This window comes from Helianthus annuus, chromosome 1, assembly GCF_002127325.2.
Source record: "Helianthus annuus cultivar XRQ/B chromosome 1, HanXRQr2.0-SUNRISE, whole genome shotgun sequence".
Classification (NCBI taxonomy): Eukaryota; Viridiplantae; Streptophyta; class Magnoliopsida; order Asterales; family Asteraceae; genus Helianthus; species Helianthus annuus.
This window is the reverse complement of record NC_035433.2, coordinates 133,081,947-133,154,035: the sequence shown is the minus strand read 5'-3', so window position 1 is coordinate 133,154,035 and position 72,089 is coordinate 133,081,947. Positions and strand designations below refer to the sequence as shown.

The following is a 72,089-nucleotide window of genomic DNA, read 5'->3' as shown; positions in this document are numbered from 1 at the left end:
AAGCCCAACAACCCCAGCAACAACAACAACAGCCTCAACAACAAGCCGCTCACGCCAGAACTTTCAACATCAATGCACGCCAGGCTCAAGCTGATAACAACGTGGTCAATGGTACGTTCCTTGTGAATGGTATATATGCATCATGTTTGTTTGATACTGGAGCCGATAACTGCTTTGTGTCATTTGAATTTGAGAAGCTTCTTAGACGTAAGCGCTCTTATCTTTCGTCACCCTTCGAAGTAGAAGTCGCTACCGGAAGAACCATTGCTGTCAATTCTGTGCTCCGTGATTGTACTCTCGAGCTCAACAATCATATATTCCCGATTAATCTCATTCCGATGCAGCTCGGAAGTTTCGATGTCATAGTAGGCATGGACTTTCTTCGTGAAAACCATGCTGAATTTGTGTGTTCCGATAAGATGATTCGTTTTGTGCTAGCTAGTGGTGATATTCTATGTGTTTATGGTGAAACTACTGCAAAAGATCTCAAGCTCATGTCATGTCTTCAAGCTCGCAAATATCTCCGCAAGGAATATCGAGCCTTCTTGGCCAACATTGTTGTAGCAGAGACGGACAAGAAAAGGAAAGTTGAAGTCAAGGATGTTCCTGTTGTCCGAGAATTTCCTCAGGTGTTCCCTGATGATCTTCCTGGATTACCTCCAAGTCGTGATATCGACTTTCGAATCGACCTTATTCCAGGAGCCAACCCAGTGGCCAAAGCTCCGTATCGACTCGCTCCATCTGAGATGCGAGAACTCTCAAACCAACTCCAAGAGTTACTTGAAAAAGGCTTCATTCGCCCGAGCACTTCTCCATGGGGCGCACCAGTCCTTTTCGTCAAAAAGAAGGACGGGTCGTTCCGAATGTGCATCGATTACCGGGAATTGAACAAGCTGACCATCAAGAACCGATACCCCTTACCAAGAATCGATGATCTGTTTGACCAATTACAAGGTGCTCAGTGTTTCTCCAAGATTGATCTACGTTCAGGCTACCATCAGTTGCGGATTCAAGAGGAAGACATACCCAAAACCGCTTTTCGAACCCGGTACGGCCACTACGAATTTGTTGTCATGCCTTTTGGTTTGACCAACGCACCCGCGGTCTTTATGGATCTGATGAATCGCGTGTGTAAACCGTTCTTAGATCGCTTCGTCATTGTATTTATCGACGATGTCCTGATTTATTCCAGATCGAGGGCCGAACATGCGCAGCATTTGCGATTGGTTCTCGAGTTGCTTCAGGGAAACCAACTCTACGCCAAGTTCTCCAAGTGTGAGTTCTGGTTGGAGGAGGTTCAATTTCTGGGTCACATTGTGAATAGTCGGGGTATACACGTTGATCCTGCAAAGATTGAGGCAGTCAAGGGATGGGTTACGCCAAAGAATCCGTCAGAAGTTCGCTCTTTTCTCGGATTAGCTGGTTACTACCGGCGATTCATCGAAGGGTTCTCAAAGATTGTTGTACCGCTTACCTCCCTTACTCATAAAGACAAGCCTTTTGTGTGGGGAACCGCGCAGGAGACTGCTTTCCAAACCCTCAAACACATGCTGTGCCATGCACCAGTTCTTACACTGCCGGACGGAAGCGATGACTTCGTTGTCTATTGTGATGCTTCAAACCTTGGACTTGGCTGTGTTCTCATGCAACGAGACAAGGTTATAGCTTACGCATCTCGACAGCTCAAAATCCACGAGAAGAACTATACAACCCATGACCTTGAGCTAGGCGCAGTTGTCTTTGCCTTAAAGATTTGGCGACACTACCTGTATGGTACAAGGTGTACGATCTTCACCGATCACAAGAGCCTACAACATATCTTTAACCAGAGAGAACTCAATATGCGTCAACGCCGATGGGTAGAACTTCTCAACGATTACGACTGTGAGATCCGTTATCACCCAGGCAAGGCGAATGTAGTTGCAGACGCCCTCAGCAGAAAGAATTACGTGATAGGTGTTCGAAACATCCAGGCTCAGTATAACCTCGAAGCTCTCATCTGCGAAGCACAACACGCTTGCTTTAACGAGCGTACGTTGAAGAAAGAACGAATCTATCACGATGGAACTCAGCTCGTGAGCAAAGCCAACGGGATATTCTATTATCTGGACCGAATCTGGGTTCCGAGGAGGACAGATTTGCGAAAGATTATCATGAACGAAGCCCACAAATCCCGATATTCCATTCATCCCGGTGCGGACAAAATGTACCAGGACCTTCGCTACAAGTACTGGTGGCCTGGGATGAAAAGGGATATTGCTCTATATGTTGGTAGCTGTTTAACTTGTGCAAGAGTCAAGGCTGAACACCAAAGACCTTCAGGCTTACTCGAACAACCGCCGATACCCGTATGGAAGTGGGAAAGCATAGCTATGGATTTCATAACTAAGCTTCCGACCACGCCATCAGGTCACGACAGTATTTGGGTTATAGTCGACCGTCTAACCAAATCAGCCCACTTTCTGCCAATACGAGAAGACTATAAGGTGGCCAAGCTAGCCCAAATCTACACCGACGAGATCATTAAGAATCATGGTACGCCTCGAGACATCATTTCTGATCGCGATGCTCGGTTTACATCGAGATTGTGGGAAACTTTTCAAGCAGCTCTTGGTACGACGCTGAATTTGAGTACCGCATTCCACCCGCAAACCGACGGGCAGACTGAAAGAACGATTCGTACTATTGAAGACATGCTCCGTGCGTGTGTTATCGATTTTGGTGGTAGTTGGAGCAAACACCTACCGTTGGTCGAATTTTCGTACAATAATAGCTATCACTCCAGCATCGAAATGGCACCTTTCGAAGCCTTGTATGGTAGGAGATGTCGCTCGCCTATTGTATGGCACGAGGTCGGTCATTCACAATTGACTGGGCCTGAGATTCTGCAAGAAATGACTGACAAGATCCACCAGATAAGGGAAAACTTGGTGAAGGCCCGGGACAGACAAAAGATGTACGCCGATAAACGACGCAAGCCCCGCGAATTTGCAGTTGGCGACTACGTACTCCTAAAGGTATCACCTTGGAAGGGAGTAGTCCGATTCGGCAAAAGAGGGAAACTTGCGCCTCGATTTGTTGGACCTTTTAAGATTCTGGAAAGGATCGGTAAAGTTGCCTACAAACTTGAATTACCGGAGGAACTCAGCAATGTCCACCCGACTTTCCATATTTCAAACCTTCGAAAATGCGTAGCCGACCACGACGCAATAATACCACTCGACGATCTTCAGGTCAATGAGACGCTACACTTCGTGGAAAAGCCTGTCGAAATCATGGACCGACAGACCAAGCAACTCAGACGCTCTCGCATTCCTATTGTAAAAGTACGATGGGAAGGCAAACGAGGCGCGGAGTTCACTTGGGAACTCGAAAGTGACATGAAGGCCAAGTACCCGCAGTTGTTCAGATAGATCTGAAGCATCAAATTGGTAAAATTACACGGCGATGTACGGTTCTCGGCCTAATTTCGGGACGAAATTCCCTAAAGGAGGGGAGACTGTAACACCCCGTGTTTTCCCAAAAGTCAAAGTCAAAGTCAAGAGTTGACTGTTATTGGAATTAAAGATCAATAAAGATTAATTTCATTTTAGTTTCATTTTGATTTTCATATTATTTGGAGTAAGTGTTGTATAATCAAACTAATCGGCCGATAATCGAACTGTGAATCAACGACCGACTGTGAATGATAGGAAGTAACAATGCAATAAAGCTAGTCAATCAATAATCAAGCTAATCAAATCAATCATCGAACTCAAGTGTGGATAATTTTTAATGCTTTTATACGTGTGTGTGTGCCTTACGTGTTACTTGTGCATGCTTACTTTATGTTAAAGTGTGTGGTGAATCAATCAAAATCAATCAAGAATCGAAGGATAATCAAACTCAATCGAAACCGACTTTGAAAATAGGTTGTAAGGATGCTTGTATGTTAGATATAGTAGTTGGGACTGAAAGTAATTTGAATAGAAACTCTATCCTACTCTACTCCTCAACTATCGAACTCGAAATATCAAAAATCGTCGCGAAACATTCAAAAACCAGGCAAGCCGATCGAACAGGGCAACCTGATCGAACAGGCTAGCCGATCGAACAGGCTGTTCGATCGGGCAGCCGCTCGATCAGGGATGCTGTTCGATCAGCCAACCCTTTCCACTTTTGGAAGCCTATAAATAGGGCTGTCCTTGTCAAGCTTTCCACTTTTGGAAAAGCTCTGACCGACCAGCCTTCTATTCTCGCCATTTCTCAGATTTCTCTCAAACCGGTAAGTATTTCGCTCTAACCCTTGTACGTTTTTGTTCATTAATCGATTCTCCATCTTTCTATCTTTCAAAACTTGGATTTCAACCGCGAAATCACCAAGATCTAGGTGTTCTTGGGTGATGTCATCATGGTGTTCTTCAAGAACACTAAGTTTGGCATCATTCCACCATGAATAACTTGAATCTAACCGATTTCCACATAAACAACTTAAAATCTTCAAAAGATCTTAACATTTCACGGTGGAAAAAGATTGAAAGACGGGTTTTCATCTATCTTTCAACTCTTTTACACTCAAAACGGTGAAAACGAGACTTGAACCGATTTATAAATCAATCTAAACAAACACATGGTTCAAGATTCGGGCTCTACCGAGAGATATACCGATTTCGGGTTAAACGTTAAGCTTAGGTTCCAAACCGTCTCTGACCGGGTTTGGGTGATTCCTGCTCGAGTCAGTGGGCTAAGTGGGGACTTCAGTTTTGTGGTTCAACTCGTAGTCAAACTATCTCCAAATCACACCAAGTAACGGGAATAACCAAGTGTTAAGAGATAGGCTAACCAGGTCAGAATGCTGGCCGAACGGTTAGGCTGTCCGATCGGACAGCCCAACCGATCGAGCAACACCAGCCGATCGACCGGGCTAACCGATCGACTAGCACTTAGAACCACCAACTCACAAAAGTGTAGTATTGACGAGGTGCTGTTCGATCGACTACGCCACTCGATTGAACATTACTGCTCGAATCATGAGATACTATACTTCAACACTTAACCTTTTCAAAACATTGGAATGTCACCCGATCGAGCATGCCACCCGATCGAGTGACACTTTGCCAAACCTCAGCTGCTAACCGATCGGTTGGACCAACCGATCGAACAGACCGTTCGATCGGCCAACTTGAAAGGTAATGCTGCAAAAACCTCAAAAGTTCAAACCATCATACACAAACACATCCTTCACATCAAAGGAAGAAACAATCCACTTGAAAGAACCAGCCGATCGAGCCAGCCGGCCGATCGAACGGAACGTTCGAACGGACTTTAACCCAATCGAACAGCTCACTCGATCGAACAGCCGTCCGATCGAATGGTCTATCCGATCCAGTTTCCACTGTTCACTTTTTCCGCATTACTCATTGTATTGTTATCGAACTATTCAGGCTAACCTATTCTCAGTGCTCCTTTCAATCCACAACCAACCACTGTGAGTATACTCGATCCCTTTTTGCTTTCAGCACTTTTGGGTGTTACATACGTAATCTATCAAATTCACAAACAACACAAACTATTTGAACGCTAACCTACTTGCATGTATTACTTGTCTAAATGATTGCTGTTTATTATGTTTACACGTGGAGTGCTATCTGCCTGCTTTAGCAACGTAGTACTATAGTTTGGACTCAGCACCCGTTCACACGGGGGTTGCTAAGGACAATTACTTGCATGGATTACGGTGGTAATCATGTATTGCGAACTGTCTCGGACAGTCAACTCGAAGTCGTTGGTATCGATGGTCCCATGTTGATAATTTACATGCATCGTTTGCCCTTGTGTACGTGCTTGGTTATGCGTAAACTTTTCGAACTTTATATGCTATATCAAACTTGTGTACTCACCTTTACATTATATGTATTGACTTTTATTTTAACGTATGTGACAGGTGTTTAAGCTACTAGCGTGCTAGGGAAGCGAGGCAATAATAAGCTTCTAGGAGCCTGTGACCTTAGGACAGTGTCCACATACCTGCTCCAGGGCCATAATTATCTGTAGATCTTGTACTGGCACCTGTAGTCAGTAAGATCCACAGTTAGCCGTCTAGAAGTCTTAAAACAATATTTAAATTCGGTCTGTAATAATTAAAAATCTGAGTTGTCGGAACAGTTCCCATATTGTTTAGTTGATTTCTATGATAACTTGTTATTATTTGGGACACGGTATGGGACGTGTTATATAACTGAATTGTATGATAGTTGTTGTGGAAACTTCTGAACAATCTGTTTCGCTCAGTGCCGCGCCCCGATGATTCCGCCATCGGTTGGGGTGTGACAATCAGCCCATAGCACATAAGGTAACTCCTCTGCCCATTTCCCCTTCTTGGATCCTAGCTTCTTCTTCAGATTGTTGATGATGATCTTGTTGGATGATTCTGCTTGACCATTGGCTTGTGGATGAACTGGTGTTGATGTTATCATCTTGATTCCCCAACTGTCACAAAAGTTAGTGGTTCTGCTTCCAATGAATTGGGAGCCATTATCACATACAATTTCAGAGGGAATGCCAAATCTAGTTATAATGTTTCTTTTAATGAAGGATATGACTTCCTTTTCTCTAACTTGGGCGAAGGCTTCAGCTTCTATCCACTTAGAAAAATAGTCAGTCATGGCAAGCATAAATACTTTTCCACCAGGTGCTTTAGGAAGCTTGCCAACTATATCCATTCCCCATCTCATGAATGGCCAAGAGGATGGTATTGGGTGTAAAAATTCAGCTGGCTGATGGAGGATATTGCTATGTCTTTGGCAAGGATCACACTTCTTAGCATACTCTACAGCATCCCTTTTCATGGTTGGCCAGTAGTATCCTGTTCTAAGGATCCTCGAGAACAATGCTCTGCCCCCAGTGTGGTTTCCACAATCTCCTTCGTGGAAATCTTTCAATACTTCTTCAATTTCAGGATCTTCAATACATCTCAAATATGGTCCTGCAAGAGATCGCTTATATAATACATCATTCAAAATTGTGAACTGAGATACCTTAATCCTGAAAGCTCTAGGATTTTCTTCCATCGGAATCTCCCCGTGTTGCAAGTATCTCATGATTGGTGAGATCCATGATCCTGAATAAGGTTGAGCTTCTTCACTAGGGATCATCGCAGTATCCTCTTCTATTTCCATGGCCACCTGATTTTTGATAGCAGGAGCCAGGATATGGATGATAGGGATACTTATGTCTTCTGGAATTTTTAAGGATGATCCTAAGTTGGCCAATGCATCAGCTTCCGTGTTATCCTCCCTTGGTACCTGTGTCAAGCTGAAAGAAACAAAGGAGAGTGCCAATTCTTTGACTATCTCTAAATACTTGGTTAGTTTTTCACCTTTAACAGCATAGGATCCATTAAAGTGATTAGTGATCAATAATGAGTCTACATATACTTCGAGATATTTTACCCCCATATCCTTAGCGATTTGCAAGCCAGCGATTAAGGCTTCATATTCAGCCTCATTGTTAGTTGCTTGGAATTCACAGGCTATGGAGTGGGGTATTATGTCCCCCTGTGGCGATTTTAGTAGGATCCCGAGCCCTGTGCCCTTGACATTTGAGGATCCGTCAGTGTGTAATATCCAAGGATCCTTGGTTTCATCCAGCTGCTGGACCTCCAATTCTGCTTCTTTTTGTAGATCACTACTGAAATCAGCCACAAAGTCAGCTAAGGCTTGTGATTTAATGGCTGTTCTTGGTTCATATCTTATATCATGGGCACTAAGCTTCACTGCCCACTTAGCCATTCTCCCTGACATCTCCGGTTTCCTGAGGACATTCTTAATTGGAAAATTAGTTTTAACAACAATAGTATGGGTTTCAAAATAATGCCTTAACTTAGTGGATGCCATGATTAATGCAAGAATAAGTTTTTCGAGGTGTGAGTACCTGGATTCGGCATCAAGTAAACTTTTACTTACATAGTAGATAGGATATTGTGTACCTTCGTGATCCTTGACAAGGACAGCACTTACAGCGGTTGAGGATACCGCCAGGTATAAGGATAACACATCTCCTTTTTCCGGTTTTGCTAATGCTGGTGCTGAGGACATATATTCTTTAAGGGCTTGTAAAGCGTTCTCATGCTTCTCAGTCCATTCAAACTTCTTATTCTTCCTTAGGATATCGTAAAATTCTTTGCATTTTTCTGAGGATTTCGATATGAACCTGTTCAGAGCTGCTATCCTACCTGTCAGTCTTTGAACATCCTTGGCATTGGCAGGAGATTTGATATTTACTAATGCTTTGATTTGTTCCGGGCTTGCTTCAATGCCCCTCTGAGTTACCATGTATCCTAGGAACTTTCCTGCCTTAACACCAAAATGGCATTTTGAAGGATTAAGTTTCATGTTGTAACTATCAAGGATATCGAATGCTTCTTCCAAATCCCTTAGGTGATCCTCAGCTTTCTTTGACTTGACCACCATATCATCTATGTACACCTCCATAGTTTTTCCAATTTGATCTTTGAACATCATATTCACCAGCCTTTGATATGTTGCACCTGCATTTCTTAGTCCAAAAGGCATGGCAATATAACAATATAAACCGGTTGGGGTCATAAAGGCTGTATCCTCTTGGTCAGATGGTTCCATCTGAATTTGTTGGAATCCAGAGGATGCATCCATAAAGGTCAACAGTTCATGCCCCGCCGTTGCATCCACCATGGAGTCAATGTGGGGTAATGGGAAAGGATCCTTGGGACATGCCTTATTCAAATAAGTGAAATCGACACATACCCTCCACTTTCCATTTTTCTTTTGGACAACAACCACATTGGCTAACCATTTTGGATATTTTACCTCTCTGATCATACCTGCTCGAAGTAGTCTCTCTACTTCTTCTTGGATAATGGCATTCCTTTCTGGTGCAAACTTCCTCCTTTTTTGATGGATTGGTTTGATAGACCTGTCAATGCCAAGTTTGTGAGTAATAATATCCTTAGATATACCTGTCGGTCTTCATGTTTCCAAGCAAAGGTGGATTTTCGTCTTTTGAGGAAGGATAGTAAATCTTCTTTCATCTTGCCAAGGATCCCTGACCCGATATAGATTTTTGACTCAGGATCACTAGGATCCAAAAGGATTTCGTCCACATTCTGTTCCCTCGCCTCCAAGACGTTCCTCGGAGGATACTGTAATTGCTATTGCTCCCTTGGCTTCGAGGTTGGCTTCATAGATGAGGTATAACAATCCTTAGCCTCCTGCTGATCACTGTCGATCTTGATTATCCCCCATGGGCTAGGGAGCTTCACACATTGATGGTAGGTGGATGGGACTGCTTTCATATCGTGTATCCAAGGCCTGCCAAGGATAACGTTGCAACAAGATAAACAGTCAATAACACAAAATTTCTGATAATTATGTAATCCTTCCACGTAGATTGGGAGTTTGATGTCCCCCAGAGTTTTCATCGTTTCTCCACTGAATCCTACAAGCACGGAGGATCTTGGTGTGATGTCTGATTCTGGGATACCCATTTTCTTCAGAACATCAAGCTGGATAATGTTCACTGAGCTTCCTCCATCGATAAGGATCCTGCGGACAAAATGGTTAGAGATAAAGAGAGTAATGACTAAACTATCATGATGAGGATCCTGAATGTTAATGCGATCATCCTCATCAAACGTTATCGTCTTCCCTTCTGAGACACTTGATGTTCTAATAGGCCTTTCTCCATTATCCATTTTTGATTCTTTTGCATGTCTTTTGGCTGCCGAGAAGGATGTACCACAGATGTCTGATCCTCCGGATATAAAGTTGATCATTTGTGAATTTGCCGGAGGTGCTGGAGCTTTTTCGGGGATCCTTTCAGGATCCTGGGTCCTTTGCTTTTTTCTCCCCAGCAATTCTTTTAGGTGCCCCTTGCTTAGCAGGTATCCAATTTCTTTTCTTAAGGCTATGCAATCTTCAGTTAGATGCCCGAAATCCTCGTGGTATGCACACTATTTTGACTTGTCTTTAGTCCCGGATGGTTTATCATTCTTCCTGGGCCACCTAGCTTTTTCACCTAGGTTCTGCATTGCAAGGATCAGTTCATGATTATCAACAGAAAAACAATATTCTGAGATTGGAGGATATTCTTCATCATCCTCTTCCTGGTCAACAGCATGCACATTCTGATTTTCATTTCTATGGTAGGATTTGAATTTGTTGCTCTTGAAGGAGGATCCTTGCTTCTCCTGTTTTGAGGATCCTACTTGTTTCTCCTGGATCCTCTTGTCATCCTCTAGCCGGATGAATCTGAGTGCTCGAGTTCTTACTTCATCTAGATTCCTGCATGGTGTCATAACAAGATCATCATAGAATAATGAATCCTTAAGCAGTCCCATTTTGAAGGCTTCAACAGCCGTAGCCGTATCCAAGTTGGGAATGTCCAAGGATTCTTTACTAAATTTAGTTATATAATCTCTTAATGATTCATTATGACTTTGGGTTACCCTATATAAATCACTGGTTAATCTTTCAAATTTTCTACTACAAGAGAATTGGTTGTTGAATAAATTAACTAAATTAGCAAATGAAGTAATAGAGTAAGGGGGAAGACTTAGTAGCCATTTAAGAGCTGATCCAGTAAGAGTGGATCCAAATCCTTTACATAAGCATGCTTCCTTCAATTTTTCTGGGATAGGATTGATCTCCATCCTTTCCCTGTATTGTGCTACGTGTTCCTCTGGATCCGTTGTACCGTCATACAGCTTCATAGTAGGGATATGGAACCTTTTGGGTACCTCTGCATCACAGATTGGTGGTGCAAAACGAGATACCTTATGGCTCCCATCTGCAATTTCAGGTATAGGTCTAACTACTCCCGGAACACTCGAGATCATGTCCTTTAGTTTCTGTAATTCCCTGGCCATAGCATGATTGACACCTGTATCCTGCATGAATCCATGGTTAGTGGCAAGATAATTATTTAAAGTGTTACCTCCCATTGGGTTCAAATTAGGAACAGTGGTTGTGAATCCAAGTTGCTGGGATTCAGGGACAATGGAGGGACCAGTGGAGGCTATGGTCTGCATCGGAATGAAGTCCCCTTGATGGACATCCGGATTTCCTGTTTGCAAACTTCTTAGGGATCCTGGCATTGGGAAGGATCCTGGTATCTGAGACGATCCTGGAACAAAGGAGGATCCTTGAACCTGGAGTGATCCTGGAACAAAGGAGGATCCTTGAACCTGGGATGATCCTGGGACAAAATAGGATCCTTGAAGTTGCTGTGTTCCAGGCTAGACTCCTGAATTCATGAAGGATCCCATATACTGAGGATAGGATCCTGCTGGCTGAAAATGTGAGCCTGATGTCTGAGTCATTGCTGCCGACTTGAGATGTAATCCTCTTGACTCCCCTATGATTTGTACGTCCGGGGTCCCCGATGGCTGGGAAGTGATCATTGGGGTCTCGAAGCTCAAGGATTTGGGCATCAGTGGGGAATGATCCTCTGCCGCTTTCTTTTGTCTTTTGAGGTCTCCAATTTCCCTGAGGATCCTGTCATTAGTCTCATCCTGCCACTGCATACGATCCTTCATCTGCAAAATTAAAGCAAACACATCACTAGTACTGGGAATAGAAGAATTCATAGCAGAAGAAGATGGAGGTTTAGAGGAAGTAGGAGTTGGTCTCTTCTCAGTATTTTTCTGAGATCCTGCCGGTGGAGGAGGCAGAGTGGTCTGTGATGAGGTGACTGCAGACATCGCCGTGGACGTGTTCTTCAATGATGAAGCCATGTAACTCTTTGAAATGATTTCGAACAAAAGATTTTCTTATGAATGAAGCACCAATTGCCCCACGGTGGGCGCCAAACTGTTTTGGTCAAAAATCACACAAGGATAATGTAACCAAACTTTATGTAAACGGGGTATGATGCTTGGTTAATTATGAAAGTAAAGGATCACTTTCGTGATAGAGATGCAAAGACACAATGATTTATACGAGGAAAAATCCCTTGATCAATATATGATCTCCGGCATAAAAAACCTCGGGTGATGGCAACTACCGATCACCAAACTTCAATATAAGAACAAAATGGTTACAACTTCGGATGATAATGAGCTGAGTACAAGGATCACTATTGTTTCGAGTGTCTAAGTGTGTGAGAGTTGTGTTGTATGTCGTGTGTCCTCTTCCAAATGAGGAAGAGTGGTATTTATACAAGTGTAGGTGACCTATTTTAGGTAAAAGGACTAATTATCAGCTCATTTCCCCTTTAGAAATAATAGACAATCTAGCCTAAATTGCCGCCCATAAATCAAGCCAAGTTTCCATATCCTGTGCAACGTCTATCTCCGATTAAGCTCTTGCCATAATTGTGAAGACGCGTCCCTTGATCATGATGCTAAGAGCGTATCCTGCTAGATGTTCCTGCAAAATAACATTGCATTAAGCGGAGGTGACCGTTAGTATGAGGATCCTATAATGGTCCATGATCCTGATCCTGAAGTCCTGCTGAGGATCACTATCTGCCAAAGAAACAAGGATCATTGGTTAGGATCACGTGTCAGGATCATGTATAATAAAATTCCAGCCCTAACAGTATGCACACCATTTTGACTTGTCTTTAGTCCCGGATGGTTTATCATTCTTCCTAGGCCACCTAGCTTTTTCACCTAGATTCTGCATTGCAAGGATTAGTTCCTGATTATCAACGGAAAAACAATATTCTGAGATTGGAGGATAATCTTCATCATCCTCTTCTTGGTCAACAGCATGCACATTCTGGTTCTCATTTCTATGGTAGGATTTGAATTTGTTGTTCTTGAAGGAGGATCCTTGCTTCTCCTGTTTTGAGGATCCTACTTGTCTTTCCTGGATCCTCTTGTCATCCTCTAGTCGGATGAACCTGAGTGCCCGAGTTCTTACTTCATCTAGGTTCCTGCATGGTGTCATAACAAGATCATCATAGAATAATGAATCCTTAAGCAGTCCCATTTTGAAGGCTTCAACAGCCGTAGCCATATCCAAGTTGGGAATGTCCAAGGATTCTTTACTAAATTTAGTTATATAATCCCTTAATGATTCATTATGACCTTGAGTTACCCTATATAAATCACTGGTTAATCTTTCAAATTTTCTACTACAAGAGAATTGGTTATTGAATAAATTAACTAAATTAGCAAATGAAGTAATAGAGTAAGGGGGAAGACTTAGCAGCCACTTAAGAGCTGATCCAGTAAGAGTGGATCCAAATCCTTTACATAGGCATGCTTCCTTCAACTTTTCTGGGATAGGATTGATCTCCATCCTCTCCCTGTATTGTACTATGTGCTCCTCTGGATCCGTTGTACCATCATACAGCTTCATAGTAGGGATATGGAACCTTTTGGGTACCTCTGCATCACAAATTGGTGGTGCAAAGCGAGATACCTTGTGGCTTCCATCTGCAATCTCTGGGATAGGCTTGACTACCCCTGGAACACTTGAGATCATATCTTTTAGCTTCTGCAATTCCCTGGCCATAGCATGATTGACACCTGTATCCTGCATGAATCCATGGTTAGTGGTAAGATAATTATTTAAAGTGTTACCTCCCATTGAGTTCAAGTTAGTGAATCCATATTGCTGGGATTCGGGGATAACGGAGGGACCAGTGGAAGCAATGGTCTGCATTGGAATGAAGTCCCCTTGATGGACATCTAGACTTCCTGTTTGCAAACTTTTTAGGGATCCTGGCATCTGGAAGGATCCTGGTATTTGGAAGGATCCTGGTATCTGGGATGATCCTGGAACGAAGGAGGATCCTTGAACCTGGGATGATCCTGGAACGAAGGAGGATCCTTGAACCTGGGATGATCCTGGAATAAAGTAGGATCCTTGAAACTGCTGTGCTCCCGAATAGGCTCCCGAATTCATGAAGGATCCCATATGCTGGGGATAGGATCCTGCCGGCTGAAAGTGTGAGCCTGATGCCTGAGTCATTGCTGTCGATCCGAGGTGCAATCCTCTTGATTCTCCCATAATTTGCACGTCTGGAATTCCTGATGGCTGAGAAGTAATCATTGGAGTATCAAAGCTCAAGGATTTGGGCATCAGTGGGGAATGATCCTCTGCCGTTTTCTTTTGTCTTTTGAGATCTCCAATTTCCCTGAGGATCCTTTCATTAGTTTCATCCTGCCGCTGCATACAATCCTTCATCTGCAAAATCAAAGTAAATACATCACTAGTACTGGGAATATAAGAATTCATAGCAGAAGGAGATGGAGTTTTAGAATTAGTAGGAGTTTGTCTCTTCTCAGCATTCTTCTGGGATCCTGCCGGTGGTGGAGGCAGAATGTTCTGGGACGAGGTGACTGCAGACATTGCCGTGGACATGTTTTTCAATGATGAAGCCATGTAATTCTTTGAAATGATTTCGAACAAAAGGTTTTCTTATGAATGAAGCACCAATTGCCCCACGGTGGGCGCCAAACTGTTTTGGTCAAAAATCACACAAGGATAATGTAACCAAACTTTATGTAAACGGGGTATGATGCTTGGTTTATAGAAAAAGTAAAGGATCACTTTAGTAAGAAATTCGCAAAGACACAATGATTTATACGAGGAAAAAGCCCTTGATCAATGTATGATCTCCGGCATAAAAAACCTCGGGTGATGGCAACTACCGATCACCAACTTCAATATATCAAAATATGGTTACAACTTTGGATGATAATGAGCTGAGTACAAGGATCACTATCGTAATGTGTGTCTAAGCGTGTGAGAATTGTGTTGTGTGTCGTCGCATGTTCTTCCAAATGAGGAAGAGTGGTATTTATACAAGTGTAGGTGACCTATTTTAGGTAAAAAGACTAATAATCAGCTCATTACCCCTTTAGAAATAAAAGTAAATCTAGCCTAAATTATCGCCCTTAAATCATGCCAAGTTTCCATATCCTTCACAACGTCCATCTCCGATTAAGCACATGCCATAGTTGTGAAGACGTGTCCTTTAATTGTGATGCTAAGAGCGGATCCTGCTAGTCATTCCCGCAAAACAACATTAAATTCAACGAAAGCAACTGTTAGCATGAGGATCCTATGATGGCCCGTGATCCTGATCCTGGGAGTCTGCTGAGGATCACTATCTGCCAAAGAAACAAGGATCACTGGTTAGGATCACATGTGAGGATCATGTATTGTAAAAATCCAGCCCTAACAACACCCATATCCTAATTTTGAAGCATCACAGTATACTTCAAAATCCTCAGTTCCTTCAGGTAAGGCGAAAATTGGAGCATTTGTCAATTTGTGCTTTAGAATTCTAAAAGCTTCCTCTTGTCTAGATCCCCTTTCAAACTTAACGGCTTTACAGGTTAGCTTAGTTAAAGGTACAACTATCCTAGAGAAATCTTTAATAAATCGTCTATAATATCCAGCTAATCCTAGAAAACTTCTAACTTCCATAACCGTTCGTGGAGCTTTCCAATTTGTGATTGCTTCTATTTTAGCAGGATCTACGTGAATTCCTTCGTGATTCACCATATGACCTAAAAATTGCACTTCTTGTAGCTAGAATTCGCACTTCGAGAATTTGGCATAAAGCTTTTCCTTTTTAACAAAGTTAAGAGTGCATGCAAGTGCTTACAATGTTCCTCCTGACTTTTGGAATAAATGAGTATATCGTCAATGAACACGATTACAAATTTATCCACGTATGGTTTACAGATCCTATTCATCATGTCCATAAATGCAGCTGGAGCATTTGTTAATCCAAAGGGCATGACTGTAAACTCATAATGACCATACCTAGTTCTGAAAGCAGTTTTAGGTATGTCCTCCTCTTGCACCTTCAGCTGGTGATATCCAGATCTTAAGTCTATCTTAGAGAAATACCTAGCTCCTTGCAATTGATCAAAAAGATCATCAATCCTAGGTAATGGGTATCGGTTCTTAATTGTAACTTTATTCAATTCCCTATAATCGATACACATTCTCATTGATCCATCTTTCTTTTTTCACAAACAACACTGGTGCACCCCAAGGGGATGAACTAGGTTGTATGAATCCTTTGCTTAGTAATTCATCTAATTGCTTTTTCAATTCTAGCATCTCAGTAGGTGCTAATCGATAAGGTGTCTTAGCTATTGGTGCAGTACCTGGAATTAAATGAATTCTAAACTCTACTTCCCTATCAGGTGGTAAACCAGGTAATTCTTCTGGAAAAACATCTGGGTATTCTGAAACTATAGGGATGTCCTGGAGTTCCTTACTTTTAGTGTTAATGATTACAGAAATCATATACACCATTTCTTGTTTCCTTGAATAACTAGCCAATTTCATTATTGAAATGAATTTTAGTGGCTTCCGAGGTCTATCTCCTGAAATTAGAATTACTTTTCCTGTGGGAGTACGGATTTCTACGGAATTTTTATCACACAAGATTCGAGCATGGTTGGCTATTAACCAATCCATTCCTAACACTACATCGAATCCGGCTAAATTCATAGGTAACAGGTTTGCAGAAAACTTATGACCTAACAATTCTATCTTTACTTCTTGCAAAACCTTGTCTATGTTGACAGAATTTCCATCTGCCGTTTCAACAGTAAAGATCTGCCTAAGGGTATTTAGAGGTAAGTTAAGAGCTTGGCAGAATGCAGTATTAATGAAACTTTGGTTTGCACCGGAATCAAATAATACTTTTGCATAGACGTTATGCACTAAGAACGTACCCGCTATCTCGTCTGGAATGAGTTCGGCTTCTTGAGTGGTCAGCTGGAATGCTCGTGCATTTTTCTTAGTAGTTCCTTCAGTCGTTTTAGCTCTACTGTCTGCTGGTTTAGTTAACTTAGGGCATTCAGACTGGAAATGTCCTGTTTCTCTGCAGTTATAACAAACTCTTGTTTTCCTTCTGCAGTCTTCTTCCCGATGTCCTTTCGCCTTGCAGAAGTTGCAAAATATATTGCACTGTCCATAGTGTTTCTTTTTGCAATTTCTACAGAAAGGAGGTGATGAGGATTGCCCTGTTCCTCTCTTTTTGAATTTATTGCTATTATTACCCATGCGAAATCCTTGGGTAATCTTCTGAGCCAATTCCTTCTTGCGATCTTCTTCTCTGGTGCGGACTAGTTCATCGGTTAAGGTATTAGCTAATTCCACAGCATCGTCAATCGTGCGTGGTCTCGTAGCTTTAACGATGTTACGGATTTCTCCAATTAATCCCCAAATATAACGGGAAATAAGTACCGGTTCTGGCGAAGCCAGGGAAGGTACCACTCTCGCATATTCGAAGAATGTCGAAGTATATCCTTGACAGTCTACACCAAGCATACGATGACTCAAGAACTTGTTTGCCATTTGTTCCTTCTCGTATTCGGGACAGAATTTTCTTTCGACAAGACTCTTAAATTCTTCCCAATTCATCGCATAGGCCACCCTTCTTCCTTTTGCTTGTAGCACTGTATTCCACCATTCTAACGCCCCTTCTTTGAACAAGTTTGATGCATACATCACTTGATCTTCTTCAGCACATTTACTTATTGCAATTACTGCCTCGGTTTTCTCTAACCAACGAAGTGTTGCAGTTGCCCCTTCATTACCTGCAAATTCTGTGGGTTTACAGGCAAGAAATTCTTTGTAAGTGCAACCAGGCGTTGCAGCTTTCATTCTCTTAGGGAGTGGGGCCTGTTGCGGATCATGATCGTTATGATTGCCGCCTCCGTTTATGCTGTTACTACCGTTATCTTCCGGAATACGTTTACTAGGAATTAATTGTGGTTCAGCAGGTTTCTGAACAGCAGCCACAATTTCTGGAATAGCATTGGCTATCCCTTGAGCAATAAAGTGTTCAATATCTTGTCTAGTTATATATTGATCTTCCTGATTTTGCTCAGACTGATTTACTTCATTAATTGGTTCACTATTAGCATTTTCCATCTGCTAATTAGTATTAATAGAAATTATTAGTGTCTAATTATTAATACCAAAATCACAGATAAATACACAGATAAACACATAGATCAGTATAACATGCAAGCATAGCCAAAATTGTCGATGCCTCGACTTCTGTTTTGTTTCATATATTATACCTGCTTCAATACACACTTTTTATCTTACACTGTTTTATTACCCATTTTACAGAATCAGTTTTACTATATTAGTTATAATACAAACAAACTTCTGTAGGATCGTTTGGAGACCCGAATGAGTCGAACAGAGGCGTTTTCGTCAATTACAGGTGCGGAATAACAAGTAATCTACGTAGGAATAGCTTGCAATACACTTTAAACACTTTCTGTATTGATTTGACGGTAAATACAACGAGTTCTCGATCCGGCAGCACTTCGGTACGAGATTCAATCAACCGTTACAAATGAGATCGCTCATCAGGTATATATAGGGCTTTGGGACCGCTTATTGGACAGGCCCAATAAGCGGTCCAGAAAGATGTCACTCGAGCGACCCACATTTGTCCATTCGAGCGGCCCTAAATCCTAATGGACCAAATGAGCGATCCAACTATCTAAATCTATACAATCACAATATTTCTCGTATTACGTGCCCAGATCTAACATCTAAAATCTATGACTCGATACAAGACGTAATCAGCAGATGTAGTGCACCAACAGACTCCCCCTCAGATGTTGATGGAGTCGACTATCGAGTCACACCAATGCTGTGTCTTCACATCTTCAGTCTTGATCAGTCTTTGGGCTTCTCTCTTTCTAGCTTCAGACTCCCCCTCTCGATTTGCTGGCATTCCTTTGATCTTCAGCAACATCTTCAGGATCGACGCCTGGCTATCCTGCATAAACTCTACCTCAAAGTAAATTTCTTTCACATATATATATATCAAACACATATAACCCTGCACCAATTCAGATTCTCATTTAAAACAAACACAGATTGTGATGAACCATTTGAAAGGTTAGATTATGAAAACAATTAATTTCACACAAACACTCCCCCTCAAGTATTGCTCATCATGTTTAGCACTCGGAATTTTGAAAATCAGCAATTCAACATCAGTTGTCGAAAATCTTTTTGAATTTTCAAAATTTATGCTAAAACACACCAAAAATCTTTTGGATTTTTCTGAAAGCAAGTAAATGCAGAAATAAACTATTTACAGACAATATTTTTGTGAGCTCGTGCAAGAGGATCATATCAGTTTTGAGACATATCATCAACACCGTTAAGCTTTAATCATTCTCAGTTCTAAACAATTTACCTAGATTGTAAGTATGTTTGTCCACTTAAATTTTCAACACAAATTTTAATCGATTCGAGATACGATATTAATTTTTAGAAACTTAAACTTAATTGTGTATCACTCCACTTGAATATACTCCCGTATCCAGATCCCAAATATTCAGTCTTACAGGTGAGTATACCACAGATGATATCTGTAAAGGGGTAATGTGCGAGGGCCGTGAGAGCTCAGGTCGATACTTCCGTATACGCAGAGAGATGACGGCTTCGACTTTTGGTGGGTCCCCTTTAGAGGATCTTTTTTACAACAGCAATGACTATCAATTTTATTGTTTAATCAGATTGCTGAGGGCGGCGCTTTTTCAAGCATTTGCAGAAAGTATTATCCGGGGACTAGGTCAGTACTTCCGTACAGCAGAAGTCCCGGGATAATACCCCAGATATCACTGAGTATAAAGACCTAGTATCTCAGAATACGGGACCTTTCAAACAAGATTTCGGGGGTTACCCATATATCCAAGAATAGTTACCCACGAATCAAGCAAGTTTGATTTAGGTTTATATCTCGTTTCAATTTACTAAATGTGCGAAAATCTACTGACACATCCGCAGTAAGATCGTTTATCACATTTAAACTTTCCAATTCTTTAGCGTGTTGTGATAGTCCACTGATGTACTATCATTTCCTCTATTATGCAACAAGAACTCATTTTTGATTTTATCATGTTTTTGGGTTTTTCAAATTTTCTGATGTTTTTGGATTTTCTAAAAATTCTTACTCCCCCTAAAATTCAAATACATCTAATGAAAATTGAAAACAAACTATACAGAAAATGACAACTGATATCGAATCTCCTCAATTCGCCATTCACTAGGCATAAACAATCAGAACTCCCCCTATCAACAAACTATTTTCCCATTTAGATTTCAAAACACTTAAGTTTGTTTTAATCAAAATGGTTTTTCCGGAAAATAAGTTTGATTGATTTTACCAATTGTAGATTACCATTTGTAGGAATATCCAACAAATGTTCGGGGTTGTGGTTCATCATCTTGTCTATCGACCAATTTAGGAAAATACAAGTACAACTTAATGTCCTTAATTTACCATTTTCAGTTCAGAAACCTCTGTACCAATTGTAAAACATCAACAAACATAAACAAACCTCTTTACCGTTTGCATGATTGACGTTACCGAATAATATTCAAGAAAGATGCCGATTCATGCTCCACGCTTACCAACCTGGGAGCTCCGGCAAGTCCTGAGACTAACTGTTCATAATATGTACCATCCCAGTCACAAACCAGGGATGGTTCAACCTTTTCTTTCTTTGTTTTCTTCTCGTAAAATTCCTTAACCCCTTTGACTTTTCGATCAATCATTTTGCCAAAGATGTGTTTTACCTTGGGGTTAAAGACCTTCTCAGCATCAAATTCCTGTTCATCATGAAAAAATTGGTTAGAAATTTCAACTTTACCAATTTTCTTTTTATAATTTTCAGCCCGAAGCGATGGAAACTCAGCATCATTAGCACTCGGAACTGAGTTCTCAACTTTTTCATCAGCTTCACATTTGATACAACTTGTGGCTCCACTGACTTTGTGGAATCAGTTTCATCGCCTGAAGATAGCTCCTCTGATTTCGACCTATCAGAATCATCGCTAGAGTTTTCACCATCCTTCTTTACAACCCATTTTTGTTTATCAGATTTGGCTCTCTTCTTGTAAAACTTGTTCGAACTCTCACCAATTTCAAAAATAGAATCCTTGAACAATTTTGTTCTATCAAGTGGTGATTCGAAAGCAAACACTTCTTCTGAGATTTTGCGAAAAACTCCCTGTTTTGATTGTATCGCCTGAGAACAATCTTTGGTGATATGTCCAACATTGTTGCATCGGTAACAGGTTCTCGAGTCTTTCTTTAGTTCAGCTTGTTTCTTTTTCAAAAATTCACTGTTCTTTTCCCTCCAGAAACATGTCTTTTCTTCTTCATCAGTTGATGTACCTGAAACAAAGGACATTTTGGATTTAAAATCACGAACATATTTTTCATTTTTCTGTTTTTCTGTAGGAATAAAACCTAATCCTTTCTTTTTGAAATTACCGCTATGGTTTGATCTCTTTTGGAAATCTGAACCAGAACTGTAATTCTTTTTCTTGTTTAATCTCTGTTGAACTCTTGAGGTGTATTTTTTAGGTTTTTCATTAAAACATAAGTCTTTAATTTCAGAAATATTAATTTCTGTGATTTTAAAAACCTTGTTTATCAATTCAGTTTTGACCCCTCTTAATGGAAATTCCTCATCAGAATATAATTTGTCCGAATTATTCAAAGTGTAAGCAACTTTAAACAACCCATCATCCAAATTAGATTTTGATAAAAGAAATTTTCTATCATAAACTAATTTTCCCTGTTTTTCTGTTTGCACCAGAGTTTTTGACTCAGACGTGGACTCCGACTTTGACTCGTCACTGTCATCACTATCTAACACATGATCCACAACTTTCTTCATCAATTGAGACTGTTGATCAGTGTCAGATGATGTAAACACAACATCAATACTTTCTGGAAGATTGACTGACGACTCTGACTCCCACTGTAAATTTGTCGCCTTTTTGACTCTTTCATCGTTAGGATGTCTAGGAAAATATCCGTTTTCCAGTGGAGGTGGACATCTGTTATAACTGACACCTTTCTTCTTACCAGATGAAGTCTTTTCTGTATCCTTTTTCTTTTCACTCTTCTTTTTGCCAGCAATCTTTTCTTTAGCATCAACTTCAGCTGCAATCTCCTCAGTTACATCATCCTCTTCCCATACTTTCATGCTCTCAACAGTCGGATAGATCCTGTCAATCACATAGGAAGTACATGAGTAACTTTTTAATAAACGATTAACTCTCTCCGTTTCAATTCTCTGTAGCTCAAGCTTTTGTTCTAAAGCAGCACACTTTTCAATGTAGTTGTTTACAACTTTTTGTTTAGTCATAAACGCTCCCTGAAGAGTCTTCATAGCAACAGCTTGTTCTTCACTTGTTTGATTGTACTGATTCATCGTCTTGTTCAGCACATCATATGACTCCTTCAGTCTGTTTAAGTTGTAAATCAACGTGCTGTTCTGCTTTTTCACAATCTCACAGTTTTCACACTTTACCGGAACCTCTTTCGCATCAACACCTTCAACAACCTTGAACTTAGGCACTTCTTTCACATTTTGCCTTCTCACCACCGACACTTCCTCATCATCACTACTTACCGGTGTTTTAATCTTCTTCTTTTTCTTCTCTTTCTTGACTTTTTCATCTTCACTATCACTCTCAGCAAGCAACTTCATATCTTCTCTGTATTTTCTCGCCCAATACTCTGTATCATCATCACTATCATCTACAATCTTTGCTGTAAATGCAGTGTAAGCTGTGATTTGATCAGGAACATAATCATCCCAAGTAAAATTTGCCCAGCTAAAACCTTCAGCTAACTTTTCATCTTCTTGATCAATCAAACAAGCTTTTCCATTTTCTGGAATGTAATTATCCCAGTTAAACGACTGTTTTTGATTTGGATTAACCACACAAGCTCTCTTTCCGGTATCTTCAATCACATCTCTTCCGTGTGCAGTCTGAGCTTGATGTTTCTGTTGTTGAGATGATTGACCAACTTGGTGATAGATGGCTTTGCGATAGTAATCGTTGTTGTTGTTGAACGGATTTTGAGCTCCACTTGCTTCTCGATTTGTGCACTCCCTCTTGAAGTGTCCTTTTTCCTTGCACCGAAAACAAGTAACTTTAGATTTGTCAAAACCTAAAGTAGAAACATTCGCATCACGAAGATCATCTCTCCCCGTGATTTGTTTGAACTTCTCAGCTCTCCGTAAAACACTAGCCAGACACCACTTAATATCCATCAGCTCCATCTCTTCAGCATCTATCTGGTCGTAGTCTTCTTTGGTTAGCATTGGATTGCCGATACGACCTGCAACAAAACATGTATAAGATTCCAAAACCATTCCTAATAAAGACATTTGGTTTTTGGCAATTTCTTCCGAATAATCTTGATCATTCTCAAGATTTAATACAATGTTGCACTGTAACTTTCTCCCATACTTAGTTGTTGAGATATTTGGATCAAATGATGGAAATGATGTAAAACTGGTTTTGCTGCTTGATCCAGATGATTCAGATAAGCTCTTAGCACTCATACCAGTAACAACCTTTGGGGATGAATTCGACGATTTCTCATTTACCCCAGCTTTATAATATAACCCGATGTCTTGTTCACCATCGAAATCTTTCATTCTAATCACTTTCCGTTGTTCCATCTCTTGAGCTTCAATCTTTTCGATGAACTTACTGAGCGTCAGATTGTTAAAACCTTTCTTGTTTCTAAGCATCATCAAGTATGTGCCCCAACTCTCATATGGCAACGCATCAGCAAGTTTGTCAATCAACTCTTCATTACTCTTTTCAATACTTAACCTTTTCATATTTGCAAGCAAGTTACAGTATCGTTCAATAATCTCACGTGTACTCTCATTTTTCAACCCACGAAAAAGATCAAATTCTTTCTTTAGAAGCGACTTCTTGCTTTTAACCATCTCTTCACTTCCCCTAAACTTCGAACGTAGAGCTTTCCAAATTGAGTATGTTCCATTGTGCTGTAGAAGAACCATGATATCTTCTTTGACTGCCTGTTGAAGAAGACTTAGCATCATTTTCTCATTTTTGTACTTCTTCCTCTCATCATCTCTAAGATCTTTGATTGGAACTGGCTCTTCATCACTATTCAATGGTCGAACATACTTTGTTTCCACGCATTCCCAAGCGTCAAGATAATTCGCTTGCACCCAATTTTCAAACCAACCTTCCCAACCCTTATATTCTTCGATGTTCATTAGTTTGGGAGGTTTTTGCATCCTCCCGGTTTCGTTTTCTAGCATTGTTGTTTGAATAGCGGTGATTGAAGTACTTGGAGTAGCGAACGCGTTATAAAAATCCTCGTCCATTTTCAAATTTTCGAAAAATATTTCAAACAATACACAAAGGTGAATTAGAGAATCAAAATGTCACAAAGGCGGTCCAATAAGATCACACGAGCGAACCAGATGAAACCAAATAAGCGGTCCAATGATATTCCAGAAAAGCGGTCCAAACACTTGTTCGATCGAGCGGTTCACAAAACTATCTGTTTGAGCGGTTCAACTCCTGATCCAATAAGCGGTTCAACTATGAAATTTCGAGCGATTCAACTACTCAACCGAATAAGCGGTTCTCAATCGTTCGAATAAGCGGTCCAGAACTGTTAATTTCGAGCGGTCCAAAACAATTCAGAAAAGCGATCAGCTTTCGGACATCATTTTGACGCACTATTTCTTCGAATTTCGACACCAAACTTTCAAGGGTTTATCTCTATGTAGTTGCGCACAATCCCTGAGATTTTCAGCAAATTTCGACCGTTGAAAATGTCTGAATCTGAAAAAGAATGAGTAGAAGACAAAATTTTTGATGATTTCCAGCTATTTCCTGTAGAACTCCTCCTCCTAAAGCTCTGATACCAATTGTAGGATCGTTTGGAGACCCGAATGAGTCGAACAGAGGCGTTTTCGTCAATTACAAGTGCGGAATAACAAGTAATCAACGTAGGAATAGCTTGCAATACACTTTAAACACTTTCTGTATTGATTTGACGGTAAATACAACGAGTTCTCGATCCGGCAGCACTTCGGTACGAGATTCAATCAACCATTACAAATGAGATCGCTCATCAGGTATATATAGGGCTTTGGGACCGCTTATTGGACAGGCCCAATAAGCGGCCCACACAAGACATTGGAGCGGTCCAGAAAGATGTCACTCGAGCGACCCACATTTGTCCATTCGAGCGGCCCTAAATCCTAATGGACCAAATGAGCGATCCAACTATCTAAATCTATACAATCACAATATTTCTCGTATTACGTGCCCAGATCTAACATCTAAAATCTATGACTCGATACAAGACGTAATCAGCAGATGTAGTGCACCAACAACTTCTCCAAACCCCTCCTATCTTTTGGTTTACTGGCAGTTTCAGTAACGACGCTCCCTCTCGTCGTACTTCCAAGAAATCTGCTCCCCCATTTCCCGGATCCTATTCCCGGTGCCTATCAGTTCTTCACCAAACTGACATAGTTCAGCTAAATTTTCATAGCTTATTGGCAGATTAGGGACAGGTTCTGGATCAAACTGTGGGAGAAAACTATAGGGACTATTAACTATATTTTGGAATTTGGAATTGCCAGTCATTGGTCCACCATTACTCCATTTGGCCTAATGGTCTGGTGTGAACTAGTGGGTCTGGAATAGCTGGTCCTAGGTTTATTGGGAATTGGGCTGTAGCAGGATAAGAGAAGAGATTATCGTTAATAGGCTCTAGAACATCACAATTATCCAGTAGGCGGTCTATTTCGTCCTGGAATGTGATTTCCTCAGACTGTTAAGAGCTTTCTCCGATCTCTATTCCCTTTTTCTGCTGGCTTGGGACTTTCTCCGGGTTCTATTTCTTTTCCCTTGCTCACACTCACAGGATTTTCTATTTTAGGGAGTCTCCTAGGTTTCCTTCTGCGCACTTTTCGCCACCCTACATATCTTCTCTTCTTTTTAGGTTTTGCTTTTTCCAGCGGTGGAGCTTGGAATTCCAGAGGTTCCTCTATGTTAGCAATGTAACCAGTGAAGTTGTGGGAGACTTCAATTGGCACAGGATAGAGGTTGAGATTCTGAAATGCTTCCGACATCTCATTCATGCTGTACGGCATATATGCAAAAATGCACAAAATGCTAAGTTAAAACTTTGGAACAAAGCTTAACAAATAAACATTTTTATTGCATACCAATTTGTACAACATACAGCAAACAGAACACACTCAGATCTATTTATTTATTTACTGGGAAGTACTTATTTCTAGAATTAAAGCTTAAAGATTTGCATTTTCTGCTACAGTAGCAAGCAGATACAGATTTGCCCATTTTTCATCTAAGTTATTTTCCCTTGGTGGATTATTACTAATTTCCTGAATTTCTGGGTTAAACCTCACTCTCTTGGTTCGGGGTTTCTTTTTCTCTTGACCTTTTCTAAGGATTGAATTCCTTTTCTCTGGTGTAAGTGGGTTTTCATAATTTGCCTTACGGACAAATATTCCTTCCTCTAACTTGACGGAAGTTTTGGAGGAAGAGGTTCCCTGTTCTTTAGGTGTACTATCTAATTTGCGGTAGATAGCAGAAATCTTTTGTTTACCCATACTGTAATTTTAACAATTAATCAGTTAATAAGCATATATTCACAGAATGACAAATAAAATTTTCCATAAACTTAAATTAATTAGAACAGTGAGCTTAATCAGTAAGCTTAAAACAGTGGCTCTGATACCACCTTTTCCTGTCACGGCCCCCGACCCGGTTTGACCCGTTTAAGGAGCCGCGGGACAGGAATCCCGTGGTATTTAATTTAGGCGACAGCGGAAGTCTTTTTAAAACAGGATCTTTCAATAATTCAAACTGCCCGTTTCATAACTTAGGGATAAATTCCCGAAATTTACAATAATGTGATTTCTCAGGGAAATCTTTATTTTCAAAACATGTTCATTTATTTATTTACATTGAGCCACTTTTCTAAGCTGGGAGTGCTCCACGACACTTTTCTTTGCTCATACCATATCACCTGAAACATGTTTGAAAAAGGTTTTGTCAGCGGGGAAATACTGAGTGAATCATTCATTTTACTGAAAACGACACATTTGTTATAATCTACAGTATTAAGGGGAATTACAATGTTTCTGATATCAAACCAACTACCCACAGTATTTGTCACTCGACCATCCATTGGCTAGCCCATTTGTCCAATGGTGTCTGTGACTGTGGTCAGATCACCCCTTGGCCACCCGTTTGTCCAAGTGTGACGGGAAATAAGTAATGTATACAAAACCCCACATACCGGCTGTAACTTGGTGATTACATAGACTTAATCACTGTAACTATAACTTTGAAAATAACTTGGAGTTTTGTAAAACAGTTGACTCACAAACTGTGAGAAAAGAGTTTATAAAAGAGGAATGACTCACATTGCAGATTTACAAGCAGAGTATAAGCTTTACTGATTAGCCTTCTAACCTAATTAAATAACAATGCACACACAAACGGGATTAGTAACTAATTCAGCAGTTACGTCAAGTCACGAGATTAAACCATCACAACTATTATCAAGTGCGATACTTAACAATTCAATGGATTCACAACGAATGACAGAGCATAGTCCGAATTCGAACAGCACTCAAACATTCAAGTTGAAATCACAATGAATAACAAAGTACAAGCTCAATTTGAGCAGCACTCGGACAATCGTTGGATAGTTATAATCGATTGGACGTTGAATCGTAATAGCGATCGAGTTATTACCCTGATTGCGGCAGCACCTCGTGATCGTGTGTGTGTGTGTTTTAGACTGATTTCGAAATAACTCAACGTTCACAGAAGCTTTGTGCAACGTTTTAACACCTCTGTTCTAATGCCAATGTCGGCTATTTATAGCAAGTTTTGAGGTTCCCTTACGGACCGTAAGCCCGAACCTTTACGGTCCGTAAGCTAAGCAGTCTAATTATAGGCTGCCTAGGCTCGGGACTAGCCTTGGTGACTCAAGATTTCAGCCAATTAAAACAAAGCAACGTTTAAATTAAGATAATTACCAACTAGGGTTTGCCCCCCTCGAGTTTTAGGGGCCCTGATCCTGATTCCGATCATTCTGAAAATTTTAGGGCTAGTGCAGAATTACTTGGGTGTCTCAATTAGGGTTTTCTTATTGACTAATTATCGTCCTAAGTATTGATTTTAGTGGCAGTTGTTACAAAATCCAACACAATAAAGACCATTTTCTCATTTCCAATGGTTAGGGCTTTTGTGTTTTGGCATTCCTTTTTCATTGAACAGACCTCCATCTTCCTAGATTAGACAAACAAAAAAAAGAACATTAATATTAACGAAAAAAAACACAAAAGGTTAAGATACGACATAAAATGTAGTAACTTCAATTACCTTAAGCCATTTCCGTACGGTGCTTTTAAAACCAGTAGCAAAGACAATGGCATCAAATTGCCTCTCTTGACCATTTGTAAATTTGATAATATCACCTTGTATATCTTTAATAGACGTCATAACCTTAAGCACACAAAGAAGATTAAGTAATTAGTATTTGTTGTTTAGAAGTCATTTGATTTGATATGAAAACATTATCACAATGTTTACCTTAATGTCTCCTGTTTTAATCTTTGAAATTGTTCCAACATCAATGACAGGTGATCTCCCTGTTTCTTTTTTAATCAAGAATGGTCCTTTAAGTGGCCTTTGTATTCCAAATCTCCCAAGATCTCCATACAACAACTTACTTAACACTAAAACCATCTTATCCACAATTGTGCACCGAATATATTTTAAAAAATACATTCCAAGTTGCACTAACTCCTTGTTAAGCACATGTATCTGCCACAACAAAAAACAGAATATTAAAATATACCAAATACATTTTTCTAAATTTAATACACCACTTTTTCAAATTCAAACAACACGCGGGAGAACATTTAGTTTTTTACCGGGCTACGAACAACAACTGATGTTTGAGCACCCCAATTGCACAAATCATATGCAATTTCCATCCCAGAATTTCCGGCACCAACAACAAGCACTTCCTTGTCTCCAAATGTCTTTCCATTTTCATACTCACTTGAGTGGATGACTAACCCTTTGAACGTATCCAAGCCATAAACATTCGGAATAAAGCCTTCGCTATTTTCACCGGTTGCCACCACAAGAAACTCACTTGCATACTCCTCGACCAAACCCGAAACATTATTTTGGGCGGTAACCACCCATTTTTGTGCACTCTTGTCATACCATGCACTCTCGACACTACGTTGGTACAATGGGTCTACAATAAAATGATAAACATAGTTTTTCAAGTATTGCACAAACATATTTTTTGGTACAAATGTGGGTGCAGACAAAGGAAATGGCATATGAGGAAGTTGACAAAATTTTTTGGCTAAGTGAAGCTTTAAACGATCATAAGCCTTCTTTTGCCATAAAGATACATAACAATCTTCCCTTTCAAGAACAATATTTGGGATTGAAAGAAGATTGAGACATGCTGATGTTGCAATGCCAGTAGGTCCTGCTCCAACTATCATAACAATGGTTTCTTGCTTCATTTTCTCAAGCTCTTTGATTGGTTTTTAGTAGTGAGTATTGTATGTGTCTGGATGCATTATGCAATGTGTATACCCTTTATATAGGAATAGAAATTTAGATGAAGAGCGTAAAATATATTTTCTTAAAATCATTTTTGGTTATTCAAATGTCTTCCCGCGTAAATTTAAAAAATATCTGTTATTATTCAATGAATTGTTCCATCTTTAATGGAAACAAAATTTGAAAATTTATGTTTCAATACTTTATTTAACCATTTTATGCATGTATCTTGCATAAATTACTACATCATGTTCACACTAGACTTATGATCATTTAGCAAATTGTTCCCTTTTTGTTAGAAACTTCATTTGACTTGAATCTTAGTGTTCATAAGGTGCTAATTAATGCATGTGTGTATCTTACACAAATTGTTAAATCTTGTAATTACATTTTTTTTTCTTTATATCAAAGACAAACATTAAACACTTAAACATAGGAATTTTAATCACTAGCATTAATCGTTATTAAAAGTAAAGTTTATTATGTTAAAATTAGAATTACTAAATTATACATTGTATTCGAATGGTGCGTTTTATAAAGAAAATTTTCAAATAGGAAATTATCTTGAAGAGGATATGATATATGTGAAGTAAAAAATTTATTAAGTGAGTTTTGCGTGTATAAAGCGTATGAACTATCCACGATGCGACTCATGTATTTTAAGAAAATAATACACGTGTCGCTAAATTACAATTGGATTTTAGATGCAACGTCAAAACAACTTGGATAGACCATTATATTCCTATAATTTATTCATGTCTCACACTACTTTGACAACTTTGACGCATTATTGTAACTAGGTTAGATGTACATATAATAACTTGCCTAGCGCAACAAGGCAACAACCACATCTGGGACCGTCTTAGGACTGATCAAAGAACATTGGGAAAAAGGCGGGTTTTTCGATCAGTTGAGGTTGCTGCCGCTGGACAAAGTTGATCGAACCTTCACATGTATGTTAGTATGTGTAAATTCACTAAATTGTATGTCACTACCGGAGGGTTACTCCGTTTTCAGAGTGGGGTGGTCTCATTGGTCCACGCCTCCTTTTTTCGTTTTCTTTTTAACATAAAACAAAACCATTGATTGACAAAACGCAACCAAGGGACATCTGATAAGAAACTGTAGGTGTTAGGTGGCGGTGATGGTTTCAGTTGCGGTGGGGACGTTTTTGCCAGATAGAGACAGAGAGAGGTTGGGCATTGTAACATTGGTGGAAACATAATTATGACAGTCGGCGGGGGTGGCAACTGGTGAACAAGGGTGTAATTGGTTGAGTAGTTCTTAGATGTAATAACAGAGTACATCATGTGTTTGGGTGGCCAGAAACGACAATGTAACGGTATTGCAGTGGTAGAATCCCCTTGGTAATGTGTTGTGTGATTGTTGGCGACGACAAAGAGTTGAAGAAACTGATATGGGTGAAATAGAGAAAGTGTGTGTACGTGTTTGTGTGTGTGTGTGAAAGAGTAGACGGTGGAGGTGGTGCTGGTTAAGAAAAACCAGCGGCTGGATGTGAGTAGGCAAAAGGCTAAGGCTGAAATGTGGATTCCATCATTATATTATCAATTTAATATAGACATAGTAATGTTATTATATATAATTTCTATTGTTATGATATGTTCATCCAAATGATAATATATTTTCTAAAATGTTACTATAAAATAATTCAAATCATTTTTTTATTTTAATAACGTTTTTTTAAAGCTAACATAATATATATTAATACCATTACTCATTTCATTTTTAATGAACCGTAGAGAGAGAACAAAGCTTAATATATGGAAATTTGAGACGCGCAGTCGGCTCTTGAATTTTCGTCTTTTTTATAGTTAAATAAAAAAAATGTAATAAACCGAACACGTTTTGACATCCCTTTAGGTATATATAGATAAACTTTTAGGCATGTTACAGCTTTTATTTTATGAGTTCTCTCTTTCGTTAGTAACTAATACAAATTGTGTAATATGCATATTAAATATAGAAAATGTACTTTCAAAATATAAACAAACCGGTAAAAGAAAAGGGAACTCATATCGGTAGCATCAGTACTTATACAAGTTTCTATTGATGTAAAACACGTATTCCCATTATTTTGGGCATATAATGACTTTACTCATATTGGTAGTATCAATACTACAAGTTTCTATTGATGTAAAACACGTATTCCCATTATTTTGGGAATATAATGACTTCATTTTCTGTGTTTTTCTTTCGGTTGATGTTGCTATACTAATTGTCTATATCGTATTGATGTCTTAACAAAACAACCATTACCAAACGAAATTCCACCGCAACGCGCAACAGATTTTACTAGTGAAGTATAATACATATTATTAAAATTATAACCACATAGAATTAAATATGAAAATATTTTAGTCACTGGGGCTCGTTCAAATGAGAACTACCACGAGTTGTGAGAACCGTGAGAACGTTTTCTTCCCACGCGAGTTGGGCCGATTTTTCTTTTCTTTTTTTTTTTTTGCACAAACCTAGATGAAGATATTATAAACACATCTGTAAGAGAAACTAAAAAAATTGTCGAGTCTGTAGTTTTGACTGATGCAAGTTTTTTTTACACGCTGGTGTAAATTTTGTATGAAGATAAATATTTTTTTATGCTATTGTAAATGTGGGTATGCGGCATTTTTAAATTTTTTTTGCTGAAACAAGTGATTTTTTTTATTACTTTTGAGAAAGAAAATCGGAAAACCTTTTGGATGGCCTAGTTCTCACAGTTCTCACAACTTAAGGTGGTTCTCATTGCAACTTTAGAGATAAACTAAAGGTAAACAAGTACAATGTTGTAAATTGTTATTATAACCTAACATAAAACCAAACAATTGATAAACTAACGGAAACCGAGTACAACTTTGTAATTTGTCTACTCCGCCATAACACGCGGTTAGCCCAATGCTAGTATTGGTAATGTTTAACACTAAATATAATTGATCATTCGATCAGATAAAAAAATCATAATAAATTTGAATGAATAGATCATATCCTTGACCGTGTATGTAAATATGGAAAAAAAACTTAATATCAATAAATGTAATAAATAAAAAAACGTATCTAATGATATTAATGCATGATTAAAAGAAAATAAGCATTTAGATCATAAAGCCACTAAACTATCACATATTTTTTGATACAAGCTCATTTCCCATCAACAATACGGAAGATATCATTAACAATATTCTTAGCATCATTTGAGATTCTAAATAATCCAGCACTAGCAAATCTGTCACGGCCCCCGACCCGGTTTGACCCGTTTCAGGAGCCGCGGGACAGGAATCCCGTGGTATTTAATTTAGGCGACAGCGGAAGTCTTTTTAAAACAGGATCTTTCAATAATTCAAACTGCCCGTTTCATAACTTAGGGATAAATTCCCGAAATTTACAATAATGTGATTTCTCAGGGAAATCTTTATTTTCAAAACATGTTCATTTATTTATTTACATTGAGCCACTTTTCTAAGCTGGGAGTGCTCCACGACACTTTTCTTTGCTCATACCATATCACCTGAAACATGTTTGAAAAAGGTTTTGTCAGCGGGGAAATACTGAGTGAATCATTCATTTTACTGAAAACGACACATTTGTTATAATCTACAGTATTAAGGGGAATTACAATGTTTCTGATATCAAACCAACTACCCACAGTATTTGTCACTCGACCATCCATTGGCTAGCCCATTTGTCCAATGGTGTCTGTGACTGTGGTCAGATCACCCCTTGGCCACCCGTTTGTCCAAGTGTGACGGGAAATAAGTAATGTATACAAAACCCCACATACCGGCTGTAACTTGGTGATTACATAGACTTAATCACTGTAACTATAACTTTGAAAATAACTTGGAGTTTTGTAAAACAGTTGACTCACAAACTGTGAGAAAAGAGTTTATAAAAGAGGAATGACTCACATTGCAGATTTACGAGCAGAGTATAAGCTTTACTGATTAGCCTTGTAACCTAATTTAAATAACAATGCACACACAAACGGGATTAGTAACTAATTCAGCAGTTACGTCAATTCACGAGATTAAACCATCACAACTATTATCAAGTGCGATACTTAACAATTCAATGGATTCACAACGAATGACAGAGCATAGTCCGAATTCGAACAACACTCAAACATTCAAGTTGAAATCACAATGAATAACAAAGTACAAGCTCAATTTGAGCAGCACTCGGACAATCGTTGGATAGTTATAATCGATTGGACGTTGAATCGTAATAGCGATCGAGTTATTACCCTGATTGCGGCAGCACCTCGTGATCGTGTGTGTGTGTTTTAGACTGATTTCGGAATAACTCAACGTTCACAGAAGGTTTGTGCAACGTTTTAACACCTCTGTTCTAATGCCAATGTCGGCTATTTATAGCAAGTTTTGAGGTTCCCTTACGGACCGTAAGCCCGAACCTTTACGGTCCGTAAGCTAAGCAGTCTAATTATAGGCTGCCTAGGCTCGGGACTAGCCTTGGTGACTCAAGATTTCAGCCAATTAAAACAAAGCAACGTTTAAATTAAGATAATTACCAACTAGGGTTTGCCCCCCTCGAGTTTTAGGGGCCCTGATCCTGATTCCGATCATTCTGAAAATTTTAGGGCTAGTGCAGAATTACTTGGGTGTCTCAATTAGGGTTTTCTTATTGACTAATTATCGTCCTAAGTATTGATTTTAGTGGCAGTTGTTACATCCTCCCTACCTTGAGAAAAATCTCGTCCTCGAGATTTACTGAAATAGATGAGGGTACTTTCGCTTCATCTCTGATTCCAGTTCCCAAGTATATTCTGGTCCTCTCTTGGATTCCCATTTGACTTTTACTAGTACTAGTCGCTTGTGTTTGAGAAACTTGATTTTCCGGTCTTCTATTTGTAAGGGTTTCTCTATGAATTTCAGCTTTTCGTTTACCTCTATATCTTGAAGAGGTACTACCAGGGATTCGTCTGATAAACATTTCTTGAGATTGGATACATGAAACACATCATGTACTCCAGCTAATTCTTCTGGTAGTTGTAAACGATAAGCTACTGGTCCTATTCGTTGGATCACTGGGAATGGTCCAACATATCTGGGACTCAGTTTTCCTTTCTTACCAAATCGTACTACTCCTTTCCAAGGAGATATTTTCAAAAGTACTTTGTCTCCGATTTGAAATTCTAATGGCTTACGGCGATTGTCCGCATATCTCTTCTGACGATCTCTAGCAGTCTTCAGTCTTTCCTTGATTTGCGATATCTTGCCAGTAGTTTCTTGCACAATCTCTGGGCCTGATAACTGACTTTCTCCTATTTCTGCCCAACATATGGGAGTTCTGCACTTGCGTCCATACAGTGCTTCGAATGGAGCAGTTTCGATACTCGAATGATAACTATTGTTATAGGAGAATTCTATTAATGGTAAATGGCTATCCCAATTACCACCAAAGTTAATTACACATGCTCGGAGCATGTCTTCTAGAGTTTGTATCGTCCTTTCACTTTGTCCGTACGTTTGAGGATGATACGCAGTACTTAAATTAAGTCGAGTTCCCATTGCTTCTTGGAAACTTGTCCAGAAACGGGAAGTAAAACGACTATCTCTATCCGATACAATGGAGAGTGGGACTCCATGTAAGGATACTACTTCATCTACATACAACTTGGCTAACCTTTCCATGCTAAAGGTTTCCTTTATTGGCAGAAAATGAGCTGATTTGGTTAATCGATCCACAATTACCCAAATAGCATCATTACCTTTTCTGGTTTTGGGTAACTTAGTAACAAAATCCATTGTTATGAGTTCCCATTTTCATACAGGCATTTCTAACTGTTGTAGTAGTCCTGAAGGTTTCTGATGTTCGGCTTTTACTTGTGAACAGGTTAGACACTTAGATACGTATTCGGCTATATCCTTTTTCATTCCTATCCACCAAAAATTATTTCTTAAATCTTGGTACATCTTATTATTTCCTGGATGTACAGTATACCTAGATTTATGAGATTCTTCTAAAATCTTATTTCTTAATTCTCCTTGCTTAGGTACCCAAATTCGTTTCTTGTGGAATCTCCAAATTCCATCTTTTCCTTGTCCTAATTCTTTTAGGTAACCTTTCATTCCTTCGGCATCGTCCTTGATTGCCGTTCCTTGAATTTTCTTCAATTGTTCCATTAAACCTAATTGTAGATTTAACCTAAGAGCGCGGACTCGCTTTTGCTTTTCATGATACTTACGACTTAAGGCGTCTGCGACTACGTTTGCCTTTCCTTCGTGATACTGAATATCACAGTCGTAATCACTTAAGATTTCCATCCACCTTCTTTGCCTCATATTTAACTATTTTTGCCCAAATATATACCTTAAACTCTTATGGTCCGTATAGATAGTAAACTTACTTCCATACATATAACGTCTCCAAATCTTAAGGGCGAAAATTATGGCTCCTAACTCTAGATCATGAGTTGTATAATTTTCTTCGTGCTTTTTCAATTGCCTAGAGGCATACGCAATTACCTTTTTGCGTTGCATCAACACACACCCATATCCTAATTTTGAAGCATCACAGCTATCCTAGAGAAATCTTTAATAAATCGTCTATAATATCCAGCTAATCCTAGAAAACTTCTAACTTCCATAACCGTTCGTGGAGCTTTCCAATTTGTGATTGCTTCTATTTTAGCAGGATCTGCGTGAATTCCTTCGTGATTCACCATATGACCTAAAAATTGCACTTCTTGTAGCCAGAATTCGCACTTCGAGAATTTGGCATAAAGCTTTTCCTTTCTTAACAAAGTTAAGAGTGCATGCAAGTGCTTACAATGTTCCTCCTGACTTTTGGAATAAATGAGTATATCGTCAATGAACACGATTACAAATTTATCCAAGTATGGTTTACAGATCCTATTCATCATGTCCATAAATGCAGCTGGAGCATTTGTTAATCCAAAGGGCATGACTGTAAACTCATAATGACCATACCTAGTTCTGAAAGCAGTTTTAGGTATGTCCTCCTCTTGCACCTTCAGCTGGTGATATCCAGATCTTAAGTCTATCTTAGAGAAATACCTAGCTCCTTGCAATTGATCAAAAAGATCATCAATCCTAGGTAATGGGTATCGGTTCTTAATTGTAACTTTATTCAATTCCCTATAATCGATACACATTCTCATTGATCCATCTTTCTTTTTCACAAACAACACTGGTGCACCCCAAGGGGATGAACTAGGTTGTATGAATCCTTTGCTTAGTAATTCATCTAATTGCTTTTTCAATTCTAGCATCTCAGTAGGTGCTAATCGATAAGGTGTCTTAGCTATTGGTGCAGTACCTGGAATTAAATGAATTCTAAACTCTACTTCCCTATCAGGTGGTAAACCAGGTAATTCTTCTGGAAAAACATCTGGGTATTCTGAAACTATAGGGATGTCCTGGAGTTCCTTACTTTTAGTGTTAATGATTACAGAAATCATATACACCATTTCTTGTTTCCTTGAATAACTAGCCAATTTCATTATTGAAATGAATTTTAGTGGCTTCCGAGGTCTATCTCCTGAAATTAGAATTACTTTTCCTGTGGGAGTACGGATTTCTACGGAATTCTTATCACACAAGATTCGAGCATGGTTGGCTATTAACCAATCCATTCCTAACACTACATCGAATCCGGCTAAATTCATAGGTAACAGGTTTGCAGAAAACTTATGACCTAACAATTCTATCTTTACTTCTTGCAAAACCTTGTCTATGTTGACAGAATTTCCATCTGCCGTTTCAACAGTAAAGATCTACCTAAGGGTATTTAGAGGTAAGTTAAGAGCTTGGCAGAATGCAGTATTAATGAAACTTTTGTTTGCACCGGAATCAAATAATACTTTTGCATAGACGTTATGCACTAAGAACGTACCCGCTATCACGTCTGGAATGAGTTCGGCTTCTTGAGTGGTCAGCTGGAATGCTCGTGCATTTTTCTTAGTAGTTCCTTCAGTCGTTTTAGCTCTACTGTCTGCTGGTTTAGTTAACTTAGGGCATTCAGACTGGAAATGTCTTGTTTCTCTGCAGTTATAACAAACTCTTGTTTTCCTTCTGCAGTCTTCTTCCCGATGTCCTTTCGCCTTGCAGAAGTTGCAAAATATATTGCACTGTCCATAGTGTTTCTTTTTGCAATTTCTACAGAAAGGAGGTGATGAGGATTGCCCTGTTCCCCTCTTTTTGAATTTATTGCTATTATTACCCATGCGAAATCCTTGGGTAATTTTCTGAGCCAATTCCTTCTTGCGATATTCTTCTCTGGTGCGGACTAGTTCATCGGTTAAGGTATTAGCTAATTCCACAGCATCGTCAATCGTGCGTGGTCTCGTAGCTTTAACGATGTTACGGATTTCTCCAATTAATCCCCAAATATAACGGGAAATAAGTACCGGTTCTGGCGAAGCCAGGGAAGGTACCACTCTCGCATATTCGAAGAATGTCGAAGTATATCCTCGACAGTCTACACCAAGCATACGATGACTCAAGAACTTGTTTGCCATTTGTTCCTTCTCGTATTCGGGACAGAATTTTCTTTCGATAAGACTCTTAAATTCTTCCCAATTCATCGCATAGGCCACCCTTCTTCCTTTTGCTTGTAGCACCGTATTCCACCATTCTAACGCCCCTTCTTTGAACAAGTTTGATGCATACATCACTTGATCTTCTTCAGCACATTTACTTATTGCAATTACTGCCTCGGTTTTCTCTAACCAACGCAGTGTTGCAGTTTCCCCTTCATTACCTGCAAATTCTGCGGGTTTACAGGCAAGAAATTCTTTATAAGTGCAACCAGGCGTTGCAGCTTTCATTCTCTTAGGGAGTGGGGCCTGTTGCGGATCATGATCGTTATGATTGCCGCCTCCGTTTATGCTGTTACTACCGTTATCTTCCGGAATACGTTTACTAGGAATTAATTGTGGTTCAGCAGGTTTCTGAACAGCAGCCACAATTTCTGGAATAGCATTGGCTATCCCTTGAGCAATAAAGTGTTCAATATCTTGTCTAGTTATATATTGATCTTCCTGATTTTGCTCAGACTGATTTACTTCATTAATTGGTTCACTATTAGCATTTTCCATCTGCTAATTAGTATTAAGTATTAATAGAAATTATTAGTGTCTAATTATTAATACCAAAATCACAGATAAATACACAGATAAACACATAGATCAGTATAACATGCAAGCATAGCCAAAATTGTCGATGCCTCGACTTCTGTTTTGTTTCATATATTATACCTGCTTCAATACACACTTTTTATCTTACACTGTTTTATTACCCATTTTACAGAATCAGTTTTACTATATTAGTTATAATACAAACAAACTTCTGTAGGATCGTTTGGAGACCCGAATGAGTCGAACAGAGGCGTTTTCGTCAATTACAGGTGCGGAATAACAAGTAATCAACGTAGGAATAGCTTGCAATACACTTTAAACACTTTCTGTATTGATTTGACGGTAAATACAACGAGTTCTCGATCCGGCAGCACTTCGGTACGAGATTCAATCAACCGTTACAAATGAGATCGCTCATCAGGTATATATAGGGCTTTGGGACCGCTTATTGGACAGGCCCAATAAGCGGTCCAGAAAGATGTCACTCGAGCGACCCACATTTGTCCATTCGAGCGGCCCTAAATCCTAATGGACCAAATGAGCGATCCAACTATCTAAATCTATACAATCACAATATTTCTCGTATTACGTGCCCAGATCTAACATCTAAAATCTATGACTCGATACAAGACGTAATCAGCAGATGTAGTGCACCAACAGACTCCCCCTCAAATGTTGATGGAGTCGACTATCGAGTCACACCAATGCTGTGTCTTCACATCTTCAGTCTTGATCAGTCTTTGGGCTTCTCTCTTTCTAGCTTCAGACTCCCCTTCTCGATTTGCTGGCATTCCTTTGATCTTCAGCAACATCTTTAGGATCGACGCCTGGCTATCCTGCATAAACTCTACCTCAAAGTAAATTTCTTTAACATATATATATCAAACACATATAACCCTGCACCAATTCAGATTCTCATTTAAAACAAACACAGATTGTGATGAACCATTTGAAAGGTTAGATTATGAAAACAATTAATTTCACACAAACACTCCCCCTCAAGTATTGCTCATCATGTTTAGCACTCGGAATTTTGAAAATCAGCAATTCAACATCAGTTGTCGAAAATCTTTTTGAATTTTCAAAATTTATGCTAAAACACACCAAAAATCTTTTGGATTTTTGAAAGCAAGTAAATGCAGAAATAAACTATTTACAGACAATATTTTTGTGAGCTCGTGCAAGAGGATCATATCAGTTTTGAGACATATCATCAACACCGTTAAGCTTTAATCATTCTCAGTTCTAAACAATTTACCTAGATTGTCAGTATGTTTGTCCACTTAAATTTTTAACACAAATTTTAATCGATTCGAGATACGATATTAATGTTTTAGAAACTTAAACTTAATTGTGTATCACTCCACTTGAATATACTCCCGTATCCAGATCCCAAATATTCAGTCTTACAGGTGAGTATACCACAGATGATATCTGTAAAGGGGTAATGTGGGAGGGCCGTGAGAGCTCAGGTCGATACTTCCGTATACGCAGAGAGATGACGGCTTCGACTTTTGGTGGGTCCCCTTTAGAGGATCTTTTTTACAACAGCAATGACTATCAATTTTATTGTTTAATCAGATTGCTGAGGACGGCGCTTTTTCAAGCATTTGCAGAAAGTATTATCCGGGGACTAGGTCAGTACTTCCATACAGCAGAAGTCCCGGGATAATACCCCAGATATCTCTGAGTATAAAGACCTAGTATCTCAGAATACGGGACCTTTCAAACAAGATTTCGGGGGTTACCCATATATCCAAGAATAGTTACCCACGAATCAAGCAAGTTTGATTTAGGTTTATATCTCGTTTCAATTTACTAAATGTGCGAAAATCTACTGACACATCCGCAGTAAGATCGTTTATCACATTTAAACTTTCCAATTCTTTAGCGTGTTGTGATAGTCCACTGATGTACTATCATTTCCTCTATTATGCAACAAGAACTCATTTTTGATTTTATCATGTTTTTGGGTTTTTCAAATTTTCTGATGTTTTTGGATTTTCTAAAAATTCTTACTCCCCCTAAAATTCAAATACATCTAATGAAAATTGAAAACAAACTATACAGAAAATGACAACTGATATCGAATCTCCTCAATTCGCCATTCACTAGGCATAAACAATCAGAACTCCCCCTATCAACAAACTATTTTCCCATTTAGATTTCAAAACACTTAAGTTTGTTTTAATCAAAATGGTTTTTCCGGAAAATAAGTTTGATTGATTTTACCAATTGTAGATTACCATTTGTAGGAATATCCAACAAATGTTCGGGGTTGTGGTTCATCATCTTGTCTATCGACCAATTTAGGAAAATACAAGTACAACTTAATGTCCTTGATTTACCATTTTCAGTTCAGAAACCTCTGTAACAATTGTAAAACATCAACAAACATAAACAAACCTCTTTACCGTTTGCATGATTGACGTTACCGAATAATATTCAAGAAAGATGCCGATTCATGCTCCACGCTTACCAACCTGGGAGCTCCGGCAAGTCCTGAGACTTACTGTTCATAATATGTACCATCCCAGTCACAAACCAGGGATGGTTCAACCTTTTCTTTCTTTGTTTTCTTCTCGTAAAATTCCTTAACCCCTTTGACTTTTCGATCAATCATTTTGCCAAAGATGTGTTTTACCTTGGGGTTAAAGACCTTCTCAGCATCAAATTCCTGTTCATCATGAAAAAATTGGTTAGAAATTTCAACTTTACCAATTTTCTTTTTATAATTTTCAGCCCGAAGCGATGGAAACTCATCATCATTAGCACTCGGAACTGAGTTCTCAACTTTTTCATCAGCTTCACATTTTGATACAACTTGTGGCTCCACTGACTTTGTGGAATCAGTTTCATCGCCTGAAGATAGCTCCTCTGATTTCGACCTATCAGAATCATCGCTAGAGTTTTCACCATCCTTCTTTACAACCCATTTTTGTTTATCAGATTTGGCTCTCTTCTTGTAAAACTTGTTCGAACTCTTACCAATTTCAAAAATAGAATCCTTGAACAATTTTGTTCTATTAAGTGGTGATTCGAAAGCAAACACTTCTTCTGAGATTTTGCGAAAAACTCCCTGTTTTGATTGTATCGCCTGAGAACAATCTTTGGCGATATGTCCAACATTGTTGCATCAGTAACAGGTTCTCGAGTCTTTCTTTAGTTCAGCTTGTTTCTTTTTCAAAAATTCACTGTTCTTTTCCCTCCAGAAACATGTCTTTTCTTCTTCATCAGTTGATGTACCTGAAACAAAGGACATTTTGGATTTAAAATCACGAACATATTTTTCATTTTTCTGTTTTTCTGTAGGAATAAAACCTAATCCTTTCTTTTTGAAATTACCGCTATGGTTTGATCTCTTTTGGAAATCTGAACCAGAACTGTAATTCTTTTTCTTGTTTAATCTCTGTTGAACTCTTGAGGTGTATTTTTTAGGTTTTTCATTAAACCATAAGTCTTTAATTTCAGAAATATTAATTTCTGTGATTTTGAAAACCTTGTTTATCAATTCAGTTTTGACCCCTCTTAATGGAAATTCCTCATCAGAATATAATTTGTCCGAATTATTCAAAGTGTAAGCAACTTTAAACAACCCATCATCCAAATTAGATTTTGATAAAAGAAATTTTCTATCATAAACTAATTTTCCCTGTTTTTCTGTTTGCACCAGAGTTTTTGACTCAGACGTGGACTCCGACTTTGACTCGTCACTGTCATCACTATCTAACACATGATCCACAACTTTCTTCATCAATTGAGACTGTTGATCAGTGTCAGATGATGTAAACACAACATCAATACTTTCTGGAAGATTGACTGACGACTCTGACTCCCACTGTAAATTTGTCGCCTTTTTGACTCTTTCATCGTTAGGATGTCTAGGCAAATATCCGTTTTCCAGTGGAGGTGGACATCTGTTATAACTGACACCTTTCTTCTTACCAGATGAAGTCTTTTCTGTATCCTTTTTCTTTTCACTCTTCTTTTTGCCAGCAATCTTTTCTTTAGCATCAACTTCAGCTGCAATCTCCTCAGTTACATCATCCTCTTCCCATACTTTCATGCTCTCAACAGTCGGATAGATCCTGTCAATCACATAGGAAGTACATGAGTAACTTTTTAATAAACGATGAACTCTCTCCGTTTCAATTCTCTGCAGCTCAAGCTTTTGTTCTAAAGCAGCACACTTTTCAATGTAGTTGTTTACAACTTTTTGTTTAGTCATAAACGCTCCCTGAAGAGTCTTCATAGCAACAGCTTGTTCTTCACTTGTTTGATTGTACTGATTCATCGTCTTGTTCAGCACATCATATGACTCCTTCAGTCTGTTTAAGTTGTAAATCAACGTGCTGTTCTGCTTTTTCACAATCTCACAGTTTTCACACTTTACCGGAACCTCTTTCGCATCAACACCTTCAACAACCTTGAACTTAGGCACTTCTTTCACATTTTGCCTTCTCACCATCGGCACTTCCTCATCATCACTACTTACCGGTGTTTTAATCTTCTTCTTTTTCTTCTCTTTCTTGACTTTTTCATCTTCACTATCACTCTCAGCAAGCAACTTCATATCTTCTCTGTATTTTCTCGCCCAATACTCTGTATCATCATCACTATCATCTACAATCTTTGCTGTAAATGCAGTGTAAGCTGTGATTTGATCAGGAACATAATCATCCCAAGTAAAATTTGCCCAGCTAAAACCTTCAGCTAACTTTTCATCTTCTTGATCAATCAAACAAGCTTTTCCATTTTCTGGAATGTAATTATCCCAGTTAAACGACTGTTTTTGATTTGGATTAACCACACAAGCTCTCTTTCCGGTATCTTCAATCACATCTCTTCCGTGTGCAGTCTGAGCTTGATGTTTCTGTTGTTGAGATGATTGACCAACTTGGTGATAGATGGCTTTGCGATAGTAATCGTTGTTGTTGTTGAACGGATTTTGAGCTCCACTTGCTTCTCGATTTGTGCACTCCCTCTTGAAGTGTCCTTTTTCCCTGCACCGAAAACAAGTAACTTTAGATTTGTCAAAACCTAAAGTAGAAACATTCGCATCACGAAGATCATCTCTCCCCGTGATTTGTTTGAACTTCTCAGCTCTCCGTAAAACACTAGCCAGACACCACTTAATATCCATCAGCTCCATCTCTTCAGCATCTATCTGGTCGTAGTCTTCTTTGGTTAGCATTGGATTGCCGATACGACCTGCAACAAAACAAGTATAAGATTCCAAAACCATTCCTAATAAAGACATTTGGTTTTTGGCAATTTCTTCAGAATAATCTTGATCATTCTCAAGATTCAATACAATGTTGCACTGTAACTTTCTCCCATACTTAGTTGCTGAGATATTTGGATCAAATGATGGAAATGATGTAAAACTGGTTTTGCTGCTTGATCCAGATGATTGACTTTCAGATAAGCTCTTGGCACTCATACCAGTAACAACCTTTGGGGATGAATTCGACGATTTCTCATTTACCCCAGCTTTATAATATAACCCGATGTCTTGTTCACCATCGAAATCTTTCATTCTAATCACTTTCCGTTGTTCCATCTCTTGAGCTTCAATCTTTTCGATGAACTTACTGAGCGTCAGATTGTTAAAACCTTTCTTGTTTCTAAGCATCATCAAGTATGTGCCCCAACTCTCATATGGCAATGCATCAGCAAGTTTGTCAATCAACTCTTCATTACTCTTTTCAATACTTAACCTTTTCATATTTGCAAGCAAGTTACAGTATCGTTCAATAATCTCACGTGTACTCTCATTTTTCAACCCACGAAAAAGATCAAATTCTTTCTTTAGAAGCGACTTCTTGCTTTTAACCATCTCTTCACTTCCCCTAAACTTCGAACGTAGAGCTTTCCAAATTGAGTACGAAGTTCCATTGTGCTGTAGAAGAACCATGATATCTTCTTTGACTGCCTGTTGAAGAAGACTTAGCATCATTTTCTCATTTTTGTACTTCTTCCTCTCATCATCTCTAAGATCTTTGATTGGAACTGGCTCTTCATCACTATTCAATGGTCGAACATACTTTGTTTCCACGCATTCCCAAGCGTCAAGATAATTCGCTTGCACCCAATTTTCAAACCAACCTTCCCAACCCTTATATTCTTCGATGTTCATTAGTTTGGGAGGTTTTTGCATCGTCCCGGTTTCGTTTTCTAGCATTGTTGTTTGAATAGCGGTGATTGAAGTACTTGGAGTAGCGAACGCGTTATAAAAATCCTCGTCCATTTTCAAATTTTCGAAAAATATTTCAAACAATACACAAAGGTGAATTAGAGAATCAAAATATCACAAAGGCGGTCCAATAAGATCACACGAGCGAACCAGATGAAACCAAATAAGCGGTCCAATGATATTCCAGAAAAGCGGTCCAAACACTTGTTCGATCGAGCGGTTCACAAAACTATCTGTTTGAGCGGTTCAACTCCTGATCCAATAAGCGGTTCAACTATGAAATTTCGAGCGATTCAACTACTCGACCGAATAAGCGGTTCTCAATCGTTCGAATAAGGGTCCAGAACTGTTAATTTCGAGCGGTCCAAAACAATTCAGAAAAGCGATCAGCTTTCGGACATCATTTTGACGCACTATTTCTTCGAATTTCGACACCAAACTTTCAAGGGTTTATCTCTATGTAGTTGCGCACAATCCCTGAGATTTTCAGCAAATTTCGACCGTTGAAAATGTCTGAATCTGAAAAAGAATGAGTAGAAGACAGAATTTTTGATGATATCCAGCTATTTCCTGTAGAACTCCTCCTCCTGAAGCTCTGATACCAATTGTAGGATCGCTTGGAGACCCGAATGAGTCGAACAGAGGCGTTTTCGTCAATTACAGGTGCGGAATAACAAGTAATCAACGTAGGAATAGCTTGCAATACACTTTAAACACTTTCTGTATTGATTTGACGGTAAATACAACGAGTTCTCGATCCGGCAGCACTTCGGTACGAGATTCAATCAACCGTTACAAATGAGATCGCTCATCAGGTATATATAGGGCTTTGGGACCGCTTATTGGACAGGCCCAATAAGCGGCCCACACAAGACATTGGAGCGGTCCAGAAAGATGTCACTCGAGCGACCCACATTTGTCCATTCGAGCGGCCCTAAATCCTAATGGACCAAATGAGCGATCCAACTATCTAAATCTATACAATCACAATATTTCTCATATTACGTGCCCAGATCTAACATCTAAAATCTATGACTCGATACAAGACGTAATCAGCAGATGTAGTGCACCAACAACTTCTCCAAACCCCTCCTATCTTTTGGTTTACTGGCAGTTTCAGTAACGACGCTCCCTCTCGTCGTACTTCCAAGAAATCTGCTCCCCCATTTCCCGGATCCTATTCCCGGTGCCTATCAGTTCTTCACCAAACTGACGTAGTTCAGCTAAATTTTCATAGCTCATTGGCGGATTAGGGACAGGTTCTGGATCAAACTGTGGGAGAAAACTATAGGGACTATTAACTATATTTTGGAATTTGGAATTGCCAGTCATTGGTCCACCATTACTCCATTTGGCCTAATGGTCTGGTGTGAACTAGTGGGTCTGGAATAGCTGGTCCTAGGTTTATTGGGAATTGGGCTGTAGCAGGATAAGAGAAGAGATTATCGTTAATAGGCTCTAGAACATCACAATTATCCAGTAGGCGGTCTATTTCGTCCTGGAATGTGATTTCCTCAGACTGTTTAGAGCTTTCTCTGATCTCTATTCCCTTTTTCTGCTGGCTTAGGACTTTCTCCGGGTTCTATTTCTTTTCCCTTGCTCACACTCACAGGATTTTCTATTTTAGGGAGTCTCCTAGGTTTCCTTCTGCGCACTTTTCGCCACCCTACATATCTTCTCTTCTTTTTAGGTTTTGCTTTTTCCAGCGGTGGAGCTTGGAATTCCAGAGGTTCCTCTATGTTAGCAATGTAACCAGTGAAATTGTGGGAGACTTCAATTGGCACAGGATAGAGGTTGAGATTCTGAAATGCTTCCGACATCTCATTCATGCTGTACGGCATATATGCAAAAATGCACAAAATGCTAAGTTAAAACTTTGGAACAAAGCTTAACAAATAAACATTTTTATTGCATACCAATTTGTACAACATACAGCAAACAGAACACACTCAGATCTATTTATTTATTTACTGGAAAGTACTTATTTCTAGAATTAAAGCTTAAAGATTTGCATTTTCTGCTACAGTAGCGAGCAGATACAGATTTGCCCATTTTTCATCTAAGTTATTTTCCCTTGGTGGATTATTACTAATTTCCTGAATTTCTGGGTTAAACCTCACTCTCTTGGTTCGGGGTTTCTTTTTCTCTTGACCTTTTCTAAGGATTGAATTCCTTTTCTCTGGTGTAAGTGGGTTTTCATAATTTGCCTTACGGACAAATATTCCTTCCTCTAACTTGACGGAAGTTTTGGAGGAAGAGGTTCCCTGTTCTTTAGGTGTACTATCTAATTTGCGGTAGATAGCAGAAATCTTTTGTTTACCCATACTGTAATTTTAACAATTAATCAGTTAATAAGCATATATTCAGAGAATGACAAATAAAATTTTCCATAAACTTAAATTAATTAGAACAGTGAGCTTAATCAGTAAGCTTAAAACAGTGGCTCTGATACCACCTTTTCCTGTCACGGCCCCCGACCCGGTTTGACCCGTTTCAGGAGCCGCGGGACAGGAATCCCGTGGTATTTAATTTAGGCGACAGCGGAAGTCTTTTTAAAACAGGATCTTTCAATAATTCAAACTGCCCGTTTCATAACTTAGGGATAAATTCCCGAAATTTACAATAATGTGATTTCTCAGGAAAATCTTTATTTTCAAAACATGTTCATTTATTTATTTACATTGAGCCACTTTTCTAAGCTGGGAGTGCTCCACGGCACTTTTCTTTGCTCATACCATATCACCTGAAACATGTTTGAAAAAGGTTTTGTCAGCGGGGAAATACTGAGTGAATCATTCATTTTACTGAAAACGACACATTTGTTATAATCTACAGTATTAAGGGGAATTACAATGTTTCTGATATCAAACCAACTACCCACAGTATTTGTCACTCGACCATCCATTGGCTAGCCCATTTGTCCAATGGTGTCTGTGACTGTGGTCAGATCACCCCTTGGCCACCCGTTTGTCCAAGTGTGACGGGAAATAAGTAATGTATACAAAACCCCACATACCGGCTGTAACTTGGTGATTACATAGACTTAATCACTGTAACTATAACTTTGAAAATAACTTGGAGTTTTGTAAAACAGTTGACTCACAAATTGTGAGAAAAGAGTTTATAAAAGAGGAATGACTCACATTGCAGATTTACGAGCAGAGTATAAGCTTTACTGATTAGCCTTCTAACCTAATTTAAATAACAATGCACACACAAACGGGATTAGTAACTAATTCAGCAGTTATGTCAATTCACGAGATTAAACCATCACAACTATTATCAAGTGCGATACTTAACAATTCAATGGATTCACAACGAATGACAGAGCATAGTCCGAATTCGAACAGCACTCAAACATTCAAGTTGAAATCACAATGAATAACAAAGTACAAGCTCAATTTGAGCAGCACTCGGACAATCGTTGGATAGTTATAATCGATTGGACGTTGAATCGTAATAGCGATCGAGTTATTACCCTGATTGCGGCAGCACCTCGTGATCGTGTGTGTGTGTTTTAGACTGATTTCGAAATAACTCAACGTTCACAGAAGCTTTGTGCAACGTTTTAACACCTCTGTTCTAATGCCAATGTAGGCTATTTATAGCAAGTTTTGAGGTTCCCTTACGGACCGTAAGCCCGAACCTTTACGGTCCGTAAGCTAAGCAGTCTAATTATAGGCTGCCTAGGCTCGGGACTAGCCTTGGTGACTCAAGATTTCAGCCAATTAAAACAAAGCAACGTTTAAATTAAGATAATTACCAACTAGGGTTTGCCCCCCTCGAGTTTTAGGGGCCCTGATCCTGATTCCGATCATTCTGAAAATTTTAGGGCTAGTGCAGAATTACTTGGGTGTCTCAATTAGGGTTTTCTTATTGACTAATTATCGTCCTAAGTATTGATTTTAGTGGCAGTTGTTACAAAATCCAACACAATAAAGACCATTTTCTCCTTTCCAATGGTTAGGGCTTTTGTGTTTTGGCATTCCTTTTTCATTGAACAGACCTCCATCTTCCTAGATTAGACAAACAAAAAAAGAACATTAAGATTAACGAAAAAAACACAAAACGTTAAGCTACGACATAAAATGTAGTAACTTCAATTACCTTAAGCCATTTCCGTACGGTGCTTTTAAAACCAGTAGCAAAGACAATGGCATCAAATTGCCTCTCTTGACCATTTGTAAATTTGATAATATCACCTTGTATATCTTTAATAGACGTCATAACCTTAAGCACACAAAGAAGATTATGCAATTAGTATTTGTTGTTTAGAAGGCATTTGATTTGATATGAAAACATTATCACAATGTTTACCTTAATGTCTCCTGTTTTAATCTTTGAAATTGTTCCAACATCAATGACAGGTGATCTCCCTGTTTCTTTTTTAAGCAAGAATGGTCCTTTAAGTGGCCTTTGTATTCCAAATCTCCCAAGATCTCCATACAACAACTTACTTAACACTAAAACCATCTTATCCACAATTGTGCACCGAATATATTTTAAAAAATACATTCCAAGTTGCACTAACTCCTTGTTAAGCACATGTATCTGCCACAACAAAAAACAGAATATTAAAATATACCAAATACATTTTTCTAAATTTAATACACCACTTTTTCAAATTCAAACAACACGCGGGAGAACATTTAGTTTTTTACCGGGCTACGAACAACAACTGATGTTTGAGCACCCCAATTGCACAAATCATATGCAATTTCCATCCCAGAATTTCCGGCACCAACAACAAGCACTTCCTTGTCTCCAAATGTCTTTCCATTTTCATACTCACTTGAGTGGATGACTAACCCTTTGAACGTATCCAAGCCATAAACATTCGGAATAAAGCCTTCGCTATTTTCACCGGTTGCCACCACAAGAAACTCACTTGCATACTCCTCGACCAAACCCGAAACATTATTTTGGGCGGTAACCACCCATTTTTGTGCACTCTTGTCATACCATGCACTCTCGACACTACGTTGGTACAATGGGTCTACAATAAAATGATAAACATAGTTTTTCAAGTATTGCACAAACATATTTTTTGGTACAAATGTGGGTGCAGACAAAGGAAATGGCATATGAGGAAGTTGACAAAAGTTTTTGGCTAAGTGAAGCTTTAAACGATCATAAGCCTTCTTTTGCCATAAAGATACATAACAATCTTCCCTTTCAAGAACAATATTTGGGATTGAAAGAAGATTGAGACATGCTGATGTTGCAATGCCAGTAGGTCCTGCTCCAACTATCATAACAATGGTTTCTTGCTTCATTTTCTCAAGCTCTTTGATTGGTTTTTAGTAGTGAGTATTGTATGTGTCTGGATGCATTATGCAATGTGTATACCCTTTATATAGGAATAGAAATTTAGATGAAGAGCGTAAAATATATTTTCTTAAAATCATTTTTGGTTATTCAAATGTCTTCCCGCGTAAATTTAAAAAATATCTGTTATTATTCAATGAATTGTTCCATCTTTAATGGAAACAAAATTTGAAAATTTATGTTTCAATGCTTTATTTAACCATTTTATGCATGTATCTTGCATAAATTACTACATCATGTTCACACTAGACTTATGATCATTTAGCAAATTGTTCCCTTTTTGTTAGAAACTTCATTTGACTTGAATCTTAGTGTTCATAAGGTGCTAATTAATGCATGTGTGTATCTTACACAAATTGTTAAATCTTGTAATTACATTTTTTTTCTTTATATCAAAGACAAACATTAAACACTTAAACATAGGAATTTTAATCACTAGCATTAATCGTTATTAAAAGTAAAGTTTATTATGTTAAAATTAGAATTACTAAATTATACATTGTATTCGAATGGTGCGTTTTATAAAGAAAATTTTCAAATAGGAAATTATCTTGAAGAGGATATGATATATGTGAAGTAAAAAATTTATTAAGTGAGTTTTGCGTGTATAAAGCGTATGAACTATCCACGATGCGACTCATGTATTTTAAGAAATAATATATGTGTCGCTAAATTACAATTGCGTTTTAGATGCAACGTCAAAACAACTTGGATAGACCATTATATTCCTATAATTTATTCATGTCTCACACTACTTTGACAACTTTGACGCATTATTGTAACTAGGTTAGATGTACATATAATAACTTGCCTAGCGCAACAAGGCAACAACCGCAGCTGGGACCCTCTTAGGACATATCAAAGAACATTGGGAAAAAGGCGGATTTTTCGATCAATTGAGGCTGCTGCCGCTAGACAAAGTTGGTTGAACCTTCACATGTATGTTAGTATGTGTAAATTCACTAAATTGTATGTCGCTACCGGAGGGCTACTCCGTTTTCAGAGTGGGGTGGTCTCATTGGTCCACACCTCCTTTGTTCGTTTTCTTTTAACATAAAACAAAACCATTGATTGACCAAACATAACCAAGGGACATCTGATAAGAAACTGTAGGTGTTAGGTGGCGGTGATGATTTCAGTTGCGATGGGGACGTTTTGCCAGATAGCCACAGAGTGAGGTTGGGCATTGTAACATTGGTGGAAACATATTTGTGGCAGTCGGCGGGGGTGGCAACCGGTGAACGAAAGTTGTTATTGGTTGAGTAGTTCTAGATGTAATAACAGAGTACATAGAGTGTTTGGGAGGCTAGAAACGACAACGTAACGGTATTGCAGTGGTAGAATCCCCTTGGTCATGTGTTGTGTGGTTGTTGGCGACGACAAATAGTTGAAGAAACTGATATGGGTGAAATAGATAAAGTGTGTGTACGTGTTTTTGTGTGTGTGTGTGTGAAAGAGTAGACGGTGGAGGTGGTGCTGGTTAAGAAAAACCAGCAGCGGCTGGATGTGAGTAGGCAAAATGCTAAGGCTGAAATGTGGATTCCATCATTATATTATCAATTTAATATAGACATAGTAATGTTATTATATATAATTTCTATTGTTGTGACATGTTCATCCAAATGATAATATATTTTCAAAAATGTTACTATTAAATAATTCAAATCATATTTTTATTTTAATAACGTTTTTCTAAAGCTAACATAATATATATTAATACCGTTACTCATTTCATTTCATTTTTAATGAACTGAAGAGAGAGAGCAAAGCTTAATATATGGAAATTTGAGACGCGCAGTCGGCTCTGGGATTTTTATCTTTTTTATAGTTAAATAATAAAAAAAAGTAATAAACCGAACACGTTTTGACATCCCTTTAGGTATATATGCATAAACTTTTAGGCATGTTATAGCTTTTATTTTATGAGTTCTCTCTTTCGTTAGTAACTAATACAAATTGTGTAATATGCATATTAAATACAGAAAATGTACTTTCAAAATATAAACAAACCGGTAAAATAAAAGGGAACTCATATCGGTAGTATCAGTAGTACTACTGATATTTCTTTCTACAAGTTTCTATTGATGTAAAACACGTATTCCCATTATTTTGGGCATATAATGACTTCACTCATATTGGTAGTATCAATACTGATATTCCTTTCTACAAGTTTCTATTGATGTAAAACACGTATTCCCATTATTTTGGGCATATAATGACTTCATTTTCTGTGCTTTTCTTTGGGTTGATGTTGCTATACTAATTGTCTATGTCGAATTGATGTCGTAACAAAACAACCATTACCAAACGAAATTCCACCGCAACGCGCGACAGATTTTACTAGTGAAGTATAATACATATTATTAAAATTATAACCACATAAAGAATTAAATATGAAAATATATTAGTCACTCGGGCTCGGTTCAAATGAAAACCACCACGAGCTGTGAGAACCGTGAGAACTTTTTTCTTCCCACGCGAGTTGGGCCAATTTTTTTTTTTTTTTTTTTTTTTGCACAAACCTAGATGAAGATATTATAAACACATCTGTAAGAGAAAGTTAAACAATTGTTGAGTCTGTAGTTTTGACTAATGCAAGTTTTTTTTACGCGCTGGTGTAAATTTTGTATGAAGATAAATATTTTTTTATGCTAATGTAAATGTGGGTATGCGGCATTTTAATTTTTTTTTGCTAAAACAAGTGATTTTTTTATTACTTTTGAGAAAAAAAAATCGGAAAACCTTCTGTATGGCCTAGTTCTCACAGTTCTCACAACTCAAGGTGGTTCTTATTGCAACTTTAGAGATAAACTAAAGGTAAACAAGTACAATGTTGTAAATTGTTATTATAACCTAACATAAAACCAAACAATTGATAAACTAACGGAAACCGAGTACAACTTTGTAATTTGTCGACTCCGCGATAACGCGCGGTTAACCCAATGCTAGTATTGGTAATGTTTAACACTAAATATAATTGATCATTCGATCAGAGAAAAAAATCACAATAAATTTGAATGAATAGATCATATCCTTGACCGTGTATGTAAATATGGAAAAAAACTTAATATCAATAAATGTAATAAACAAAAAAAAGTATCTAATGATATTAATGTATGATTAAAAGGAAATAAGCATTTAGATCATAAAGCCACTAAAATGTCACATATTTTTTGATACAAGCTCATTTCCCATCAACAATACGGAAGATATCACTAGCAATATTCTTAGCATCATTTGAGATTCCAAATAATCCAGCACTAGCAAATCCAACACAATAAAGACCATTTTCTCCTTTCCAATGGTTAGGGCTTTTGTGTTTTGGCATTCCTTTTTCATTGAACAGACCTCCATCTTCCTAGATTAGACAAACAAAAAAAGAACATTAAGATTAACGAAAAAAACACAAAAGGTTAAGCTACGACATAAAATGTAGTAACTTCAATTACCTTAAGCCATTTCCGTACGGTGCTTTTAAAACCAGTAGCAAAGACAATGGCATCAAATTGCCTCTCTTGACCATTTGTAAATTTGATAATATCACCTTGTATATCTTTAATAGACGTCATAACCTTAAGCACACAAAGAAGATTATGCAATTAGTATTTGTTGTTTAGAAGTCATTTGATTTGATATGAAAACATTATCACAATGTTTACCTTAATGTCTCCTGTTTTAATCTTTGAAATTGTTCCAACATCAATGACAGGCGATATCCCTGTTTCTTTTTTAAGCAAGATTGGTCCTTTAAGTGGCCTTTGTATTCCAAATCTCCCAAGATCTCCATACAACAACTTACTTAACACTAAAACCATCTTATCCGCAATTGTGCACCTAATATATTTTAAAAAATACATTCCAAGTTGCACTAACTCCTTGTTAAGCACGTGTATCCGCCACAACAAAAAACAGAATGTTAAGATATACCAAATACATTTTTCTAAATTTAATACACCACTTTTTCAAATTCAAACAACATGCGGGAGAACATTTAGTTGTTTACCGGGCTACGAACAACAACTGATGTTTGAGCACCCCAATTGCACAAATCATATGCAATTTCCATCCCAAAATTTCCGGCACCAACAACAAGCACATCCTTGTCTCCAAATGTCTTTCCATTTTCATAGTCACTTGAGTGGATGACTAACCCTTTGAAGGTATCCAAGCCATAAACATTCGGAATAAAGCCTTCGCTATTTTCACCGGTTCCCACCACAAGAAACTCACTTACATACTCCTTGACCAAAGCCGAAACATTATTTTGGGCGGTAACCACCCATTTTTGTGCACTCTTGTCATACCATGCACTCTCGACACTACGTTGGTACAATGGGTCTACATTAAAATGATAAACATAGTTTTTCAAGTATTGCACAAACATATTTTTTGGTACAAATGTGGGTGCAGACAAAGGAAATGGCATATGAGGAAGTTGACAAAAGTTTTTGGCTAAGTGAAGCTTTAAACGATCATAAGCCTTCTTTTGCCATAAAGATGCATAACAATCTTCCATTTCAAGAACAATATTTGGGATTGAAAGTAGATTGAGACATGCTGATGTTGCAATGCCAGCAGGTCCTGCTCTAACTATCACAACAATGGTTTCTTGCTTCATTTTCTCAAGCTCTTTGATTGGTTTTTAGTAGTGAGTATTGTATGTGTTTGGATGCATTATGTAATGTGTATTCCCTTTATATAGGAATAGAAATTTAGATGAAGAGCGTAAAATATATTTTCTTAAAATCATTTTTGGTTATTCAAATGTCTTCCCGCGTAAATTTAAAAAATATCGGTTATTGTTCAACGAATTGTTCCATTTTTAATGGAAACAAAATTTGAAGATTTATGTTTCAATACTTTATTTAACCATTCTATGCATGTATCTTGCATAAATTACTACATCATGTTCACACTATTTGTGGCACCTGAGGAAAACCCACACTCAACACTCATCCTGATTTACTCATCCTAATCTATCACTTCACACTCTTGAGTTGCTTATCAAATTTCGGGACGAAATTTCTTTCAAGATGGTGATGATGTGACAACCCGAACTTTCAAGGTTAGTACGTTAGTCTCGTAATTCTAATTTCTCCTTATTCTTCGTTCATATCCTTGACTGTGTCAAACTCGTTATGCGTAAACGTAATTGTGTTTGATTGAGTGTGTAGTTAAATATACTCTAAGATTATAATTTTTTTATGTTTGGGCTGCACGTGTGTTTGGGCCGCGGGCATACTTGGGCCGCAGACACACACCCCCTTAAGTTGCAACCCACCCCGTTTCTATTATCACCTTACCTCTAAACCACCCGGCCCACATACATTTACCTTAAGTCTTGGCCCACGGTTATGTTTGGCTGCAATACATACCCTTTTATGGGTTTTGCATGGTTGTAAATTTAGGAATTAGGGTTACGTAAAGAATAAAAAGTCAACAAAACTCTATTGCACCCTATTCCTTTTCGATGATTAGCTCCCTTCGAAGTTATTGTCCCCTTGAAACTCTTATCTGATGCTTAGTGTCATACACCTTTGGGTATGTATAACCTTAATAATTTCAATCTTGTTGACTAATATTGATTGTTTGAAAGGTGTGTTATGCATATATGTACGGTTGCAACATGTAGTTTTTGATATAAAAGAAATTGTGTGCTATTGGGTGAATGCTTTGTAGCTAATGTGATCTAATAACTCAAATACTTTGGATTATTTGTTAGAATATGGATCAAGATAATTAATGGTTGAATTGATATAACTGTGCACATGTTAGGGTGTCCACGAGTTTCGGTGAATATTGATAGTAAGGATTAGTTTATTTTAATAATAGTTGATAGAATTGTGTTTTAAAAAAAAAGGTAACAACTAACGTGGCATAGTAATAAAGGTTATGATAGAATTGTGTTTTAATGTTAATGGCACGATCCAAGGTTACATGATGTCAAACAAAAATTAGGGTCCGACGGCTTTGCACGATTGTTAGCGGATAACTTTTAACCTTTGATCAAGAACTGGTTATGATTGAGGGTCATGGGAATTGGTTTGGTTAATGAATATTATGTGTTAACTGAATAAACGGCAACCATGATTCATGTATATTGGTATTGTAATTAAATGATAGATAATACTTTTAAGGTGTAAAGTCGGATGGATGTAATGCTGCTAAAAAAACTGTTATAAAAACTTAGGTTGGAATCGAGTGGACTTCAATGCCTGATCAGCGGAACTTTGAGTTGGGCCACATCCTTTCTGATCCATGTTGGGCCGCGCAGCAGGTTGCAACACCTAGCTGGGCCGGAAGCCAATTGGGCCGCACCTTAAGTTGCATATACATTGAACACAAATGTGAAATGGGCCGCATGCAAATAGGGTAGTTGCACACTCCTTTCAGGTCGCGCACACACTTAGGCCGGGTCAGTTAAATGGCTTCGTGTGGGACGGTTGGGTTGCACCTAGGCAATGGGCCACAGACTTAATATGAGACGCACACTGTATGGTCGGGAAGTTTGTTTAAGGGATTGATTACGAGTCGCACACTTTGTGTGTGGGCTGTAACATCGAGTCAGTCGCATACCCTCAATTCCATCGCACACTTCTAGTCATTGCACACCTACATTGGGCCACTAGTATCAGGCAGAATGTTGCAAGTTGGGCCGGGTAGAATAACAATTCATGTCAAGTCGCATATTTAAGTGAGTAAGGGTTGAACTATTACATGTTAGTGTATTATGGACTTGAATATGTGTCACCGTATGTGTCTTGTATGAGATCTGAGTACATGTTAAGTGATTACTTGATGAAAATGGGCTGTGTGTTAACTATTATGACGCGTGCAATATGAGTGCTTCTTGTACACAACATGAATGCGGAATATGTGATATTTGTGCATGTTAACTGATTGTCTTTGGTAACCACGGTAGGGTTTGGTTGACCAACTTGGAACGGGTAACATAAAGTAACATACCGAGCAGTCTAAGGTGAGTTCACTGCTCTTTTCCAAGCATGCATCCCGGGGAGGGATATCGGGTAACGTTCCGGGGAGGAACGTCAGGTTAATGGGATGTTTGTTATTACACTCATTGTCTATCACATAAGACCCCTTACATCTACCGATAGTTTTCGGGGAGGCAACGAGGTTATTAGTTGATAGCGCTATTAAGTTTGACTCCCTCACACCGTACCGGGGAGGACGGGCGTGAACTAATTTCCTTAAAGCATGACCAATGTTTTGATGGAAACATTGGGGTTAGGCAAATACATTTTGTAGCCATCTGCGGTAATCGAGTTAATAACAACATGAAATCAAATCGTTGAACTGTTTTGTACACATATCTGGTAACTAAACGCGTTAACAAAACTTTGAACTCACCAGCGCCGTCTGACACACTTGTCTGCATGCTTGCAAGTCTATAGGCTCATATCTTTTGGAACTTGCTGTCTGGGAGGCTGGAGTGGTCATGGGTCGAGATGCAGGGCATCGCAATTCAAGCTTAATGGCTCATGTACTCATGGTTTACAAAACACTTCACAAATGAGTTATGCTTCCGCTGTATTCAACGAATGATATGTAACGTTTGTAACATTTTACGTTAATAAATGAAAGTTTTATTTAATTATATTTATGAGTTCAATGTGATTGGTGGCTTGGATCCTGGTACGTCACACGCCTCGCGGGGTTTCCACATGTGGTATTTTGGGGGTGTGACAGTTTGGTATCAGAGCCACTGGTTATAGTGAACTTGGTTTTAAAACGTTTTTGTAAAACCAGACTATAACCGAACAGTTCTGAATACGTGAATACGACCATGACACTCAGCTCCAGATTGCAAGGTTCGTCTTTCTTATTTGTTGTATACGTTACATGACTAGTACACATTTGTTTATGATGTAGCATACGGACACACACTTGTCACTATAACATAATTCCATGAGTTGCTTGTTTACTTTATGATGCGTAGTTGGTGTGTCGTAGTCCATAGATTCTTGTGACTTTATCGTTTATCGTTTAGATAACCTCCATTTGGTATTGTGTTTGAGGAACCATTTGACACGAGTTAGGGGGAAACTGAGATTAGCATGCAAATCATAATATTATTGTGGGTGCACACATAATAATAATGTGGGGTGCATGCAAGTCCCAGTGAGCCTTAACAAGTGAAGAAGGGGTTATGTTCTGTTATTCGATCAATGTGAAATGTAACAAGTTTATAGGAGTCATAGCAGTGATTGTCTCCTACTCGAACGTGATCTTTTCACTCCTCTCTGAATCTTTTCGAATCTCGATGCTATCGAGTAATTACCTGAACAACCATCCGAATGCCTAGGAACTGTGTAGAATGTTAGGTACTTGTACGAACATCCCTGAGTTGGATGTTGCAATGTCAATGATTGGTCTATACCTTTCTCACTCAACTTCATTGGCCGGAACTCAATGTATTGATGTCATAGATCCCGAAGTGTGATCACTTCTGCAACACTCTAGAAACATACGGTGTATTACTCAGCCAACTTACTAGATCGATGGACAAGAGGATGAGTGTAGCGCTTTACCGACTACAGTATTTGGACGACCCTGATTACTAACAACGAACATCAACAATCTGACGCCAATAGAGTCTCTAACCCTAGTCAGCGACTTATGTGAGTCAACTCTTACGAGTTAATTGGGATATAAACGATGACCATGGACTATGGTATAAAGTGTGAAGCTGCCGGCACAATGAGTAGCGCCTAGGACGCGACACGAAAATGTGACAAGATGGGCCCTGTTGGTGAAAGATTGTAGGGCTCCGTTTTAAGCAACGACAGTATAGGCAACAGTCACGGCAACATCAAGGAACTCGTAATCGTAGCTTACAGTATGGAAAAGAAGGTGACCTCGACAAGGATTGACTGTGTTAAGTCAAAATGTCAACAACCAAGGGAACAAAGACGGTACTGGGAATTCTCGTAACAAAAACAACAACACTAGAAATGATGCTCATGGCAGGACATTTAGGATTGACGTAGGCGACACCAGGCATTATAGCAACATGGTAGCTTGTATGGGTAGCTAATTGCCTTGTCTCTATTCTGTTTAACCCTGATGCTTCTTGAAACCGAACCTGTTGTGGAAGCGGCTGATGGCAAGTCAATTGAAACTTCATATGTACGTTGGGATGCAAACTCGACTTTGTGGGACAAGTGTTCAACATCAACCTTCTTTCTACTACCCGCGATGGTTTTGATACAGTAGCTAGCATGGATTGGTTATCCAGATATCGCGCAAATATACCCTGTGAGGAGAAAGTCGTCGTTTGTCCTAAAGTATCAGAGTGGAGTAAAAGTTAGCATCATATCAGCGATGACGGCTCAGAAGTGTCTACAGAGGGATCACCCCGCTACGTTAACAACTGTTACTGATGTTAAGACTAAGGAAAGGAGGATCGAGGATCCACCAACCGATCAAGATACCTCTCGGTGTACTACCCAAAGAACTTTCAGGTTTACTTCCACAATTTTTAGGAAGAATCTCAGTTTTACCTCACGCCAGAGGCAGCCCGGATTACTCGTACTCCTTACTGTTTTGCACCAGGAGGGTTGCAAGAACAGTTTAATCGACAACAGGAACTGTTGAACGGGAGTTTTGGCGGACCTAGTTTTTCGCATTGGGGAGCCCCAGTTATATCCATGAAGGTAGGCCTTTTCGTATGTGTTCTGATTATCGAGAACTTAACAAGGTGGCAGTCAAGAACCATTTGCCTCGACCATGTATTGACAACCTATTGACTAGTGCGAGGGACAAGCTTCTATTCGAGGGTTGACTAACGAACGAGCTATCATCAGATGGAAGTCCAAGGGGAGAATATTCCTAAAATGGCATATCAAACGCAGTTCGGCCATTGCGACTTTGTATTCCATGACCTTTAGGTTAATCAACACACCAGCAGCTTTATGGATCACATGAATCGACAGTGTTTATTGAGGACATTTTGAATCATTTTCAGGAGAAAGGAACACCATGATCAGCACCTGTATTTTACCCTAGAGCTCCTAGGGGAGGAACAACCCCAAGCGAAGTCTTGTTACATGTGACTTCTGGGTTCGAGAAGTACATTTCTGGTCATGTAATCAATGAAGTGGAATACACGTAGATCTCGCTAAGATCCATTTTGTTAGAAACTGACCGACACCAAAGATTCTTCGAGGATACAGTAATATCTTAGTCTCGCTAGATACTACCTCAGATTCATCACAGGATTTTCGAAGATTGCACGGCTTTAACCTCTTTAGCACAGCGGGGTGCTGTGAGTTCATGGGAGACAAATCAGGAAGACGTCTCTTCAGCTTCTGAAGTTCAACTCTACAACGCACTAAGCACCGTTTATACCCGAGGGTACAGGTGATTTGGTGGTATGCCATGATGACCCGAATCAGAGTCTCAGTTACGCACCGATGCAACACGAGAGAGTAATGACTCACGTAATGGAGTTACGAAGAGGAACTACACGACACACAACCAGCGGTGGAAACCGTGGTCCTTGGATTTAAGTTGGAGGCATTACTTGGACGGTACCGAATGCACTGCTAAGACCGATCACAAAGGCCTACTGTGTACCTTGTTTCGGAGGAGCTAAACACGTAATAGCATCGCTGGATGGGACTTTTGAATGATTTCGACTGTGAAACTTGAATGTGCACGAGCTTTGCAGCTCCTTTCCGACTCAAACTTACCTGATCGGACTCGCTTTGTTCAAACTGGAGAATAGAAGGAAGAGAATTTTCAAGTTAAACCCATGCGGGGCATGGAGAAGCAACCTTTGGCAGGACGGACGATATTCGCTACCTCAAGGAACGAGTGTGGATCTCATTATACGGCAACTTTAGGAAACTTGTGTTGAGCAAAAGCACACCAGCTTCAATATTCTAGACGTCTGGGTTTTGAGGTGAGATATTAGAATCCATAAAGCTTGTACTGGTGATCGGGCATGAAGACCCACCTAGCAATGTATGTGCATGATGTTTAACTTGTGGGAAAGTCAAGGTGGAGTATCAGCAACCGGCGACACCCATATAGAAAATGAGAACAGACTGCCCTGGATGTTGGCACTAGTCTACTTACAACTCGAAACGGAAACAATATCACTTGGGTGATTGTTGATTGTCTCATGTAACCAGCACACTTTCTTGCCACCGAGGAAACTGACGAGTCTTCACAACTTATGAATAGTTCCCTGAGAGAGGTGGTTTTGAGGCACGAGGTGCCAACTCCTGTTACCACTTATTTTGATTTATACCTGATCTATGGCGGACAATGCGTAACATTCTTGCCTCACATCTAGACATGAGCATTACTTATCACCATAGGACAAACGGTCAGAGTAAACGAACTATCCTGACACTCGAAGACATGCTGCAAGCATGTGTGATTGGCTTAGGGAAAATTGGAAGGACACATGACTTTGGTTGAGTTCTACTGCAGCAGTTACCATTCTAGTATTTAGACAGCTCTGTTCGAGGCATTGCATGGACAATAATGTCGATCTCCTTGTTGAACAAAGGGGGATGGCAACCGTGACCGTCAGGAAAGCTGATAAGCTTAGGAAACACTGGGGGTTCGCAGCAGGCGAACGTGACATGATTGGAAGTCTCACCCTGGGAGGGTGCGGTGCGCTTGGGAAGCGTGGCAAGATAGTTACGTAAAGTTGAGCCATCCAAAAATCTTGGAAAGAATCTGGGTCATGACTTACAAACTCGAGTTACCTGATGAATTGGGTAATGTACACAATGCCATTTATGTCTCGAATATAAGGAAACGTTTATCCGATGAAACACATGTGATATCCTTACTAGTGCTTAAGGTTAACGACAAGTTGCAGTAATCAACGAATCTATGGAAATCATGAACCAGGAAGTTAAGGTTCGATAACCTAGTCAAATTCCGATCGTGAGAGTTTGTTGGAACTTAAGACGTGGACCGGAGTTCCCGTGTGAACGCAAAGATCAGAGGCAGCTCTGTTATCATCAGTTGTTCAAACGGTTGTATCAACTTCTGATATCATTGGCGAATTTCGGGACGAAATTCCCGTTCAAGTTGAGGATGATGTGGCACCCGAGGAAAACCCACACTCATCCTGATTTCCTCATCCTAATCTATCACTTCACTCTTCTGAGTTGCTTATCAAATTTCGGGACGAAATTTCTTTCAAGTTGGGGATGATGTGACAACCCGAACTTTCAAGGTAAGTACGTTAGTCTCGTAATTCTAATTTCTCCTTATTCTTCGTTCATATCCTTGACTGTGTCAAACTCGTTATGCGTAAACGTAATTGTGTTTGATTGAGTGTGTAGTTAAATGTACTCTAATATTATAATTTTTTTATGTTTGGGCTGCACGTGTGTTTGGGCCACAGGCATACTTAGGCCGCACACACACACCCCCTTAAGTTACAACCCACCCCCTTTCTATTATCACCTTACCTCTAAACCACCCGGCCCACATACATTTACCTTAAGTCTTGGCCCACGGTTATGTTTGGCTGCAATACATACCCTTTTATGGGTTTTACATGGTTGTAAATTTAGGAATTAGGGTTACGAAAAGAATAAAAAGTCAACAAAACCCTATTGCACCCTATTCCTTTTCGATGATCAGCTCCCTTCGAAGTTATTGTCCCCTTGAAACTCATCTCTGATGCTTAGTGTCATACACCTTCGGGTATGTATAACCTTAATAATTTCAATCTTGTTGACTAATATTGACTGTATGAAAGGTGTGTTATGCATATATGTACGGTTGCAACATGAAGTTTATGATATAAAAGAAATTATGTGCTATTGGGTGAATGCTTTGTATCTAATGTGATCTAATAACGCAAATACTTAGGATTATTTGTTAGAATATGGATCAAGATAATTAATGGTTGAATTGACATAACTGTGCACATGTTAGGGTGTCCACGAGTTTCGGTGAATATTGATAGTAAGGATTAGTTTATTTTAATAATAGTTGATAGAATTGTGTTTTAAAAAAAGGGTAACAACTAACATGGCATAGTAATAAAGGTTATGATAGAATTGTGTTTTAATGTTAATGGCACGATCCAAGGTTACATGATGTCAAACGAAAATTAGGGTCCGACGGCTTTGCATGATTGTTAGCGGATACGTTTTAACCTTTGATCAAGAACTAGTTATGATTGAGGGTCATGGGAATTGGTTTGGTTATAAAAACTTAGGTTGGAATCGAGTGGGCTTCAATGCCTGATCAGTGGACCTTTGAGTTGGGCCACATCCTTTCTGATCCGTGTTGGGCCGCGCAGTAGGTTGCAACACCTAGCTGGGCCGGAAGCCAATTGGGCCGCACCTTAAGTTGCATATACATTGAACACAAATGTGAAATGGGCCGCATGCAAATAGGGTAGTTGCACACTTCTTTCAGGTCGCGCACACACTTAGGCCGGGGCAGTTAAATGGGCTTCGTGTGGGACGGTTGTGTTGCACCTAGGCAATGGGCCACAGACTTAATATGAGACGCACACTGTATGGTCGGGAAGTTTGTTTAAGGGATTGATTACGAGTCGCACACTTTGTGTGTGGGCTGTAACATCGATTCAGTCGCACACCCTCAATTCCATCGCACACTTCTAGTCATTGCACACCTACATTGGGCCACTAGTATCGGGCAGAATGTTGCAAGTTGGGCCGGGTAGAATAACAATTCATGTCAAGTCGCATATTTAAGTGAGCAAGGGTTGAACTATTACATGTTAGTGTATTATGGACTTGAATATGTGTCACCGTATGTGTCTTGTATGAGATCTGAGTACATGTTAAGTGATTACTTGATGAAAATGGGCTGTGTGTTAACTATTATGACGCGTGCAATATGAGTGCTTCTTGTACACAACATGAATGCGGAATATGTGACTTTTGTGCATGTTAACTGATTGTCTTTGGTAACCACGGTAGGGTTTGGTTGACCAACTTGGAACGGGTAACATAAAGTAACATACCGAGCAGTCTAAGGTGAGCTCACTGCTCTTTTCCAAGCATGCATCCCGGGGAGGGATATCGGGTAACGTTCCGGGGAGGAACGTCAGGTTAATGGGATGTTTGTTATTACACTCATTTTCTATCACATAAGACCCCTTACATCTACCGATAGTTGCCGGGGAGGCAACGAGGTTATTAGTTGATAGCGCTATTAGGTTTGGCACCCTCACACCGTACAGGGGAGGACGGGCGTGAACTAATTTCCTTAAAGCATGACCACTGTTTTGATGGAGATATTGGGGTTGGGCAAATACATCTTGTAGCCATCTGCGGTAATCGAGTTAATAACAACATCAAATCAAATCGTTGAACTGTTTTGTACACATACCTGGTAACTAAACGCATTAACAAAACTTTGAACTCACCAGCGCCGTCTGACACACTTGTCTGCATGCTTGCAGGTCTATAGGCTCATATCTTTTGGAACTTGCTGTCTGGGAGGCTGGAGTGGTCATGGGTCGAGATGCATGGCATCGCAATTCAAGCTTAATGGCTCATGTACACATGGTTTACGAAACACTTAACAAATGAGTTATGCTTCCGCTATATTCAATGTGTATACCCTTTATATAGGAATAGAAATTTAGATGAAGAGTGTAAAATATATTTTCTTAAAATCATTTTTGGTTATTCAAATGTCTTCCCGCGTAAATTTAAAAAATATCGGTTATTGTTCAATGAATTGTTCCATCTTTAATGGAAACAAAATTTGAAAATTTATGTTTCAATACTTTATTTAACCATTCTATGCATGTATCTTGCATAAATTACTACATCATGTTCACACTAGACTTATGATCATTTAGCAAATTGTTCCCTTTTTGTTAGAAACTTCATCTGACTTGAATCTTAGTGTTCATAAGGTGCTAATTAATGCATGTATGTATCTTACAATCTTGTAATTACATTTGTTTCTTTATATCAAATACAAACATTAAACACTTAAACATAGGAATTTTAATCACTAGTATTAATCGTTATTAAAAGTAAAGTATATTATGTTAAAATTAGAATTACTAAATTGTACATTGTATTCGAATGGTGCGTTTTATAAAGAAAATTTTCAAATAGGAAATTATCTTGAAGAGGATATGATATATGTGAAGTAAAAAATTTATTAAGTGAGTTTTGCGTGTATAAAGCGTATGAACTATCCACGATGCGACACATGTATTTTAAGAAAATAATATATGTGTCGCTAAATTACAATTGGATTTTAGATGCAACGTCAAAACAACTTGGATAGACCATTATATTCCTATAATTTATTCATGTCTCACACTACTTTGACAACTTTTACGCATTATTGTAACTAGGTTAGATGTACATATAATAACTTGTCTAGCGCAACAAGGCAACAACCACAGCTGGGACTGTCTTAGGACAGATCAAAGAACATTGGGAAAAAGGCGGGTTTTTCGATCAATTGAGGCTGCTGCCACTGGACAAAGTTGATCGAACCTTCACATGTATGTTAGTATGTGTAAATTCACTAAATTGTATGTCGCTACCAGAGGGTTACTCCGTTTTCAGAGTGGGGTGGTCTCATTGGTCCACGCCTCCTTTTTTGTTTTCTTTTTAACATAAAACAAAACCATTGATTGACCAAACACAACCAAGGGACATCTGATAAGAAACTGTAGGTGTTAGGTGGCGGTGATGATTTCAGTTGCGGTGGGGACGTTTTGCCAGATAGAGACAGAGAGAGGTTGGGCATTGTAACATTGGTGGAAACATAATTGTGGTAGTCGGCGGGGGTGGCAACCGGTGAACGAAAGTTGTTATTGGTTGAGTAGTTCTTAGATGTAATAACAGAGTACATAGAGTGTTTGGGAGGCCAGAAACGACAACGTAACGGTATTGCAGTGGTAGAATCCCCTTGGTCATGTGTTGTGTGGTTGTTGGCGACGACAAAGAGTTGAAGAAACTGATATGGGTGAAATAGAGAAAGTGCGTGTACGTGTTTGTGTGTGTGTGTGTGTGAAAGAGTAGACGGTTGTGGTGGTGCTGGTTAAGAAAAACCAGCGGCTGGATGTGAGTAGGCAAAATGCTAAGGCTGAAATGTGGATTCCATCATTATATTATCAATTTAATATAGACATAGCAATGTTATTATATATAATTTCTATTGTTATGACATGTTCATCCAAATGATAATATATTTTCTAAAATGTTACTATAAAATAATGCAAATCATTTTTTTTTATTTTACTAACGTTTTTCTAAAGCTAACATAATATATATTATTACCATTACTCATTTCATTTTTAATGAACCGAAGAGAGAGAGCAAAGCTTAATATATGGAAATTTGAGACGCGAAGTCGGCTCCTGGGTTTTCGTTTTTTTTATAGTTAAATAATAAAAAAAGTAATAAACCGAACACGTTTTGACATCCCTTTAGGTATATATAGATAAACTTTTAGGCATGTTATAGCTTTTATTTTATGAGTTCTCTCTTTCGTTAGTAACTAATACAAATTGTGTAATATGCATATTAAATATAGAAAATGTACTTTCAAAATATAAAGAAACCGGTAAAAGAAAAGGGAACTCATATCGATAGTATCAGTACTGATATTTCTTTCTACAAGTTTCTATTGATGTAAAACACGTATTCCCATTATTTTGGGCATATAATTACTTCACTCATATTGGTAGTATCAATACTGATATTCCTTTCTACAAGTTTCTATTGATGTAAAACACGTATTCCCATTATTTTGGGCATATAATGACTTCATTTTCTGTGTTTTTCTTTGGGTTGATGTTGCTATACTAATTGTCTATGTCGTATTGATGTCGTAACAAAACAACCATTACCAAACGAAATTCCACCGCAACGCGCGACAGATTTTACTAGTGAAGTATAATACATATTATTAAAATTATAACCACATATAGAATTAAATATGAAAATATGTTAGTCACTGGGGCTCGGTTCAAATGAAAACCACCACGAGTTGTGAGAACCGTGAGAACTTTTTCTTCCCACGCGAGTTGGGCCAATTTTTTTTTTTTTTTTTTGCACAAACCTAGATGAAGATATTATAAACACATCTGTAAGAGAAAGTAAAAAAATTGTGGAGTCTGTAGTTTTGACTAATGCAAGTTTTTTTACGCGCTGATGTAAATTTTTATGAAGATAAATATTTTTTATGCTAATATAAATGTGGGTATGCGGCATTTTTAAAATTTCTTTTCCCGAAACAAGTGATTATTTTAATACTTTTGAGAAAAAAATTCGGAAAAATTCTCACAGTTCTCACAACTCAAGGTGGTTCTCATTGCAACTTTAGAGATAAACTAAAGGTAAACAAGTACAATGTTGTAAATTGTTATTATAACCTAACATAAAACCAAACAATTGATAAACTAACGGAAACCGAGTACAACTTTGTAATTTGTCGACTCCGCCATAAAGCACGGTTAGCCCAATGCTAGTATTGGTAATGTTTAACACTAAATATAATTGATCATTGGATCAGATAAAAAAATCATAATAAATTTGAATGAATAGATCATATCCTTGACCGTGTATGTAAATATGGAAAAAAACTTAATATCAATAAATGTAATAAATACAAAAAAGTATCTAATGATATCAATGCATGATTAAAAGGAAATAAGCATTTAGATCATAAAGCCACTAAACTATCACATATTTTTTGATACAAGCTCATTTCCCATCAACAATACGGAAGATATCATTAGCAATATTCTTAGCATCATTTGAGATTCCAAATAATCCAGCACTAGCAAATCCAACACAATAAAGACCATTTTCTCCTTTCCAATGGTTAGGGCTTTTGTGTTTTGGCATTCCTTTTTCATTGAACAGACCTCCATCTTCCTAGATTAGACAAACAAAAAAAGAACATTAAGATTAACGAAAAAACACAAAAGGTTAAGCTACGACATAAAATGTAGTAACTTCAATTACCTTAAGCCATTTCCGTACGGTGCTTTTAAAACCAGTAGCAAAGACAATGGCATCAAATTGCCTCCCTTGACCATTTGTAAATTTGATAATATAACCTTGTATATCTTTAATAGACGTCATAACCTTAAGCACACAAAGAAGATTATGCAATTAGTATTTGTTGTGTAGAAGTCATTTGATTTGATATGAAAACATTATCACAATGTTTACCTTAATGTCTCCTGTTTTAATCTTTGAAATTGTTCCAACATCAATGACAGGTGATCTCCCTGTTTCTTTTTTAAGCAAGAATGGTCCTTTAAGTGGCCTTTGTATTCCGAATCTCCTAAGATCTCCATACAACAACTTACTTAACACTAAAACCATCTTATCCACAATTGTTCACCGAATATATTTTAAAAAATACATTCCAAGTTGCACTAACTCCTTGTTAAGCACATGTATCTGCCACAACAAAAAACAGAATGTTAAAATATAGCAAATACATTTTTCTAAATTTAATACACCACTTTTTCAAATTCAAACAACACGCGGGAGAACATTTAGTTGTTTACCGGGCTACGAACAACAACTGATGTTTGAGCACCCCAATTGCACAAATCATATGCAATTTCCATCCCAGAATTTCCGGCACCAACAACAAGCACATCCTTGTCTCCAAATGTCTTTCCATTTTCATACTCACTTGAGTGGATGACTAACCCTTTGAAGGTATCCAAGCCATAAACATTCGGAATAAAGCCTTCGCTATTTTCACCGGTTGCCACCACAAGAAACTCACTTACATACTCCTCGACCAAACCCGAAACATTATTTTGGGCGGTAACCACCCATTTTTGTGCACTCTTGTCATACCATGCACTCTCGACACTACGTTGGTACAATGGGTCTACATTAAAATGATAAACATAGTTTTTCAAGTATTGCACAAACATATTTTTTGGTACAAATGTGGGTGCAGACAAAGGAAATGGCATATGAGGAAGTTGACAAAAGTTTTTGGCTAAGTGAAGCTTTAAACGATCATAAGCCTTCTTTTGCCATAAAGATGCATAACAATCTTCCCTTTCAAGAACAATATTTGGGATTGAAAGAAGATTGAGACATGCTGATGTTGCAATGCCAGCAGGTCCTGCTCCAACTATCATAACAATGGTTTCTTGCTTCATTTTCTCAAGCTCTTTGATTGGTTTTTAGTAGTGAGTATTGTATGTGTTTGGATGCATTATGCAATGTGTATACCCTTTATATAGGAATAGAAATTTAGATGAAGAGTGTAAAATATATTTTCTTAAAATCATTTTTGGTTATTCAAATGTCTTCCCGCGTAAATTTAAAAAATATCGGTTATTGTTCAATGAATTGTTCCATCTTTAATGGAAACAAAACTTGAAAATTTATGTTTCAATACTTTATTTAACCATTCAATGCATGTATCTTGCATAAATTACTACATCATGTTCACACTAGACTTATGATCATTTAGCAAATTGTTCCCTTTTTGTTAGAAACTTCATCTGACTTGAATCTTAGTGTTCATAAGGTGCTAATTAATGCATGTATGTATCTTACACAAATTGTTAAATCTTGTAATTACATTTTTTTCTTTATATCAAAGACAAACATTAAACACTTAAACATAGGAATTTTAATCACTAGTATTAATCGTTATTAAAGTAAAGTATATTATGTTAAAATTAGAATTACTAAATTATACATTGTATTCGAATGGTGGGTTTTATAAAGAAAATTTTCAAATAGGAAATTATCTTGAAGAGGATATGATATATGTGAAGTAAAAAATTTATTAAGTGAGTTTTGCGTGTATAAAGCGTATGAACTATCCACGATGCGACTCATGTATTTTAAGAAAATAATATATGTGTCGCTAAATTACAATTGGATTTTAGATGCAACGTCAAAACAACTTGGATAGACCATTATATTCCTATAATTTATTCATGTCTCACACTACTTTGACAACTTTTACGCATTATTGTAACTAGGTTAGATGTACATATAATAACTTGCCTAGCGCAACAAGGCAACAACCACAGCTGGGACTGTCTTAGGACAGATCAAAGAGCATTGGGAAAAAGGCGGGTTTTTCGATCAATTGAGGCTGTTGCCACTGGACAAAGTTGATCGAACCTTCACATGTATGTTAGTATGTGTAAATTCACTAAATTGTATGTCGCTACCAGAGGGTTACTCCGTTTTCAGAGTGGGGTGGTCTCATTGGTCCACGCCTCCTTTCTTGTTTTCTTTTTAACATAAAACAAAACCATTGATTGACCAAACACAACCAAGGGACATCTGATAAGAAACTGTAGGTGTTAGGTGGCGGTGATGATTTCAGTTGCGGTGGGGACGTTTTGCCAGATAGAGACAGAGAGAGGTTGGGCATTGTAACATTGGTGGAAACATAATTGTGGCAGTCGGCGGGGGTGGCAACCGGTGAACGAAAGTTGTTATTGGTTGAGTAGTTCTTAGATGTAATAACAGAGTACATAGAGTGTTTGGGAGGCCAGAAACGACAACGTAACGGTATTGCAGTGGTAGAATCCCCTTGGTCATGTGTTGTGTGGTTGTTGGCGACGACAAAGAGTTGAAGAAACTGATATGGGTGAAATAGAGAAAGTGTGTGTACGTGTTTGTGTGTGTGTGTGAAAGAGTAGACGGTGGAGGTGGTGCTGGTTAAGAAAAACCAACGGCTGGGTGTGAGTAGGCAAAATGCTAAGGCTGAAATGTGGATTCCATCATTATATTATCAATTTAATATAGACATAGTAATGTTATTATATATAATTTCTATTGTTATGACATGTTCATCCAAATGATAATATATTTTCTAAAATGTTACTATAAAATAATTCAAATCATCTTTTTTATTTTAATAACGTTTTTCTAAAGCTAACATAATATATATTAATACCATTACTCATTTCATTTTTAATGAACCGAAGAGAGAGAGCAAATCTTAATATATGGAAATTTGAGACGCGCAGTCGGCTCTTGGATTTTCGTCTTTTTTATAATTAAATAATAAAAAAGTAATAAACCGAACACGTTTTGACATCCCTTTAGGTATATATAGATAAACTTTTAGGCATGTTATAGCTTTTATTTTATGAGTTCTCTCTTTCGTTAGTAACTAATACAAATTGTGTAATATACATATTAAATATAGAAAATGTACTTTCAAAATATAAACAAACCGGTAAAAGAAAAGGGAACTCATATCGGTAGTATCAGTAGTACTGTACTGATATTTCTTTCTACAAGTTTCTATTGATGTAAAACACATATTCCCATTATTTTGGGCATATAATTACTTCACTCATATTGGTAGTATCTATACTGATATTCCTTTCTACAAGTTTCTATTGATGTAAAACACGTATTCCCATTATTTTGGGCATATAATGACTTCATTTTCTGTGTTTTTCTTTGGGTTGATGTTGCTATACTAATTGTCTATGTCGTATTGATGTCGTAACAAAACAACCATTACCAAACGAAATTCCACCGCAACGCGCGACATATTTTACTAGTGAAGTATAATACATATTATTAAAATTATAACCACATATAGAATTAAATATGAAAATATATTAGTCAACTGGGGCTCGGTTCAAATGAAAACCACCAAGAGTTGTGAGAACCGTGAGAACTTTTTCTTCCCACGCGAGTTGGGCCAATTTTTTTTTGCACAAACCTAGATGAAGATATTATAAACACATCTGAAAGAGAAAGTAAAAAAATTGTCAAGTCTGTAGTTTTGACTGATGCAAGTTTTTTTACGCGCTGATGTAAATTTTGTATGAAGATAAATATTTTTTATGCTAATGTAAATGTGGGTATGCGGCATTTTTAAATTTTTTTTTCCTGAAACAAGTGATTATTTTAATACTTTTGAGGAAAAAAAATCGGAAAAAAAAACCTTATGGATGGCCTAGTTCTCACAGTTCTCACAACTCAAGGTGGTTCTCATTGCAACTTTAGAGATAAACTAAAGGTAAACAAGTACAATGTTGTAA

The 72,089-nt window shown here is 38.3% G+C and overlaps 3 protein-coding genes and 1 pseudogene across 3 annotated transcripts; all 4 read right to left on the bottom strand.

Moving 5' to 3' along the window:
- Positions 1-28,046: 28,046 nt before the first annotated feature.
- Positions 28,047-29,353, bottom strand: LOC110939974 (probable indole-3-pyruvate monooxygenase YUCCA10). Its single transcript, XM_022181541.1, has 4 exons — positions 28,760-29,353; positions 28,416-28,649; positions 28,206-28,328; positions 28,047-28,112 (listed from the first exon to the last, which is right to left on the bottom strand). Exons 1-4 carry the CDS (start codon positions 29,351-29,353, stop codon positions 28,047-28,049), a joined length of 1,017 nt encoding a protein of 338 aa, XP_022037233.1.
- A 19,295-nt stretch (positions 29,354-48,648) lies between these two features.
- Positions 48,649-50,019, bottom strand: LOC110931798 (probable indole-3-pyruvate monooxygenase YUCCA10). The gene is made up of 4 exons (XM_022175176.1): positions 49,405-50,019; positions 49,061-49,294; positions 48,851-48,973; positions 48,649-48,759 (listed from the first exon to the last, which is right to left on the bottom strand). The coding sequence occupies exons 1-4, from the start codon at positions 50,017-50,019 to the stop codon at positions 48,649-48,651; spliced, it is 1,083 nt and encodes a 360-aa protein (XP_022030868.1).
- A 3,236-nt stretch (positions 50,020-53,255) lies between these two features.
- Positions 53,256-54,689, bottom strand: LOC110931793 (probable indole-3-pyruvate monooxygenase YUCCA10). Its single transcript, XM_022175172.1, has 4 exons — positions 54,074-54,689; positions 53,731-53,963; positions 53,521-53,643; positions 53,256-53,429 (listed from the first exon to the last, which is right to left on the bottom strand). Exons 1-4 carry the CDS (start codon positions 54,687-54,689, stop codon positions 53,256-53,258), a joined length of 1,146 nt encoding a protein of 381 aa, XP_022030864.1.
- A 13,096-nt stretch (positions 54,690-67,785) lies between these two features.
- On the bottom strand, positions 67,786-69,218 carry LOC110931786 (annotated as a pseudogene).
- Between the last annotated feature and the right edge of the window lie 2,871 nt (positions 69,219-72,089).

Excerpts from the sequence above, each read along its gene's own strand:
- LOC110931793 (XM_022175172.1), bottom strand. The coding sequence starts at position 54,689 with ATGAAGCAAGAAACCATTGTTGTGATAGTTAGAGCAGGACCTGCTGGC. Across the intron at positions 53,964-54,073 it reads AGTTGTTGTTCGTAGCCCGG|TACACGTGCTTAACAAGGAG; the intron begins TAAACAACTAAA and ends TGTTGTGGCGGA. Across the intron at positions 53,644-53,730 it reads TTAAAACAGGAGACATTAAG|GTTATGACGTCTATTAAAGA; the intron begins GTAAACATTGTG and ends TGTGTGCTTAAG.
- LOC110931798 (XM_022175176.1), bottom strand. The coding sequence starts at position 50,019 with ATGAAGCAAGAAACCATTGTTATGATAGTTGGAGCAGGACCTACTGGC. Across the intron at positions 49,295-49,404 it reads CAGTTGTTGTTCGTAGCCCG|ATACATGTGCTTAACAAGGA; the intron begins GTAAAAAACTAA and ends TTGTTGTGGCAG. Across the intron at positions 48,974-49,060 it reads TTAAAACAGGAGACATTAAG|GTTATGACGTCTATTAAAGA; the intron begins GTAAACATTGTG and ends TGTGTGCTTAAG.
- LOC110939974 (XM_022181541.1), bottom strand. The coding sequence starts at position 29,353 with ATGATAGTTGGAGCAGGACCTACTGGCATTGCAACATCAGCATGTCTC. Across the intron at positions 28,650-28,759 it reads CAGTTGTTGTTCGTAGCCCG|ATACATGTGCTTAACAAGGA; the intron begins GTAAAAAACTAA and ends TTGTTGTGGCAG. Across the intron at positions 28,113-28,205 it reads CCGTACGGAAATGGCTTAAG|GAAGATGGAGGTCTGTTCAA; the intron begins GTAATTGAAGTT and ends TGTCTAATCTAG.